At 37.8% G+C, this 72,089-nt stretch overlaps 2 long non-coding RNA genes and 1 other non-coding gene across 3 annotated transcripts; 1 reads left to right on the forward strand and 2 right to left on the reverse strand.

Moving 5' to 3' along the window:
- Positions 1 to 22,847: 22,847 nt before the first annotated feature.
- Positions 22,848 to 22,919, reverse strand: TRNAA-UGC (transfer RNA alanine (anticodon UGC)). The gene has a single exon. It is a non-coding gene; the product is annotated as a tRNA-Ala (tRNA).
- A 13,564-nt stretch (positions 22,920 to 36,483) lies between these two features.
- Positions 36,484 to 42,160, reverse strand: LOC106035367 (uncharacterized). The gene is made up of 4 exons (XR_010830455.1): positions 42,128 to 42,160; positions 38,650 to 38,699; positions 36,942 to 37,003; positions 36,484 to 36,852 (listed from the first exon to the last, which is right to left on the reverse strand). It is a non-coding gene; the product is annotated as an uncharacterized lncRNA (long non-coding RNA).
- Positions 42,161 to 42,177: 17 nt separating this feature from the next.
- On the forward strand, positions 42,178 to 54,345 carry LOC125183105 (uncharacterized). Its single transcript, XR_007164293.2, has 3 exons — positions 42,178 to 42,496; positions 48,134 to 48,262; positions 50,995 to 54,345. It is a non-coding gene; the product is annotated as an uncharacterized lncRNA (long non-coding RNA).
- Positions 54,346 to 72,089: the final 17,744 nt, after the last annotated feature.

The following is a 72,089-nucleotide window of genomic DNA, read 5'->3' on the forward strand; positions in this document are numbered from 1 at the left end:
CCATATAATAAAGTTTGCTGTTGCTCATATAGTTCATATGTTTTTCACATAGCTCACCATTCTTTTTTCTTTTCTTCTTCTCAAATCTAATAAAGTTGGAGCTAAATTTAAGATTATATATTTATACATTGCTGTTTCTGGAATGGAAAGTGGTGTAACTTTGGATTTCGGATATGCTGGTATCTCAGAAATGAGATGAGTGAAGGTTGTTTTATTTATTTTTTAATACAGTTTCTAATCTTCAGCTATTTACAAATCTGATTGCTACAGGCATTGATTTTTTTTTCCAGGTCATTAAAGTCAATACAGTCCTCATTTTTCAGCTGTCGTCATAATAGGAGACATTCTGTTATTTATGCTGCAGCCTCTTCCCATTCTGTTTTGCTCCCTAATGTTTTCTAGACTGAAGAATTTTGTGGTGTCAGATAAGAAAAATAGTGGAAACACCAAAAATGTCTTTGCCTTTTCAAAAAGGATTTCATCATCAGTGACATTGTTATTTGAAAGATTGTAGTCTCCAGCTGCTAATAATGTACAGTTTAAAACCATACTCTCAGCTGAGGGCTGACTTCTGAGTAAGAAGTAGACTTTTTGATCTTTAGGTATTGGATGACGCATGGGAATAATTTTGTGGATTCAGTCTACTTCTTCATTTGACAATATCTTTATAACTTAAAAAAAAAAAAAAAAGTAAAGGGGGGGGAGTGGTTAAAGTTAGTCACCAGGAATTGGCCCTCAAAATATGCTCAGTCAATTATGATTGTTTATTGTTTATGTTAGAATGTACCTAAAATGTGATAGAAAGGCAATTTGCTCACTTTTAAAGGAAAAATCAATGTTTAGAAAAAGGAAATAAAAAAGAAAAACTTATGAACAAGAAATAAATTATACTCCCAAATCTGTTTGAGTGAAAGTGTTTCAATAAGATATGTTCTGTGATGATTGGTAGAGATAGAGACAATAACTAGTTTATTCTGAAAAAAACATTTTATCATTTCTGTCATTATTGTAATCAGATATAATTACATTTAAATTATGTAATTATTGGAATTTAAAGAATTTCAACATTTATTTTCAGAGCTGGTATTATATATTCATAAATTGAAAGTAGCTAAAATAACAAAAATAGAAGATTTTATGTATAAGGAAGGAACTGAAAATTTTTTTATGTGCAACACTGTAGATAGGAGGGAAATAAATTTATGAATATTAAAACAGGCAAAAATCAAGCCTGGAGAATAAGTTTTTACAGTGGTTATTATCAAAAATGCTGGATGTAAGAGATGAAAAAATAGATTAAATGTTAGTGAATGTCCTGACGATAACTCTAGAAAGATGAGCAAATGCTTCTCAGCTGAGGTGAAGAAACTGAAGCCTTGATCTTCCAGGCATCTTCCAAGATTTTGATGTATATGGACAGAAATATGTCAAGATTTATTTCAAGAAGCCAGAGATTAGGGGAAAAAAAAATCAGCAGTAAATATGCCAGTATTTTTACATCTCCACAAATCAATGTAGAATCATGTCAGTGTTACTAGATATTGAGCATGAATATGGTGTAGAGTACTGGAGGCTAAAATAAGACCCTGTGACAATTTTAACATGTTGTTGTTCTATATTTCTTACTTCAACAGTTGTGTGAAATGTTTTCTGTCTGAAAATGTATCAAAGGTATCACAGAGAGTTTATCAGTTTTTAGTGTACTTGTTCTCTGTAGAAGAAGAGATTATTATTATTGTTTTCAATTTACAGCTAGAGAATAATCACAGAGAAGCTACGTTCTCTGGGGTAGAGACAAAACTGTAGAAGAGCTGGAAACTGCAAGCTGGTATCTTAAAACCTAGGTTAGTTTCCCGCTAACTACTAGAGCCCATCTACCTTTTCCTGTCTCATTGTTCATAAAAATAAGTTTTGTTTAGTTTCATCAGTGACATTCTTTCTCTTCTGGTGTTTTTCATGTATCTTGTCACATCTTATGAACCTTTGTGAAAGATGAAAGTTTGCAACAAAACCTCTGTAATCCACAGTTGACTAAATTTAATGTTAAACAAATACTATGATTATTTGGCTCTGCCTTTTTAAAAACCAATAACTATCATTATTGTTGGTCAGATACTGAACTAGAGTGTAGGTGCTTCAGTTGTGAAAAAGAGCAGTTCCCAAAAGCTTTGAGTGTAATGAATAGGTAATTCATATGAACAGATTGTCTTTAATACCAAAGTGAATCTAAAAAATCAAATTGCTGACTCTATATAATGTTTATACTTACCTATGTGAGAATCATTGTGAATATTTCTGAAAAGAAGTTTCACATTGCCTATCACATCACATACACTATACATTAATGGGAAAGAGTAATCAGTGGGTTAATTTAAAATACTTTAATTTTGAGAAAACTATCAGACAGACACATTCGGAATGGCACTTTAAAGCTAGAAAAGTAAGACCTAACCAGGGAAAAATAAACTCTAGATAGCGTGGGTATGCAGTGAGGAGCTAGTCCTTAGGCAACAAAACATTGGCTGCTTTCTCCTTCTTGCAGCCTACATCTCTATCCATTAGCGTTAATCTATGCATTAGTGTTAATCTTTGCATCAGCTTTGATGCATAGTACATCTGGTAGAATAATGGCAGAACCAGACATACACCTGCAGGTAATTTACTGAAATACATTAGACCTATGGATGACATTCTTGGAGCCCCCCACCCTTTTTTACCTTTTTTACTTTGGGTGGGGAGGTTCATGTTTCCAAAAAGGCTGGGCACATTTTAAACATTTTACAGCACTTCCATTATGTGTCTTTGTACACTAGATTAGGCTCTGACTCCAAAGCACTTTTGAGCATTTCCTGTTAAAAAAGGCACAATTTTCCTAAAACTAAAAAAAACCCTAGTGATATCAAAAATTTCCATGGTTACAATATCTGCTACATCTACAATATCTAGTTAAAGTATGCACTGCATCTAGTTGCATACGTTGTCATAGCTGAATACTTTCTTGTATACTTAAATGGAAATTTTTGGACCTACTCTTGAGAAGTGTGTAACTTACCACAAACATTGTAAGGCCTTTCCTCAATTTGAAGGCACCCCACAGAGCTTATGTAACTCATGCTTTTGTTTTTCTGTATGACCTGAAGCTTCTGCCTGGTGGATTTCGTCATTTTAGTCTCAGAAGGGAATTAGCAAGTTGTGATGACATTTTGATGAGGTATCCTGAGGTCCCAAGAGTCATCACTAACACATTGGCTGTTTGTGTCAAGAAAAGAACAAAACAGATTTTTTGTTTTATTTCATCTTCTCCAATTTCAAAACCTTTCCAAGTAGCTTAGATGGTTGACCCTCTTTGAAGAAACCGTAATTTCTGCTAACATATATTTTCTTTAATATAGAAATTAAACTAATAAAAGTGTAACCAAAATATTTTTTTTAAATTCATTTCTAGACTTTCATAAAAAAAATAATCTATTATCACAGCTTTGTTATTTAAGAATATACAAAACTGGGAACAGTTCCAACTTTGAATGAAGAAATTATTGTGCTTCACTGAAAAAGATTTGAAGCTCTGAGCACTGTCACACGGAAGAGAAATGGTACCAAATAATTCTGGGTTGTTTCTTGAAAAGTGAAAATACTTTAGAACATGAAAAACATGGATTTAACTAATCGATTTACATTCTGGAGATACAGTATTGGCCACAAACACTTATGAGGCAATGTGTGGAGTATCACACATTGCATCTGCACTCAATAAGCTATTTTTTGTTAAGTATAAACAAAATGCTACCAAAAAAATGTACCACTTTCTTTAATGGATCAGCCCAAAGATTCATTTCTCTGATTATCCCCCTGCCAGCAGTGGCAAAATGCAGATGCCAGGAGCAAATTACAGTGTAATTTGCCAAGAAAGCAAGTAAATTGTGATAGTTCTTCACAATATTCTCCCAACCTCCAACAATTGACATCTCAGTTACATCCTGAAACAATGGTCATATTTTTGAATTGAACAATCCTTTTTGTTTTCCATATAATTTCTCCAGATGTCTCTTGACTTTTAGCACTCCCACATCTTGAATCAAGGAGCTGTACAGCTTAACTACACACTGTGTCGAGGAACATCTGATTTTCTTTATTTTTGTCTTTATTTTTTTCCTTTTTTTTTTTTTCCTGAACTTGCACTCCTTTTATCAGATGTTAGTTCTTGATTTGTAAGCAACAATGAACAACTGATCCCTCTTCACAAATCTGTATCACTGCAGATATTCTTTGGACCACTTTTTTTTTTTTTTTCCTTTTAAGGCTGCTGACTTAGTATTTTCAAGTGTGTCTGTAACGACTTACATTGGCGAGTATATCCATGAATGTTAACAATAAATATGTGGTTACCAGGATGTATTTTCTCTTCTAGACATTTTGCATTCTCCACGAAGTATAAAATGCAAAGGTGAACAGAGAATTAATTTGTGGAAGAAAGCTCTTTACTGGCTTTAACGTGATGTAGATAATTTCTGTGCCAGTCCTTGAGCACAGTGCCATAGAGGGCAGAATGTATTTTGTCTGTCTGAAAGCCATGAAATAAAACAAAACCTGGGTAAGTTATCAGTTCTTTTCTTTTTTCTTTTTTCTTTTTTCTTTTTTCTTTTTTCTTTTTTCTTTTTTCTTTTTTCTTTTTTCTTTTTTCTTTTTTCTTTTTTCTTTTTTCTTTTTTCTTTTTTCTTTTTTCTTTTTTCTTTTTTCTTTTTTCTTTTTTCTTTTTTCTTTTTTCTTTTTTCTTTTTTCTTTTTTCTTTTTTCTTTTTTCTTTTTTCTTTTTTCTTTTTTCTTTTTTCTTTTTTCTTTTTTCTTTTTTCTTTTTTCTTTTTTCTTTTTTCTTTTTTCTTTTTTCTTTTTTCTTTTTTCTTTTTTCTTTTTTCTTTTTTCTTTTTTCTTTTTTCTTTTTTCTTTTTTCTTTTTTCTTTTTTTTTTTTCTTTTTTCTTTTTTCTTTTTTCTTTTTTCTTTTTTCTTTTTTCTTTTTTCTTTTTTCTTTTTTCTTTTTTCTTTTTTCTTTTTTCTTTTTTCTTTTTTCTTTTTTCTTTTTTCTTTTTTCTTTTTTCTTTTTTCTTTTTTCTTTTTTCTTTTTTCTTTTTTCTTTTTTCTTTTTTCTTTTTTCTTTTTTCTTTTTTCTTTTTTCTTTTTTCTTTTTTCTTTTTTCTTTTTTCTTTTTTCTTTTTTCTTTTTTCTTTTTTCTTTTTTCTTTTTTCTTTTTTCTTTTTTCTTTTTTTTTTTCTTTTTTCTTTCTTTTTCTTTTTCTTTTTTCTTTTTTCTTTTTTCTTTTTTCTTTTTTTTTTCTTTTTTCTTTTTTTTCTTTTTTTTCCCAGGAGAAGCAGGGATCCATTACCGTCTTGTGTCATGAGCTATTATGATTAGCTATGTTTGTTGGAGGCCTTCTTTGTTTCAGTATGGCCTAATCTTGCTCAGTTAATACTGTTGCAGCTAAATTGGCAGTTTTAGGATTTTTCCCCAGTTTTCTGTACATGAACAATAATATTTATGTTTCATACTGTTAAGAATTCAATATAAGGAATGAGAATATTAAATACATATTTTTTCTTCTATAAAAGATGGAAGAGAGATTAAAGAAGATTTTACCAGAACACCAGGCAAAAGAAAATATAACAACAAATTGAAGCATTTTAATTTGAAATATCTATGTATTTCTGGACTCCTGTAGAACCACATACTTTGAAAGAAAGCAGATAAAGAATTTAAGCTCAAAGAGTTAAAACAGACTTCTTTAAGTGACTGTGGTGATGTCATAAGACTCAAATTTCTCCTGAACTGAGATAGTTAATCTCACTTAAGATCATTCTTCATTTCCCTTCCTAGAATGGACCAGAGTCTCACTCCCACTGAGACTGAGTGGTTGAGATATCAGTAATCTTGCTATAAAGAATCCAGGTCTGAGCTCTGAAACAGAACTTGTACACAACATAAAATCTTGCTGGCTAACATCCAACATTTAAAGAGTCTCAGAGCTTTTCATAGGAACAGTGAAGAACTGACTTGCAGACAGCTAATGATTTGGTTTCCAGACAAACAAATCCATTTGGGAAATGGCAAACCAACTGTCTTTAAAAGGCTTCCAACAGCGTAGGTCACTATACCATATCTAATGGAAAGGTCATCTCTTAGGAAAGGTTAGAAAACAATGAGAGCTTTCTACTTTTGACTTCAGAACATTCCATTCAAATGGACTGCAAAATGAATGAAAGGAGATGGTTCAGCTACATGGCCACGTATCCTGACTGCCTGAGAGTGCAGAGGCTTAGCACACAAAGACACATGGACTGGGAAAAAAAGAGAGATAAACATTAGTATGAAATGTATATTTGTCTGTTGCTGAAAAACAAGCACTTGAAGCTGACTGATAATGCTGCCACATGGTCAGCAAAATGTTTTCTTTAAGTAGATATGTGGGAATTATATATATATATATATGCATATATATATACAGGCATGATTCCTACCAAGGACATTTTAAGTATTTCTGTTTTAACTAGCACCCAGCCCCAAGTTCATCCCACACATCTCCCTACTTCTTGTCCTCTCCCAAAATTCAGAAAATCTGTCTTTTTCCAAGGATATAGATGAAGAAACAAACATGAATACTAAATTCTTTTCTTGTTCTGGAGAAATTTTCCTCTTTCAGCATCTGTGCAATTAAATTCTGAATCTCCCTGTATATTTCAGGTACAGAAAACTTTAAAATATACGGCCTCTTATCAAATGGTAACATAAAAGTGGACAAAATCCATGGAAATCTGATGTTCCTTCATGTAAAATCTGATGCTGAACCTGGATGGATTTTTGTTCTGTTTTGCCAGTGTTCCTATCACATATGACAGATATTTTTTATTATTTAACTCTTGCTTCCAGACAGTAAGGGTCATTTCCAAATCACACAAATCAGTGTCTTGAGATGTAGTTGCACTAATTAACTTTTATTTTATTTATTTTATTTATTTTTATTTTTATTTTATTTTATTTTATTTTATTTTAATTTTGGAAGTCTGCATTCTGGAAGTTTGGGCATGCATGGCTCTCCTTTTTCTCTGATTCATAAGTCATGAACTGCTTTGTCTCTTCCTTCCTTCCTTCCTTCCTTCCTTCCTTCCTTCCTTCCTTCCTTCCTTCCTTCCTTCCTTGGAACATGGAAAGTTCTTTTTGGAAAAGTTCTTATTTTTCATCTGTGATAGTACTAACCCTGTACTATTATTCTTCCATTTCAGACTAGAAAAGTAAAAACAAGGGTCGTCTTTTGATGAGCATATTAAATTATTCTGTCTCATTCTTTATGATGAAGATCAGTTTGTCTAATTTTAACTTGTGAAAGGCAAGAGCAGGCCAAAAGGGCTTCAGATGTTGCAATTAACAAGGCTAAGATTATCTTAAATATTTTAAATTCCAATGAGAAATAGGTATTTTCTGTAACTTGTCATGCATTTGCCATTCATGCATATTTTTATGAAGATCCTATTTTAAAGACATTTTTTGAAAAATAAAAGTAAAAAGAAAATATTTTTAGTATGCTGTTATATGACAAGTCTTACTCCTAGAAAGATGATGCAGCTTGCACCTTGAAGACTTTTTAGGGATGAAATGGTCCAACAATTAATGTTAATTTGACTTATGTTAAAACCACAGGCCTTTTTAGATTCATCGGCAAAATATGAGAAGACTAAATTTTAAATTCTTGAGGGCTTATGACTAGGACAGCTACTGAATGAAAAAACTTTTGTTTATTTACTGCATTAGATTTGTTTGGATGGGTGTTTTGGATTGAAAAAAATATATAAAAAATTACTAAACAGCATTGGAAGATTGTCAGGAGAGAGAATATAAGGTGAATTTCCATAATTTTAATTTTATTTTTTTATGGTCATTTGTACTGAGTGAATCATTTCATAGCAATAATCATTAAACTTCCTGCCATTTAGTCCTCACATAATACTCACCAGGTTCTGTTATTCAAAGTTCACTTTTTTTCCAGAGATTATTTTGGGGCTGAAAATTATTTTAATCAAGAAAATTACTTTTCAATTCATAATGGAAAATTCTCAAATAACCATAAAATCATAAAATGCTTTGTGTTGGAAGGCACCTTGAAGATCTACTTTCAACCCCCCTGCCAGGGCACTTGTTCAAAGCCCCATCCAACCTGGCCTGGAATTGCATTAGGTAAATAATTATATATCATTATTGGTATTTTATATGTAATTTCTTTATGAAATTAACTGGTATATCAAATAGCAGTCTGACTGTAACAGTAATTGCTTGCATTATGCTGATTAGTTATGTCATTTATACGCTCATCCAGATTACAGTAAGAAAGATAAGTGGATACAGTTTGCAAAATTTCTTCATAGGAAGTACAGGTTTGTGAATATTAATTTCTATGAACATTCACACTAGTATGTATAAAGCAAATATCCAGAGAAAGTACACATAAAAGAGCTGTAGAACTGAAATGTGAATTGAATTCTTTTAAAGTCATGCCCATTGTTCAATCCATAGTCATTTCTGTACTCCTAAAGACAGAATTTTCCACCATGTGTTGTAGAAATACTTTATATATATTTTAGTCCCTTCAAAGTCAAGAATTTGTCATAGATATGAATAAATAACTGTCTACATTCTTTAAATTCTGATTTTGCTTTTCACCATATTAGATTAGGGGTAATGCTTTATTTCAGCCAAAACATAATATATACATTTCTTTCAGTTTCCTTTTCCTCCGTTTCCTAAAGAGATACCTATGGTGGCTCTTCAGTGTTGTCCTGGAGAAAGCTGATTCCTTTAAATTATTATTCAAGCCTGTTTTTGCACCAAGGTTTCCTGAAATTACAGTATTACTCATGATCTATTATCTCCCCCTGAGTCTATTCAGTCCTGTATTGTATGAGTCTGAACTGTAACTGGGGGAAAAAAAAAAAAAGTAAGAAAGGATGGAATATATATCTTTCATTTCAAATATTTGTACTGTGACTTACATTTTCCATATTCCTTTGGACATTTTTGAACATTATTGGCAGCAATAGCAAAGGGATTGGGGAATAGGTATATCAGCATCAGATTGTATTTATTTTTTATTGCTTGAGCTGTAACTGTGAGCATTAAATGATGGTTAGTTTCACAATATGCTTTCAACAGCTTTTTGCATCTAGTTTCTTGGCCACCATTGATTTTTTTTTTTCCCCTCCTTGTCAGCACTATAGATTAAGTCTTTGCTCTGCATTGTTCTTTAAGGATCTATATGTAACTTACTCTATGAAACAATTTAAATATTTGGTGTAAGTTTTATGATCTAAGCTGTGGACATAGCTTCATATTATGAAACTTGTTTTTCTTTTTCTTTGGTAGTTTTCAGTATGGATTATCTATCCTTGCTGCTCTAACTGCCCCATGATGCTAGAAAACCACATACCAGAAGTTAATCTCATAGTCTTCTCTTATGCCTGGAAGGTTTTACTTCCATACTTGGGATGAGTTAGTGCACACTAAAAAATACGCATTTAGTATTTAATTTTGTTTTATTGTTTCCTAAAAAGGCTTCTGAGTAGAAAAGCATTGATTCATGTTTGCTATTTTTTTATTTTTTTGGAAGATAAGAATAAATATGCTAAGCATCTGGAGACTTGAGTTAAACAAGATATTTTAAATAAGATATTCAGGGCCATCTTTATAAAGAGAACTAGATGCACAGTAATATAGTATACACACAGTATATAAAAATGAGCAACAAACAGGTTATGTAAAAACATAACACATGCACACAGTCACAGTGCCCCAGTCTTTGGCTTCCTTACAACAAATAAATAAAAAGCTGCTTTTTTCCAAAGGTTCTCTTTGTTCTGTTTTGGATGGCGTAGAACTCCCTCTCAAAGCATGCAAGCAAGGCAGCACAGCCTGAGGTGCCCAGCAGCAAGCCACCTCCAGTGAACATACGGTGCAGAGGATGCAAATTTATTCAACATCCAGAACACACAGGGGACTAGAAACACTCATCTTCCTGACTCGAGCAGTCTTCACAGCTTAGACTTTCCCACTCTTCTTCTGTGACTCAGCACTGATCAGGAGATCAGTGCCATGTGGGGCTGGAAGCACAGTTTATCCTCAGTGAACCCTTAACTACCTGTAGGTTAGCACTCCTTTTCCATTTAAAGGTTATATAAAGTAGGCTGTTTTCAATCCATGTTAATGTTCAGTTTTACTTAAATTGATCTGCTTTATTACCATTGCAACGGCCTGAGAGTGTGCACTTGATCATCTGCTATTTTTAAGATGAGGGTGTAGTCACTTCTGAAACCTTCCAAAATAATCACAAACAGGTGCAGGAACACATGTCAAGACAATTACACCTCCAAGCAGCAACAAATATTCTTCTTGTACTAAGTAGTGTCGCAGGCCTTGCTAGTGCTCCAAAGGTGAAAGGCTTAATGTGCCATTGCCTTTCTCTGCACTCCAGATAGATAATACTTGCTATTTCTCTTCATGTAAAAATGACTCTCCATACTGAAATATCATGTACAGGAGTGTCACCACACTTTCAGAGAACAATGACATCTGAACACAAATGAGCTAGCATTTCAAGAGCTGGAAGTGTTATTTGTGGAAGTCTCCCTGTTGGACAGCGTATAAGGAAGTTCAAACTTGTGAAAGTTAGTAAGTCAAAAACTACCCGAACATCTATGGTTTTGAGGCAGTGCTCATACAATGTTCAGTACAGAGAATTACCAGGACAGACTTTGAGAGTTTAAAAGAGTCTCTCTCATAAATATGAGAGCTTAATGTAGTTTGGGCAAGCTGTTATACTGTACCTTAAGTGATACATGCTCAATAACCTCTCCTGACAAAGATACTCCGGAAAGCTTGGGCAAGTATATCATTCAAGAGGGAAGTTAGAAATTTCATTTATATTTAGGCAACCATGTCCAATTATTGATCCTCTGGGGCTCAGTCACTGGGACTCAAATGGCTTAGTTTCACATGGAGAAAAGAAGCCTTACCTGGCTTTTCAAAAGTATTAAGCTGTACTCAAAAACTGATCAACAGCTCAGTAATACTCTAATGAGACATACATTATATGTCCAAGATCTCTAACAGAGCTCTTCAAATATATGTATATATACATATATATACATATATATACATATATATATAAAATATATTTTCCCCCCAGGAAATTTATTGTTTGCAGGTAAAAAAAAAAAAAGGCACAATTATTTTGATTTGGAAATGTAATCATGAAAAATATGGTAGCTATGAAAGCAAATCTGGGAGTCTTGTACTTGTGTTTTGTGCATGCTGTGTGTATTAACAGCACTATATTTTTTATGAGGTGCCAGAATCTCTCCACTGAAAGATGAGAGCCTGTGACAGGAATCTTATATTTATTTCTACATTGTGACCAATAAAAGAGAATGGGGTAAAAGACAGATGAGTGACAGGTATTATGAGGAACTTTAGGGAAATGCCTAAATCAGAATATTTGAATATCCACCTCAGACTTTTCCTTAGTTATATACACAGAACACATATCTGAAATTAATCTTTAATGTTTAGAAAATACATTTGTATATGTTTAGCAGATGTAAAAATTATTAAAGAAAATTAAATTATACTCACTAAAAACAAACAAACAAAAAACACCTTTCCTATTATTCTATCTGTATCAAATATATGCCTATCCTACAGTGCCTATTCTACATAGTTTAAGGCAGTCCTTAACTTATGGGATCAACTTAACCACATAGCGAAGGACTTTAAAAACGGATTCAGCTTTGTAGATGAATGGGATACTGCACTCTCTTCAATTTGTATTATGCCCTTACTAATGCTGAAGAACCCTTTTTTATGATGTGTCAGTGACTGCCATGTTGTATTTCAGGTTAGATAGAGAACATTAATTTCTCTTTCTCTTTAATTATTTTCCTTAATGACAAGAAGGTTTCTAGATGAACTGTGCCAGGACTGGAGAAAACTTTAATCACTACAGGGCACTTCTAATTGGCTTATGCTCTTGGGACATCAAAAGCTTATAATAGAATATAGTAGAACCCTAAACTGCAGTCTGATCTAGTCCATACTGCTGCATTAAACTGTAGTTTAGAACTGCACACTAAACTGGGAGATCTCTATCAATCCCAAGTCTGCTGAATTGATCTAAAGTATGGTTCCCAACTGGAACAAGTCCAAGGGCTTTATAGCACCTGTAATTATACGAACTGGCCCTCAACTACCTAAGAAAAATCTGACTAGAGCTTTTAATACCTACCAGTTTCATCCTATTGTGGAGAAGAAAGAAAGGAAAAAAAAAAGACTAAAAAACTATTATGTCAGGATACAAAAAATTAGCAGAAAAGGCAAGTCAACTCTCCATCTTACCTTTTCATTTCATCTTGCATGTTGTGCACATAATTCTCAAACTATCCTACCTAGCAAGGCTTCACAGTGTAGGTTTCTGGAAACTTATCCTCACTTTAAAAATCACTTTTTTCACAAGATGGATTACAGAATTTTTATAAAGTGGCACATAACACTGATGCCATCGGGTATGGAACAGGCACCAAAGCGGTAATTTCTCCATCCATGTTCTCCCTCACTGGCGAGGGAGAACACCCTCCTCACTCCCTGCTGGTTCTCCTGACCACAAACACAGATGTAATTTTGATGATGTGGTCAGAGCAACAGGTCTTGTTTCTTGTCCTGTTCCTGCTGCAGTGACCAAGCACGTAGCTGCCTGATTGGTAGCATTAAGCAACATCAGAAAGGGTGTGCAGACTTGCACACTGTTGTTCAGCAACAGTTTGTTGTTCAGTTTGTTGTGTTCAACAAAACATCATCAGTAGGGTAAAACTAACCTGTCTCATGATGGTCTAAACACAGCTGATGTTCCTTATTAGTGGGTGAAAAATCCAATGCTTGTTGAATTCTTCACAATGATAGGAAGAGCCAACACTGAAGCATCAAAAAGTGATGTTAGGAATGCAATGCTATTCCCTGTCCTGTTTCATGGAATTTCTTTTCCCATCTTTGTTCTCCCCTTTGTCTACTCTGTCTCTGTCCAAATAAACAACCTGTCTGAGCTGATTTTTCTTCACTGATGCCAGCTGTGATAGACCTGAATCCATATTTATTATTTCTGATACTGTTACCTAGATACTCTCTGATGTGCTATTTTTGCTGTGATTATCCAGATGTTGGCCTTTCAAGACTGTACTCCTCAGAAGGTGCCCAGTGTTTCCTTCCAATTTTCTGTGAAGTTTGACTGCGTCTTATACATAACTTCTGTCTTAATCATCTGTGACATCTGGTAGGGCTTCATGGCAGTATTTGTAACACTTGTCAGCTTCTCACACAATTCTTATGTCATCTTCAGAAGTTCTCCATGTCCTCTTCAGGTCTCTTAACCTCAGGCCAAGTGAAAAACTTCATAATTTGCCTGCAATGCTAAAATGATTATGTCAAACCAAGTTTATGTACTGAAAAAGGATCTGATGTCTTTCTTTATGCCACCTTGGGTAAATCAGTTTAGAAAATTATGTTGTTAAACTGGTAGAACTTCCACATGTACATGTGCTCTGAGAAAAAAATGCACTGGTATTGTCTAAGATTTTTGTGTCACCAATACTTATTTATATATAGGTATTTTTTAGAGTAGTGAATAAATCTATCACCACAAATTATGCAAAAATAATTAATAGTAATTATTAATCTAAAATAATGTATAAGATAAAAACAATATGGCATAAATTCATATTTTTATTTTATATAGTAACTCTAAGAAGAGATTATGGCTGAAACTAAACCATTTCCAGAATGTTATTTTTCTTGATTCTGTTTTCTTGATACCTTGAGAAGCCATATACGATAAACAGCTCATGTCCGTAAATATGAATATCTTGATAGTTCAGCCATTAACTTTACTGCAAGATGAAATTGATTGGAAATATTTTATTCCTACTTTTATTGGGAGCTAAATCTTTTCCCTTGTGGGGAGATGCAGTGTTTAAATAGCTTAGAAACTATGCTTGAACCAGCAGACTGTATCTGCTTGATAGAAGACTGCTGACTGCGCATTAAAATATAAGACTCTTTGGAAATGACATGCATTTGTCCTGTACATGCACCTGCTTGTTTTCTTTCTAGTATAGCTTTCTCCTGAGAATACCTTCCAATAGCATTCACAGAAGTACGAAGATGCTTCATTAACAGCAGATGTGGTAAGGAAGCAGAGAGTCCACCTCCAGCCCTCATTACATAGGTTGTGACTTTTCTTTATTAATATAAATTGCTTCATTATAAGTGATCATCTAATTATTTCTGAATTCACAAAAGGGTATTCAAATAGCCCTGAGGGAGATTTAAATTTCAGACTGCTGGAGCAGGGTGTGTCCAAGACAGTTGTCAGGGAGCCTCTTACAGGCTCAGATAGATAGCCTGAAAATTTTGATAGATCTGAAGTGAAAACTCACTGGATAGACAAAAAGAGAAAAACAACAATATGAAAAAAATAAAAACAACAACAAAACAACAGCAAAGAAGCTTCAACTCTAAACACAATATATGTATAAAACTTTGTGTTAGATAATCATAGGGCTTAGAATTGCATTCGTCTAACCATAAGAGGTTTGTAACAGAGTTATAAATATTTTATTGGATTTTTAATAATAAAAAAGTCCTTAATGGATATGATATAGGGTGAGTGCACCACTGCTTGAAAGCTCTGATATATTGAAACTCCAGCAGCTTTGAGGTAAATCAATAAATCTCATGACTGTGTTATGATGCTTTAGTATCTTCTTGTCATCTACCATCCATTTCCAAAAATAGAAAAAATTCAGTAAAAGCATTGGGCTGTGTTTCTGGTCAGAAACTGAAACATTTGAAGAGTTTATGATTAGGATAGTGTAAATGATAGTAAATAGTGTAATAGTAAATAGTAAATATAGTAAATAGTGTAAATGATGTAAATAGTGTAAATTCCTTCTATGACAAAGTGACGCGCTTGGTGGATGAGGGAAAGGCTGTGGATGTGGTTTACCTTGACCTCAGTAAGGCTTTTGACACCGTTCCCCACAACATTCTCCTCAAGAAACTGGCTGCTCGGGGCTTGGACTGGCGTACGCTTCGCTGGGTTAGAAACTGGCTGGATAGCCGGGCCCAGAGAGTTGTGGTGAATGGAGTCAAATCTGGTTGGAGGCTGGTCACTAGTGGTATCCCCCAGGGCTCAGTACTGGGGCCGGTCCTCTTTAATATCTTTATCGATGATCTGGATGAGGGTGTCCAGTGCACCCTCAGTAAGTTTGCAGATGACACCAAGCTAAGTGCGTGTGTCGATCTGCTCGAGGGTAGGAAGGCTCTGCAGGAGGATCTGGATAGGCTGAGGTCAACTGTATGAAGTTCAACAAGGCCAAGTGCCGGGTCCTGCACCTGGGGTGCAACAACCCCAAGCAGAGCTACAGGCTGGGAGATGAGTGGCTGGAAAGCTGCCTGGCCGAGAAGGACCTGGGAGTATTGGTTGATAGTCAGCTGAATATGAGCCAGCAGTGTGCCCAGGTGGCCAAGAAGGCCAAGAGCATCCTGGCCTGTATAAGAAGCAGTGTGGCCAGCAGGTCTAGGGAAGTGATTGTCCCCCTGTACTCGGCTCTGGTGAGGCCGCACCTTGAGTACTGTGTTCTGTTTTGGGTCCCTCGCTACAGGAAGGACATGGACGTGCTCGAGCGAGTCCAGAGAAGGGCGACCAAGCTGGTGAGGGGTCTGGAGAACAAGTCTTATGAGGAGCGGCTGAGGGAGCTGGGCTTGTTCAGCCTGGAGAAGAGGAGGCTCAGGGGCGACCTTATCGCTCTCTACAGTTACCTTAAAGGAGGCTGTAGAGAGGTGGGGGTTGGTCTGTTCTCCCACGTGCCTGGTGACAGGACGAGGGGGAATGGGCGAAAGTTGCGACAGGGGAGTTTTAGGTTGGATGTTAGGAAGTACTTCTTTACCGAAAGGGTTGTTAGGCATTGGAACGGGCTGCCCAGGGAGGTGGTGGAGTCACCATCCCTGGAGGTCTTTAAAAGACGTTTAGATGTAGAGCTTAGCGATATGATTTAGTGGAGTACCTAGTGTTAGGTTGAAGGTTGGACTCGATGATCTTGAGGTCTCTTCCAACCTAGAAATCTGTGATACTGTGATACTGTGAAATAAAAGTTTTATATAATAATTATTATTATTATCTCTCTCTATATATAATATCTATATATAATATCTATATCTATATAGTTATTATTATATCTGTGAAACAAATTATTTTTTATGTTTGTTTTAAATTAAACACACACCCACAAAACACATACACACAAAGTGAAAAATGTGTCCAAACAAAAAGAGAAAAATAAATATTATACTCTTAAAACTAGTGGAGAGCTTTTCCCCCTCTACCAACAGTTGTCCAGAAAATGGAACACTCATCAGCATGGGCAATATAAAAAAAAAAATTCAATGTACATGCTCAAGGGGTTTAAACTGAATTTTTCCACAGGGACCACTGAGTTATAAAGTACACAAGACATGGGCCTTCTACCACTTTGATTGTCACTGTTCATTTTTTGATCCAAAACAAGGCATATACACAGCAAAACTGAGCACTCAGTCTGTCCCTCTTTTCTCCTTTTTTAAAAGGAACCATCAAGATAGGAACTTACTCGTTTCCTTGTGGGATCTTTCTCTGTGACTGTATAAATATTTAAATGCTAAGCAGAGTAGCCCTAATCAAAGGTTCTACAGAAGCTCTGATTCAGAGCAATGGGTGGCCTGGACTCTCGGGGAGTCAGGGAAATTAAAATCTGTGTCCTCAAATAGCTTCCATGGATTTGAACTTTGATAGTGTGTCCCCACATTAGAACTACTAGGCAGAAGGAGAACATCCTCTTCACTGCATCCAACAGTTTCAGCTCACTGGGCAAATTTCACCTACATTTGCAAGTCATTTGGAAAACAAAACACAACAAAACACAAATCGAACTTTTAGATGTCTTTACTGTTCCATTGCCTTACTTATCACCCTTTCCTCTCTAGCTTTTGTCACCAGTGCTCTGTGGTGATATTTTATTGCAATAAATTAGTATGCTTGCATTTATCCACTTTATAAATTATTAAACAGGCACAGAGTTTCCATATGGAAAGAACAGAAAAGGACGAAAAAAAATAATTTGAATAAAAAGAACAATATTACCAAATGTAAAAATAACTTTTAATGATAACTGACAAAAATCTTAATTCTTATAAATTACTGTCCTAAATCTGTTTCTATTAAACCGGTGTCTACATTTAAGTTTCTCATTGAATTAAGATTGAGGAAATATGTTAGAATCCTTGAAGATCTTGCATTTGCATAGATTAGAAATAGGTGAAAGATGGGTCAGAAAGAGCTCTGGTGTATAAATTAAGAATTACGCAGTTGAGGGTTGGGCTGATTTTCATTTCTAATTACTCAGTCCTTTTCTAGCTTCCTGGAACCGTCTGGGTCTATTTGTCCATCTCCAGGACAGCCTTTATGTACCATATTTTCTTTAAAAGTCTTTCTTTACTGACATATTAAATCTAGTGCAAAATTGCTTTAGTTGGTAGAATCCACATTTGTAATTTGTCAAGGGAAAAAACTCTCTCTTATACTCAGTTTAAAAAAAAAAAAAGTTGTTTTTTTTTTTTTTGCTTTAAATAAATATATGCTGTTTCAGTGTTTCAGGGAAGCTGTGGATTCAGGGGTGGAATCTCAGTGCAGCTGAAGATACAGGAATTTTGCAGCTGACATCAATGAAATTATGGTTGAATTTTTGATTTTCAGTTTGATTCTTTGTAAACATCTGTGTGTGCTTAATTATGTGTGAAAATACTCGGACTGTGTGAGAAAATCATATTTTTGCACAGGCACGTGGCCAGTTAATACAAGATTCTTTATCACTGTCACCTGACATTAATGCCAAGTAACTTCAGTGTAATAGATCTTGCTTTATTTTATTGATTTCAGTGTATGTTTCAAGTGATTAAGGGCTGCAGAATGAGCTCAGAAACCTTATGGTTTCTTTGTTTTCTTTGTGCACAAAGAGGGTGGATTTTAAATATTACACCTCTGGGGCTTCTGGAGTTTCCATCAGTTTCTGCAATTCAAGTCTGAAGACTTTGAGAAAGAGTTTGTTTAACAAAACTTAGAAGAAAGATAATATAATATTAAAATGCTGTTCTCTAATTATTTTTCTATTGCATTCTATGCCATTATATGAAGCAGCTTCAGCTATTTATCTTAATAATAATTTGTTTATTGTGTAATGCTATGAAGAGATGTGTTTTCCTGCATCCTCCTGGGCCTTTACAATTTCAACAGCAATTCCTTACCAATATCATTCTGTGGGAAGCTACCACATGACTGCTGCACCAGCACATATAACCTGAAGTATTCTTAAAAACAATCAGCCTGAGTTAGTTAAAATACTTTAGTAAGTAGTGTAAGCAACCTTGCTTAGTTTTGCCATACATGTACCACCGAGCCCTGACTGAAGTGATGAGAACAGCCTTCATCAGTGGGAATAATATGTAGCTGGTAGGTGTGGTCTTAGACTGCAGCTGCTGTTCCTATGTGAACATCTGTTTACAGACTATGTCTACTTGTGTTCAAGGAGCCCCTGTTCAGTAAATAAGTCTTATTATTGTTTTGGGGTTTTTCATTTGTTCTAGAAAACTGAGTTCAACTCATGGGTCAGTTTGTTGATGTGCCAACTCGCCAGGCTCTGGCACACTTCACTATTACAATTTTTATGGCCATGTAATGTACACTTCTAAATCAAACTAACAGTAGAGTAATTAATCATTTGTATGCCTGTTAGATCAGGACAGGATTAACATGAAAGAGTAGTGGGGGAAAAAAAAGAAAAAAAGCCTTTGTTTTTTAGTTTAGTTTTGCATCCTTTTGTATCGAATATTTCCACATTCATCTATTTTCTTCAGTCTTTTTAGTAAACTGTGCCTGATGAAGACAATGTTTTTCTCCCCTCAAATTATTTTGACTCATATTTTGCTTTTAGAAGCCTGTCCTCTGGGAAGCAAACTTGTCATTAGTAACAGTCCTGCTGCTGTATTCCACCCTGCAGAAAAGCTCAGTCCAGCATTTGTAATCAGAATCTTTGCTCCTCCTGGGTAACAGGAGAACCATCATTCTGCCTCATCAATCACAACTCGTAAAGTACATTAACTCTGATTTTAAAAATTGTTTGGCTTTTCCACGATAATATAAATACATATATATATATATATATCAGTTTCATAGAACTCAAATAAATAAATCAGTAATGTTTGTTGGTTTTGTTTTTTATTCCACTTTATGATTAGCTTTTTGTTTAATTTTATTTTTATAGTAGATAGCATAGGTTGTTGGATATTTATTTTGTGTTTCTGTATGATGTGTTTTTACAATACAGATACTAAGCAACTGTTTCTTCTAGAATTTTATTGATATCTTGTAATAATGAATAAATTTCAAAAAATAACAATGTATATATATGTATATAAATGTGTGCGTGTGTGTATGACATCTACTGTACTAGATTAAAGATTTACCTAATCTAGTATTCTTTTGATGAAAATGACCCATACTAGTTTAGTTAAAAAATCATCATATATCATTATTTTTCATATAATCATTTCCCTACTACATCTCCTGACTTCTAACAACATGTAACTTATGGCCTTTCTTGGATAAAAAGTACATCTGGATTAGGTGCTGCACCTGGTTCAGGGCAATCCCAGACATGAGTACAGACAGGGAGAAGAACATATTGAGAGCAGCCCTGCAGAGGAGTTCTGGTGGATGAAAAGCTTGACATGAGCTGGCAGTGCGTGCTGGAATCCTAGAAGGCCAACTGCATCCTGGGCTGCATCAACAGAGGAGTGGCCAGCAGGGCGAGGGAGGTGATTGTCCCCCTCTGCTCTGCCCTGGTGAGGCCCCCCCTGGAGTCCTGCATCCAGGTCTGGGGTCAAGAAGGGCACAAGAAGGATGTGGACCTGTTAGGGCAGGTCCAGAGAGGAGAGCTACGAAGTTGATCAGAGAGATGGAGCACCTCTCCTGTGAAGAAAGGCTGAGAGAGCTGTTCAGCCTGAAGGAGAGACCTCTCCAGGGAGATCTCATTGCAGCTTTTCAATACTTAAAGGGGACTTATAAAAGAGACGTGGAACAACTTTTTGCTCTGGCAGATAACGATAGAAAAAGGGAGAATGGTTTTAAATTAATGGAGGGGAGATTTAGATTAGATGTTAGAAGGGAATTTTCTCTCAGTTTTTCAGGGTAGATCTAGCTTTTTTTCTGGTGCAATTTGATTTTCCATTACTTATGGTGAGAAGATGTTAGACAGAAGAGATTATCTCCTAAGAATTTATGTGGCATTTTACATCTCTCCATTGTCAGTAGGAAAAACTTAAAGGGTGGAGTTGGGTAGGTTAGATAATTTCTAAAATTTTGCCTAGAATTTTGTTGAGGTACTGTGAATGCTGATAAAGTTTTATTACATTTTAAGCTGTGTCTCATAAAATGGGTTTCAGATACATGCAGCTTGCTGGTGTTATTACGATATAAATAATGTAAATGGTACAACATAATATTAAATAATCTAAATAAGAGTGAAATGAGTGCTACTTCTTAATATTGATTCCTTCTACTTTAAATGCATTGAAGTACAGTGGAAATATTTACTATATTTGAAGTGACCAGCATTGGTATACAGGTTATTCTATACTGCTGATGGTTATGTGGAGTAAAGATGATTTACGATTAAGTACAGTAACTGGGGTTCCAGAAGCAGTTAAGATAAAAATACACAGAACACAGTGCATGTTAATTTACCACAGATGTCAGTGGAATATATTGGCCTAGGCAGATTTCAGTGTTGCTTTGATTAGACAGTTTATGGCATGCAAAGTAGCTCCATTTGAAGCTGAACTGATTATCACTACAGCACACTGCAGTGTTGTCTGAAATCTGGTGTTTTTCTTCTGTGACTATGTTTGTCTCACTTGTTGTTTTACGTTCTTGTAAACTGGGGTGTAACAGTTGCACTTTCAAGCTTTCTCCACAATCGTAAAAGGTAGAAATATATTCACTTAAGAAAAATAAATAAAATACCTGTACTCCTAGACACCTAGACAACATTTTGTATTCTCATATGCAAATCCTCACCACTAGCTTCTTCTAAGCTAGTGATCACACAAATTTACAAAGGTCTAATTGAGATTAATAGTAAAAATATGAAGTTATGTTACTTTTTTTTTTTTTTATTACACTATAATTCCAGTAGGTGTTTGAAACCAGTATGTTCTCCTCATTTACATTGTCTGCTTTGGCTTCCCAGAGTAGAAGGAGTCTTTGATTCCTCTCATAATACTGTATTTTCAAAATGCAGCTGAAAAGTATACGGTCTGGTTTCATTCCTCCTAGTTTGGGAGACAGAATGATTAAATCAAACGGAGCTGGGACTGAACAGAAGTTTACACTGAAACGGAAATAAAACTTTGCTATTTTACCATGACTCTCACTAACCAAACCAACAACTTGGCTGTACACAGAACAGTGGGAAGCTGCTAAATTCTATAGCATCAGGGTAGCTTATAAACTGTGATATGAGTCTGATTAAATAGATGAAAATATCAGAGTCACTGAACTTTACCAGGATGAAAGTCTCAATTAAACCTTTAACATCATCAATATTTCTGGTTTCTCATCTGGGTGATTGCACTCATAATGTAGGGCAAGATTCATATATTATTAACTAATTAATTAGTTTCTACCATATGTGAAAACCTTTGGCATGAAACATCTCTTTAGCTATTAAAAGTGACTGAAAGTACAGCTAAAGGACAAAGGGGAAGTGTGCTCAAAGTGAGTCTCACTCTCCCTTACCTCTGTCATTATTATAGCTCATATCAAGTTCAATTTTCATGAGTATTATACAATGAAAAATCCATATAGTACAATGTGGAAAACTCCCTTTGGGCTTAAATTTACTGCTACCTTTTATATTCACTTTTAAAAGAAGTCAAGCATAAGGTTTATTCACGTAGGTCCCTCAGCATCCATAATAGGTAGATGGCAGAGATCACATTTAACTCTTGGTTACACATGTACAAGATTTCTGACTTCAGTAGAATATTGTATATGAATATGAAATCAAAACATGTCTCAAAATTTACTCTTCACTTTTGTCCTGGTTTCAGCTAGAATAGAGTTAATTTTCCTCCTAGTAGCTGGTAGGGTGCTATGTTTTGGTTTAGCATGAGAAGAATGTTGATAACATGCTGATGTTTTAAGTGTTGCAGAGCAGTGCTTACACTAAGCCAAGGACTTTCCAGCTTCTCGTTCTGTCCTGCCAGTGGGCAGGCTAGGGGTGCAGCGGGAGCTGGGAGGGGACAGACCCAGGACAGCTGACCCAAACTGGCCAAAGGGGTATTCCATACCATCTGATGTCATGCTAAACAATATATAGGGGTGGCTAGCTGGGATGGGGGGGGGGCAGCTGCTCGGGGATAGGCTGGGCATCGGTCAGCGGGTGGTGACCAATTGCATTGTGCATCACTTGTTTTGTACACATTATTATTAGTACTATTATTATTACTATTATTATTATTATTTTCCTGTCTTAACAAACTGTCTTTATCTCAGCCCACAGGCTTCACTTTCCCGTTTCTCTCCCCCATCCCGGAGAGCAAGGTGGGGGGAGTGTGCAAATGGCTGTGTGGTGCTTAGCTGCCAGCTGGCATAAAACCACAACAGTCCTTTTGGCCAGTGGAGATGCCAGGGATTGAACCCAGGGCCTCATACATGCAAAGCATATGCTCTACCACTGAGCTACACCCCCCTGCCCCTTTTATAGAGCCCACCACCACTGTGACTGCTTGCCGTGCCTTGTACTGGAGTTCTAGCCTGTTTGACACTGCAGCAATCAGCGGTGGCGTGACTTCATTCAGGCCACGATAGTCCACTGTTAGTCTCCACTCACCATTAGACTTTCACACTGGCCATACGGGACTATTAAAAGGTGAATGAGTCTTGCTGATTGCTCCTTGGTTCTCCAGTTGGCGATTTAGCTTATGGATGGGAATCAGGGAGTCTCGGTTGGTGCGATATTGCCGCCGGTGCACAGTTGTGGTAGCAATTGGCACCTGCTGTTCTTTGACCCTCAGCAACCCCACAACAGAAGGGTCATCCGAGAGACCGGGCAAGGTAGGCAACTATTTAATGTCCTCTGTCTCTAAGGCAGCTACGCCAAAAGCCCACCGGAACCCTTTTGGGTCCTTGAAATATCCTCTTCTAAGATAGTCTATGCCAATGATGCACAGAGCATCCGGGCCAGTCACAATACGGTGTTTTTGCCACTCATTCCCAGTTAGACTCACTTCAGCCTCCAATACAGTTAACTGCTGGGATCCCCCCATCACCCCATAAATACAGATGGGCTCTGGCCCTTTATAGCTTGATGGCATTACAGTACACTGTGCACCGGTGTCTACTAAAGCCTTATACTTCTGTGCATCTGACGTGCCAGGCCATCAAATCCACGCAGTCCAATAAACTCGATTGTCCCTTTCCTCCCCCTGGCTGGAGGCAGGGCCCCTCTAATCTTGGTCAGAATCTTCATTTCCGTGTCTGAAGGACTGCCTGCTGGAAGTTGGAGCAGCAAGCTTCTCAGAGAACCCCTTTTTCCCCATTGTTTTTCCTTGCCACTCACATACCCGTGCCTCTAGGGTCGAGGTAGATTTTCCATCCCATTTTCTCATGTCCTCTCCATGGTCACGCATACCCCTGATAGCTGAGACACTGGTTTGTACAGGTGGGGAGGAAAATAATCTCTCTTCAAGTTGGTGGGCCTTTTCAGATAGTTTCTCCAAAGTATTCTCTTTTAGTTGGTGGACACTGGTTTGTTCAGGTGGGGAGGAAGATAAATTCTCTTCAAGTTGGTGGAACTTTTGATAAAGTTTCTCCACAGCTGTGACACAGGCCTGTAGGGAAGAGGAGAGACTTTCTTCGTACTGCCGGAGTTTTCTAATCAATTCATCCACTGTGGGTTCCTCATGTTCTTTCCAAGCCATTACTGCCAATGAGCTGGCATATGATGATGGTGCACTCCGTACAAACTTCTGCCACATGGGTCACGTACACTTGACTTTATCTGGATCTGTGGATATTTGTTCGTTGTCTAGGTCCCTATAAATCACCTTCCGTATGGCTAATTCACTCGGGTACTGGATTCCCTTCTCCATAGTGGTCCACTTGCCTGGTAGACATACAAGTTCTTCCTTGAAGGGATACCTTTCCTCCACAGCTGACATGAGATGCCTCCAGAGGCTGTAAGGTGGTGTTCCATCTCCAATTGTTTTGTCAATGCCTGCATCTCTAGGAAGGGATCCCAGCCGCCTGGCTTCCCTGCCCTCTAATTCCAGACAATTGGCTCTGGTGTCCCAGCACCGGAGCAGCCAGGTGACAAGCTGCTCACCTATACATCGACCAAAATCTTTTCGCACATCTTGTAGTTCACGCTGGTATAGGTTTCGGGTAGTTACTGTTGCTTTTCTGACATATTCATCTTCATCCTCCTGTTCCTCTGATGGCCTGGCCTCGTTTTCCCTGTACTTAGTCTTAGCAGAAGTTTCTCTGCGTTCTAGAGGACCTGAATCTCTATACCATATTTTCACACTGTCTACAGGGGCAACTTGCACTGCTACAGCTTGTTTCTCTGACCCAGCCACAGGGCCTGCCACAGGGGTTGGAATACACTCTGCAGGGGCAACTTGCACTTCTACAGCTCGTTTCTACGATCCAGCCACAGGGCCTGTCACAGGAGCTGGAACAACCACTGGGCCCATCACAGGAGCTGGAATGACCGCTGGGCCTGTCACAGGAGCTGGAACAACCACTGGGCCCATCACAGGAACTGGAATGACCGCTGGGCCTGTCACAGGAGCTGGAACAACCACTGGGCCCATCACAGGAGCTGGAATGACCGCTGGGCCTGTCACAGGAGCTGGAACAACCACTGGGCCCATCACAGGGGTTGGAGTGGCCACAGCAGCTGAAGTGGCCACAGGAGCTGGAGGGGCCACAGGAGCTGGAGAGGCCACAGGAGCTGGAGAGGCCACGGGAGCTGGAGTGGCTGCAGGGGCTGGAGCGGCCACAGGGGTTGGAGCGGCTGCAGGGTCCATCGTAGCGGTTGGAGTGGCTGCAGGGGTTGGAGTGGCCGCAGTGTCTGTCACTAAGTTTATAGTAGCATCAATTGCAGCTCGATAGGCATAGGCCAGACCCCAGCATGCTGCAGTGATTTGTATCTCTTTGGAATTGCCAAAGTAATGGCACCCCTTTTTCAAGCATTCTACCATTTTTTTTAGGATTTTGCAGTTGTTCAGGGGTGAATTTGCAAAACACTGGAGGTGCCCACTGCTCTAGGAACCTGCCCATATCCTTCACACCCTCCCTGCCACTCACAATTATTCCGCCTCAGGACAGATCTCTGGGTGAGATTCCTAAGCAGCTGTTTAACCTTAAACAAAATCTGATGTGCATTCAGGAGACATAAATAACAACATGCTGGTCTGAGTATCCAAAGGATATTCAACATCTTGAAGAACTATCGAAATTAGCTCAGAGGATAAGAGGGGGGGTGAAGGAGAAAGAGAGAGTGAACAAGTAGGAAAAAATATCTCCCCCTCTCCCCTCCACAGATTGGCTCCCTGAAGATAAAAGGCAATTGGTGTAATTGTTAATAGTTTCCAAGATATGGTTTCCAAAGTATAGAGTCGACGTCAGTGCTGAGTACACATACCAGGTTAGTCTCATGACCAGCAATTTCATCATATCATAAGCCAGTGTTACACCGCACAGTACCATAACAATCTTAAACTGGGGCCCGGAAAGGATAAACAGCGCGACAGGGAGCACATACAGAAAGTAACGTGCTATAAAACTCTATTTGGAAAACAAGCACAGCAGACTTGAGATCAAAGCAATCAACATTGTGACTAGCAACTATTAAACAGGTCTAATACTTATACCAATTTTAGTTTAACACACTCTGGTCAGATCTGTCATTATCTCAACCCTTCGTGCCCCACGTTGGGCACCAAAGGGACTGTTGTGGTTTTATCCCGGCTGGCAGCTAAGAACCACACAGCCGTTCACTCACTCTCCCCCCTCCCTCCCTGGGATGGGGGAGAGAAACAGGAAAGTGAAGCCTGTGGGTTGAGATTTTATTTTGAGTTTACTAAGACAGGATAATAATAATAATAATAATAATAATAATAATAATAATAATAATAATAATAATAATAATAATAATAATAATAATAATTGGTCTGTCCCCTCCCAGCTCCTGCTGCACCCCTAGCCTGCCCACCAGCAGGACAGAGCGAGAAGCTGGAAAGTCCTTGGCTTAGTGTAAGCACTGCTCTGCAACACTTAAAACATCAGCATGTTATCAGCACTCTTCTCATCCTAATCCAAAACATAGCACCCTACCAGCTACTAGGAGGAAAATTAACTCTATCCTAGCTGACACCAGGACAACTTTCTATGTCTCCTCTCTGGAGGAAGAAGAGAAGCAGGCATACCAAGTCATTTTTGCAAGTTACACAAACAAAGACTCATTTGAACAGCAATGGCCCTCTCTATAGAGAAAAGCTTGCATGCTAAGAGAGCAAGTTTTAATTTTGAAGTGTCCCTCTGTTAAAAACGATATTTCAGTGGAAGTAAAATGATAATTTGTGATGGTATTTTTTAGTAGTGCAATAAAACTTTTCTCTTTGTGAAAGTATTCCAAAAAACTATTTTTTTTTAAAATCTCTGTTTAGGACCCTAGGCCTGTTTTTGTACAGCTTTATCTCTGCAGTACATAGAGTGACAAAGATCTATATATTGCTGTGCAAAAATTGACAGAAATGATATATACAAACTCTGCCTGTACACAGAGTGCTCACATTTCAATGTTGTGTGTGTGTATGCGAAGTATTAGAACAGCCTGGAGCCGTATGCTCTTAGAGATAACAAATTTATACATGTGCTCAAACAATTAAGCAGGACTGGTATCCTTATCATATCCCGTCTGGAGCATGTTGTCTGTGCAAGGCACTGAGTATACTGAACATTGATTACTTCCTAACATAAGCAAAGCAATATGCAAAAGCTAGAACTGAGTCCTACTAATCTGTGGTTGATGCAATTTATTCATGATACTATTTTAGAAGCAGTATCTGAAATCACAATCTAGCACTGAGATTGCTGATGCAGAAGTAATATGTACAAATAGGAACTTTATAGGTAAAACTGAAGATCAAGGTGAAATATTTGGAAAAGCTCCTCTTAGCATTGTTCTACCAATGCATTTTCTCATTGTACTAAAATGAAAATAACTCTTAATCAGCAGTGGGTAGAATATAGACAACTGGAAGTTTTCATTTAAAACTTATGGTTGTCAGTAAATGAAAGATTTTTCCAGCATATGTTTTCCTTGAGGAAAAAAAAAAAAAAAAAAAGGTTTTGAAAAAGAAAGCAAATGGTAAAGGCAGCTTTGAAAGTGGAAAAGTTTGAAAGATCAAACTCAATCATGGTAAACCAAATCCTGAAGATGTAAAAGAAAAAATAATAATAATTCAAGTATAGAATTCACAAAATGGAAAAAAAAAAAAACCACAATGGTGACATTTTAAATTTTTTAATGAAAGAGATTTTCAATTTGTTCAGGCAGCTTTACTATTTTTCTGAAAAGCAGAAAATGCATTGACATTAAAAGCAACTGATTTATATAAACTTTCCTTCATGATTATTAAAAAAACCACAGACCACACTGGAAAACTATAGACAAACAGGAAAACCTATCACTTCCCGTATGTTTCGAAAGCCTCCAGGGGTTTATTGCCCTTTCTGAAAACACCATAATCAAGAATAACTTGATAACTAAACTTCTGTCTTGGTACCATTGCCTTAAAATTTATTAAGTTGCTTTGCAGACCTGATACCCTGTAGGGCTCAATTTTATAGCTTTTTTTTTTTTTTTTTTTTTTTTTCTGAGCGGTTATAAAGATTTACAATATTACATCGCAAAATACATGTCCAAACATTTGTTGTATTAACTGTATGGAAAATAACAAGCAGGATGTCATAAAGCTGGCAGAGAAAACATATACATGTTTTTTCTTGCCTTATACAAGATACAAAAAAATTTACAATGAGAATGTTTCATATCTGTGAAGCATGTGTTACTTTTTTTTTTTTTTTTCATGTACAACCAATATAATAGTATTTAGTGCGTTTGAGAATTCTTCAGCAGAATAAACCAATGGAATATCTCTATGTATAGTTTGGTATTTGTAATATGTTCAGTCTCATGCCCTTAAATTTGATGCTGTCTGAACCCTTTAAATCCACATGAACAGGAAAATGTTGAAGGCATAAGTTGCAGTAGATTTTTAACTCTGCTAAATCTCACTGGGGGTTAGGTATCTTGGTGTCATTTGAAGCTTTAAAAAACATCCCTTTAGGCTCCCAAATTAAAACAATCTCAGTTTTAAACAGGATGAAGAACTTGCAGTTCTTGTTTAATAAATTAGTTTCATTAGACTACCAGTGCAATAGCTTTTTGCGTGTTTTTCCTCTATGACACCATCCTTTACACTTATCCCCATTTATATAATTGTCATCAAGGGATGCTTTGAGTTCACAACATATAAAAAGTAAGGTTAAATAATAGTTAATATAGAAAAGGTAAAAAGGAGAAAAAGAAAAAAAAGGAAAATGTACAAGGAGCAGGTCTTCTCAAACATTCCGGTAGGGCTGGTGTAATTCCTAAATACAAGTAAACAAAAAAATAACATATAAATATGAATAATACTATAGTACTTTTTTAGGTAGCCAGACAAACTGTTTGTCAGAAAAAGGTCTTTGAATTTTGTTCTTCCTTTGGCCCTCTGGAAATAACAGGAAGAACAGACTCCATTGGATTGCTTCTCCTTCAGCTCCTGTAGCAGACCTGAAAAAAATTGCTTTAGGAACGAAATGTTCAGAGGGACTGTAGGACACCACTAGCTCCTGAAACAAAGAAAAGGTAGCTTCTGTCCATGTAAGATGATAATATTTTATATACATATATATATATAAAAGGTTATTACAATGTATACAAGATGTACATACTCATATTTTAAAACAGATTGTCAGTACTGAAATTCCCTTGATTCAAAGAAGGCATTACACATTGTGACCCCTCTTTATCTGTCTACAGGATCCAGGCTACTCCTAGAGCATGTTTGAATTAGCTTGCATGTCAAATGAACAGGACCAATGAAAAGCAGTGAGAGTTTTATCCTCTTTTCAGTGATTACAGAGAAAGCAAGATTTTTAACTCAGTCTTAAAGTCTAGAAGAAAAAACTTGCCACACTGCTCTACATCAATACATTTAGTCAATATGTGGACATGTACTATGTAGATGCAAGAATGAAATGTAATTGTGTTTTATCTCTATACTAAATAGTATGTGATACTGGCTTTTAAATTAAAATAAATATACAAACACTATGTAAGTTTATAGCCTAAACTAGAGATAGCAGAAAACAAATGAGATAATAGATCTTATCTACCAAAAAAGGAAATATTTAGTTCCACCCACAGTTGAAACAATATTCTCTTCCACTCACTTCATGGGGAACAAAGAACAAGTAAAAATCCCTTTTGTGTTTGGAATTATTCATTTTTTTGCCCTGAGTTGAAATATTACTTAATCTTTGTTCTTCCACAAAGAAATCCATACCATAAAATATAATTAGAACTACCTCTTGTCCGTGAGAAATAAGATATGCAGAATAACTTCATCTGAGTTTATTGGAAAGCTGGATGCAGAACTGCTTCTAATTTCCGTGAAAAAAAAAAAAAAAAAAAAAAAAAGCCACCCTGCATTGGGGTAAAAAAAATCCTTTAAAAAATCCTTTTTTTTTTTTTCCACAATAACAAAACTCTACAATTTCATTTTTGGAAAAACAAAAAAATAAGCAAACTTCCTTCCTTCCTTCCTTCCTTCCTTCCTTCCTTCCTTCCTTCCTTCCTTCCTTCCTTCCTTCCTTCCTTCCTTCCTTCCTTCCTTCCTTCCTTCCTTCCTTCCTTCCTTCCTTCCTTCCTTCCTTCCTTCCTTCCTTCCTTCCTTCCTTCCTTCCTTCCTTTCCTTTCCTTTCCTTTCCTTTCCTTTCCTTTCCTTTCCTTTCCTTTCCTTTCCCTTCCCTTCCCTTCCCTTCCCTTCCCTTCCCTTCCCTTCCCTTCCCTTCCCTTCCCTTCCCTTCCCTTCCCTTCCCTTCCCTTCCCTTCCCTTCCCTTCCCTTCCCTTCCCTTCCCTTCCCTTCCCTTCCCTTCCTTCCCTTCCCTTCCCTTCCCTTCCCTTCCCTTCCCTTCCCTTCCCTTCCCTTCCCTTCCCTTCCCTTCCCTTCCCTTCCCTTCCCTTCCCTTCCCTTCCCTTCCCTTCCCTTCCCTTCCCTTCCCTTCCCTTCCCTTCCTTCCCTTCCCTTCCCTTCCCTTCCCTTCCCTTCCCTTCCCTTCCCTTCCCTTCCTTCCCTTCCTTCCCTTCCCTTCCCTTCCCTTCCCTTCCCTTCCTTCCCTTCCCTTCCCTTCCCTTCCCTTCCCTTCCCTTCCCTTCCCTTCCCTTCCCTTCCCTTCCCTTCCCTTCCCTTCCTTCCCTTCCCTTCCCTTCCCTTCCCTTCCCTTCCCTTCCCTTCCCTTCCCTTCCCTTCCCTTCCCTTCCCTTCCCTTCCCTTCCCTTCCCTTCCCTTCCCTTCCCTTCCCTTCCCTTCCCTTCCCTTCCCTTCCCTTCCCTTCCCTTCCCTTCCCTTCCCTTCCCTTCCCTTCCCTTCCCTTCCCTTCCCTTCCCTTCCCTTCCCTTCCCTTCCCTTCCTTCCCTTCCCTTCCCTTCCCTTCCCTTCCCTTCCCTTCCCTTCCCTTCCCTTCCCTTCCCTTCCCTTCCCTTCCCTTCCCTTCCCTTCCCTTCCCTTCCCTTTCCTTTTTCCTCTGAAAGCCTTCATATTAAAGACACTTGCCTTTCCTGAATGAAAAACATTCCCACTTAAATATTCTGAACAATTTTTATTGAACTCTGATAGGCTTTCTTCTGATTAATGCAAATTATAAAGCCAGTGCAACACTTGTAAGAAATTCCAACAGAGGCAATTGATTCCATTGTAACTTAGAACAGAAAGAATCACCTGCAATGTTGAGCAGTTTATTTTCTATGTGCTCTTGGCACTGTGGCTAATACTACCCATTCTGGTTAACAACAATGGCAGAATGTGGACAAACGAGAATTTGTGCACAAATTCTCTATTATTCAATATTATTCTAAAGAAAGGTGGTTTAATATAGTCAACTCAGTAGTCATAGTAAAGCAACAAAATTGTCTTTATACTCTAGTCTTTAATTCTAATAGCTAGTAAGTGCTTGACATTGGTTGAGATTCTATGGTTTGTGTCATGCAGGATGAGTATATGTAGTGGTTCTTCTGGTCTGGAAATCCATGAATCTGTAAAAAACTGGATTAGATGAAAACTGATGACCTAGATCTAAAAGATTCTGTCTCTCATTAATAATCTACTAAAGAACTGGCTCACTAAATATTTTTTTTCTCTATTTCTCTCTGGTAATAATAATACGGAGAAAAAAACAAACAAACAAAAAAAAACCTTCTGAAAGTTCAGAGATTCAGTTCAGTCAATATAAACCGCTAAGTGCTCAGTTGGTTATTTAGGCTTTTATGAATAGTCAAAGCCTTGGAGATATATTTTCTTCTTATCACCTCAATTTTTTACTATATTTCATGAAATAAGTTTACCACTCTGAGTTTGTTTCTGTCGCATGTTTTTCAGTCATGAATTATCGCAGTTTGTCAGATAACTAAGTAGTTTGGTAGAGTAATGAGGTCTGTCAGAAGAGCTATATGTTTCCTACTAAAGCCTCTGTTCTGCAAACCTTTTAAGTACTTAGCATACAAGTATGTTTGAGTCCCAGTGATGACAAGGCTTCAACACGTATTTATGTGGTAGGTTGAACAGCAATATATTTTCTGACCTCCCTGATAGTCTTGTGCTTATATATCTATAAAAAGCTGACAACTATCTAATAGGATTCAATATGAGAAAACATCAGAAATAAAATGAAAATGAAAATAAGGAAGGAAAATACAAACAATTATTTTCTGAATCTTTCTGGCACAAGAGAGCACACAGATAACTCTCTGATGTCTGAGTAGTGTTATAATCAGATGAGTAATTATTTAAGGTAGAGAGATTTTTGCTTAAATCAAATAAGCATCCCAGCACTTCTGTATTATGCATATTCATAGCAAACAAGTTAAGGTAGCCTTCCTGGTTGTCCTGGGCTAAGCCTTGGAAAGATCTAGAATAAAGGCAAAAAATGTTTCTTCCACCCTAATGCTACGGCTGCCTGATCATCAAGCTTGAAGGGAGAAGAAAGAAAAGTAGACACCTTTTTAAGATTGGTGACAATTAAATAAAATATCTCATTAAAATATTGTTTTAATAATGCACTGCACACATCCTCTTTCTTCCATATCTCTAAACCAAAAGACACAAAATAATATCATAAGCAACTGATGTGCTTATAAGCACCACACCTTCAGGAGAGTTATGGTTCTGTTAATATAGGTGTATTTCAAGAATGGAGGGGGGAAAAAAGAAAAAAGGAAAGGAAAGGAAAGGAAAGGAAAGGAAAGGAAAGGAAAGGAAAGGAAAGGAAAGGAAAGGAAAGGAAAGGAAAGGAAAGGAAAGGAAAGGAAAGGAAAGGAAAGGAAAGGAAAGGAAAGGAAAGAAGGAAAGGAAAGGAAAGGAAAAGGAAAGGAAAGGAAAGGAAAGGAAAGGAAAGGAAAGGAAAGGAAAGGAAAGGAAAGGAAAGGAAAGGAAGAAAGGAAAGGAAAGGAAAGGAAAAAGGAAAGGAAAAAGGAAAGGAAAGGAAAGGAAAGGAAAGGAAAAAGGAAAGGAAAAAGGAAAGGAAAGGAAAGGAAAGGAAAGGAAAGGAAAGGAAAGGAAAGGAAAGGAAAGGAAAGGAAAGGAAAGGAAAGGAAAGGAAAGGAAAGGAAAGGAAAGGAAAGGAAAGGAAAGGAAAGGAAAGGAAAGGAAAGGAAAGGAAAGGAAAGGAAAGGAAAGGAAAGGAAAGGAAAGGAAAGGAAAGGAAAGGAAAGGAAAGGAAAGGAAAGGAAAGGAAAGGAAAGGAAAGGAAAGGAAAGGAAAGGAAAGGAAAGGAAAGGAGGAAAGGAAAGGAAAGGAAAGGAAAGGAAAGGAAAGGAAAGGAAAGGAAAGGAAAGGAAAGGAAAGGAAAGGAAAGGAAAGGAAAGGAAAGGAGGAAAGGAAAGGAAAGGAAAGGAAAGGAAAGGAAAGGAAAGGAAAGGAAAGGAAAGGAAAGGAAAGGAAAGGAAAGGAAAGGAAAGGAAAGGAAAGGAAAGGAAAGGAAAGGAAAGGAAAGGAAAGGAAAGGAAAGGAAAGGAAAGGAAGGAAAGGAAAGAAAGGAAAGGAAAGGAAAGGAAAGGAAAGGAAAGGAAAGGAAAGGAAAGGAAAAAAGGAAAGGAAAGGAAAGGAAAGGAAAGGAAAGGAAAGGAAAGGAAAGGAAAGGAAAGGAAAGGAAAGGAAAGGAAAGGAAAGGAAAGGAAAGGAAAGGAAAGGAAAGGAAAGGAAAGGAAAGGAAAGGAAAGGAAAGGAAAGGAAAGGAAAGGAAAGGAAAGGAAAGGAAAGGAAAGGAAAGGAAAGGAAAGGAAAGGAAAGAAGGAAGGAAGGAAGGAAGGAAGGAAGGAAGGAAGGAAGGAAGGAAGGAGGAAGGAAGGAAGGAAGGAAAGTATATGTCAAGAGTTCCAAAAAGATGCTATGAAAACCCAGAAAATGTAGAACTCAAATTTAATTTAAGCTCTAGGGAATGGTGATAAAAATTACAAAATTTCCACATGAATAAGTAACATGAGAAGACCCATACAAGAGTGACACAAAGTTCATGTAATACAGGAATATGTAAAAATGACAGGCTTTCAAATCCAATTGCAAAAATGAAACCATCATGAAGAACCATGTTCCAGTGGAATCCTTCAGGAACTGATTTCAGACCTGACACAGCTTGACAGTTTTACCAATTATCAAGAAGGAGAAATGTGGGAAAGTTTATGAAAGAATGATAAGCAGTGGAAAGGCTCTCCCAACAAAACGCAGTCTGGACCACTTGGTAAAGTGGGGCTTAAATATACAGTTTACAAGTACAGCCAGATGCAATCCTGGTTGCATGAAAAAGAATGCAGGAAATGCGACCTGTGTGGGGAAGTCTACTCAGGTACAGGAAGGGAGTTTGCAGAGGGTTTGATATTTATAGTGAATTATCCATTAGACACAGGTACACTGTACAGTAGAGCAGCTATAGATCTAAACAGATTTATAGATCTGTGAGCAGAGAAGTATCACAAAGTGGCAAGAAAGATATTGCCTCCTTCATCAGCACACTAGTAACAGCCATTTGCTGTCTTAAATTTTGTCCACGATTGTAGGACTACAACAGACAGGAAAACAATCAGAAAAGAACAAGCATGATTAGCACATTGAACTAATGCAAACATGCATTTTATTGAGAGAATCAAGAATTCATCCTTATGTACCAGAAAGAAGGTGACTATATCCCAGTTTGAATGCTTGTATGAGAAACAAATTATAGAAGGTTGGAATTTCAAGCTGGGTACATTCTGATTACAAAACTGAAGTTAGATTAATATGCATATTTTGCATACACATGCATACGCATGCATACGCATGCAATACGCATGCAGTGCGACATCAAATAATCTTGAAAAGATGTTATGCAGACTTGTGGTGAATTTTCTGTTACTACCAAAGTTTACATCAAAAAAGGATTTTTTTTCTAAGCAGTATACTTATTACTGGACCTACTGTTGATGAGAATTACAACATGGCTTTTTTTCTTTTTTTTTTTTTAATCCTCTCCCCCTAACATTATTTGTTTCAATTTAACATAGTACTCTGCTTGGAAGTGTCATAATATTCTTAATTTGTTAAAGGCATAGAAGGACACAAATTAAGGACATATTAAGACTGTGCTCTACATTTTTAATAACACTAATTAATATGATATTGTAGTGAGTTTATGTGGCAAGCTTTTGGTAGCAGAGGCCATAGGGGTGGCTTCTGTGGGAAGGATCTAGAAGCTGGCCCATGTTTTGTAAGGGCCCCACTGCTGACCAGAGCTGAGCCAATAAGTGATGTTTTTCCACCTTTGTGAGAGCATATTTAAAACAGGGAAAAAAAACGCTGCGCCACACAGCAGCTGGGAGAGTGAGAGGAGTGAGGAACAGCCTTGCAGGCACCAAGGCCAGTGAAGAAGGAGGGGGAGAGGTGCTCCAGGCGCCAGAGCAGAAGTCCCCTGCGGCCTGTGGTGAGGACCATGGTGAAGCAGGCTGTCCCCCTGCAGCCCATGGAGTACCACGGTGGAGCAGGGTTCCACGCTGCAGCCCGTGGAAGAGATAACGGTGGAGCAGGTGGACCTGCACTGATGGAGACTGCGGCCTGTGGAAGACCCCTGCCGGAGCAGATTCCGTGCCGGACCTCTAGCCTGTGGAAAGGAGACCATGCAGGAGCAGGTGGCCTGGCAGGAGCTGCTGCCCGTGGGGGATCCAGGTTGGAGCAGTTTGCTCCTGAGGGATGGACCCCGTGGTATGGACCCATATCTGGAGCAGTTCTTGAAGAGCTGCTGCCTGTGGGCAGCCCATGCCCGATCAGTTCAGCAAGGACTGCATCCCGTGGGAGGGACCCCACAGCACAGGGGACAAGAGTGACCGAGAAGGAGCGGCGGCGAAGAAGCGCTATAGACTGACCATAACCCCCATTCCCCCATTCCCCTGCGCCACTTGAGGGGAGGAGGTGGAAGAGGGTGGATGGGGGGGGAAGGTGCTTTTGGTTTCTTTCCTTTGTTTCTCACTTCTCTAGCTTCTTAGTAATAGGTAATAAATCTTACTATCTCCCTATGCTGAGTCTGTTTTGCCCGTCACGATAATTACTGTGCAATCTCCTTGTCCTTATCTCAACCCTTGAGCCCCTTTCATCGTATTTTCTCCCCGTTCCTCTTTGAGGAGGGGGAGTGAGAGAGCGGTTGTGGTGGAGCTCAGTCACCCACCCAAGTAAAACCACCACAGATATTAAGCTGGAATGATTATTTTAATTTATTTTTTAATTTTAAAACTGATTGGAGTTGCAAAATACAGGCTTTTGGTAAAACAGGTAAACCAAATCTATGCACACAAATTCTACAAAGAAAAAAAAAATGACATTTTCATGTTTTCTTTTTTATTTTATTTTATTTTATTCCTTGCCCCCCCCCCCGCCCCCCCCCCCCCCCCCCCCCGGAATTCTCAAAACTGTTCTCTACACAATAAATTCATTTCTCTCAATGTCTTTTGCCAGCAAATATGATATCATACATAGACCACAAGTTAGATAATTTCTCTTTATCTGAGATTCATAATTCTGCTAACTCAGAGTTCTACGTAACAATAAAGGAAAGAGAAAAAGATAATGAAATGCAGTTTACAGGCAATTAGTCAGACAGTGAAACTTTGCTTCATTCATACAGTATTACCAGACTGGTTCAATTAAACTCAGCAGCCCACAGGTATTCACAGATTTTTTTCTCCCCTCTTGAAGAGGCAGACATTCTTAATTTCATCAGTTCAGTAGAAAAGGACTTCTTTTGATGGTCTCAGGTGACAACTCTAATGCTATAAAAAGACAATTACATTTTCAGTATATTAATTTCAGGGTAGTGAAAAGGGGGAGGGGATTTAGGACTAAATGATTTCAAAAATACCTTTCAATCCTACTATATATTATTTCTATTTTTTTCAATACAGTATGTAACAGTTGCATAATCTACAAAAAGAAACAGGAGAATTTATGGTTAACTATATTTATATTGCAGTGTATAGTGATATGAACTAAGTAAAAGCTTTTAATATAAACACAGTGTTTATAGAGTAGGAAATTTAACTGTCCTGTTGAGCACATACAACAACAAGAAAATAAATGTAGAGGTGCATTTCATTAATCTTTGAATTTTGCATATTAAACCGTCTTGAGGAATTTTTCAAAAATTAATGTTAAAGTTTGTATTTGTGCATAAGCAAAGGGGAAAAAAATCACTCTGATTTTTTGTAATTCTGTTTCCTGATCCGATTATTTAAACACATTATTTGCATTAACATTTTGTAGTATGGATGAAAAGGCCCCATTTTGGCATGTGGAAGCACATGTGGGATCTGTTTCTTTCAATCTTTATAATTTAGATGATTTTTCTGAGAGAAGACTTTCATAGTCAATCAGTCCTCCCAGTCCCCTGTGGCTGCAGATAGAGAGTTCAGGGGATATTGCTCTGTGTGTGGATATGTATATCTCTGCTCACAAAAGAGCTGCCATTCCTGAGTGATTTGCAGCACAAGCATCTAAAGAGAAGTCATGATTGCCCAGAGGGTGACTGTGCTATAGTCACACACTACAATGGATAGCCCCCTCTGATTGATGAGTATGATAAGGTGTGTTGGCTGCTGATGATAACGTGCTTCTTAGGACTTCAACAGTTTTATCAGTGACTTAGAAAAATCATTGCTAAAACGGAAATACTATTTACAGTATTGGTCTTAAGAAAGCACTGGGGAATCAGGGGGCTTTTACATTTTTCCAAAATATTAATGCAGGATATTGGATATTTTTGTATTCATTTCTGTTAAAAGATTTATTTGGATTAAGTCCAGAATGAATTGTTTGAGTGCAGAGAAAGGGCTGATATATTGTATCATCACTGTGTTAACTAGGCAGTGACTATATATGCAGTTCCCTTTTTTTCCTTTTTTTTTTTTTCTTTTTCTTTTTGATTAAGAAAAGAATTGCCCCACAGGTGTTTCAGTGTGAAGCAATCACACACAATCTGAATACTACATGTATAAATTGAGCAATGTTTTCTTTTATTTTAAAAGTGTTGACATTGATTTCTTAAATATATGTAATGGAAACTACTCATTATTACCCACCATTTATCAGCTATTGCTCATAAACTGCAGAGGCAGCATTCCATAAAACCCATTATGCAGCTACTACAATGCCCCACTGATCTAAAAGTTGAGTGCATCAGCAAAACAGATAGAATATATCTCACTTTCCCACTTTTCAGAAGTTTAAGGGCAAATCCTTCTCTTTACAAATAGGCACAGGTATTAATTTTTAAAATTTGAGAACCTTTCAGATATTCAACAGTTGGACTCAATGATCTTTGCAGGTCCATTCCAACTGAACAAGTCTAATTTCTAATTACTGATTTATCACCTAAAAGTCAAATTTCTTATCATTCTGTAAGTAGTTGTAACACATTAAAAGCCACCAAGTATGAAGCTTTTCATTCTTTAGTGCATCCATGTTTTGTTTATATATAACACAAAGGATAAGCAGAAACTTTACATGATCCACATTGTCCAGCATAGCAAAAGCTGGAGAAATGTTGTTAACAAGAGATAAGTCCAACATACCCTCACAACGAGCTACTGCTGGATTACTTCAAGAACATTCTTTCCACTTCCTATACCAGAAAAAGGAAGATTTTAATTGTTGTATGAGATGATTCTGCTCGTTTATACCAATAAAAAGGGTTATCATCTTCTGTTCAGATACAGTAGGAACCAGTTCATTTGGTATTTCACACCATACCACAAAACAAACAAGGAAAAACCACACCCAAATACAACAACAACAACAACCAAAAGAAAAAGAAAGCCAAAACCAACCAAAGCCAAAACCAACCAAACAAAAAACACTTAGCCTGTTATATACAAAACTAGTGCTAATAGGTATACCATTTACATGAAGCAGTGAATTTATTACAGACAAAAGATTAATGTTACTAATCTTCTGCTAGGCATACTCTCAAAGTTAGTCTTCTACCTTCTTTGGTAAATAGAGACACTTTGGACTCCACAGAGAATGATTCATTCTACTTGTCTTTGGTGGAAACTGAGATGATGTCTTAAACCTGATGTCTCACAAAAGTTGGGTCAGACAAATCCCAGCAAGATGTTATAGTGATTAAATTGATGTTGTATTTGTGTTTCAGTACAACTGTAAAGTCTCAGACATCCTGGCACACACACACAGATAAGGTGAGAATCAACTGTGTCTTCAAGTGAATCATTGTTATACACCTTACCTATTTTTATGCAGCACAAGGTTTTATTAGTCAATCTGTTGCTGAAGAATATACAGGAATATATTTATGTAGAAGAAGAGAATTATTGCTATTGCACTTCACTTTGAAGATGACTTTCAAGGAAGTCTTAAGGAAGGCAAATCTGTTGAGAGGAAAGATACATTGGAAGGAATAGCCACTTAACGTTTTCCAGAGAATGTTATATATGCAGTGTATGCCACTGGAGTTAAGATGTTTCAGCTTAGAGAAGACTGATGGGAAACCACATGGCATCTTCCTCACAAGGTGAGTTGAGGGACAGGTGCTGATCTCTGCTCTCTGAGGACAGCGACAGGACCTGAGGAAACGGCATGGAGCTGTGACAGGGGAGGGTCAGGCTGGGTGTTAGGGAAAGGTTCTTCACCTAGAGGGTGGTTGGGCACTGGGACAGGCTCCCCAGGGCAGTGGTCATAGCACTGAACCTTCCAAAGTTCAAGAAACATTTGGACAATGCTCTCAGACATAGGTTTAATTTTTAGGTAGTCCCATATGGAGCCATGAGTTGGACTAGATGATCCTTGTGGGTCCCTTCCAACTCAGGATATTCTATGATTTTATTTTCTTCAAATTCATTATTTGATCACATACACTTGAAACAGCAAAGCTGCTTAGTGTACTAATATTATGGCATCGCTAAACATTTACAGTACTATGGTGACCTTTTATGCTGCCATCACACTGACAACTGTCCTGGAAACACTGTTCAGGTCTTAAAAGTGTGCTTCCAGTAGTTCTGCCACTGTTTTAGACGCTTTGTGAATTCAGTAGTCCAAAATAACAAATACAAACCATAGATTTACCTTACTCGTGTTTGATTCCCTATGCAGAAGAAACTATACAGATCTTAATATAGAAACCTAGTCATTTACTATTTGCTGGCATAATTTTACATTGCATTATCAGTGTTGACAGAGGGTGGTAGTATGAACATATGGCAGAATGTTCTTCGATTGTATTAAACTGATCACAAAATCACAACTTGCAGCTGTATTTCCCATCAATTTGAGATAATCTAAGTGTTTATCTCCACTGAAAGAGGGAAGCCTTTGTCCTTGTGATTCCCAGGTGCACGTTCTCACTGCTAACCTTGTTCCAACTCAAGCTATATTTTTTTACCAACTGTGAGCTATTGTTGGTGCCTGGCAGAAAATGAACCATAATCAAAGAAAAACATAGATAGTTTCCTATTCTGAGCTGGTGATCTGAAAGATCCTATGAAGGCCAGGTCTCACATGAGAATGACCATACTTCTAGAAGAAGCAGCAGGTGTAAGCAGAGGAAAAAGAAGGAAAGGGAATACATTTTCTCCTTCCCCCCTCCCTTTTTTTTTTTTTTCAGAAGCAAGTGATCAGATAAATTATCCTACTCATACTCAAGAAACCACAGTTTGAATATAAGAATAGCTAAATTCATGTGAATGAGTTATGTTTATCCATGCTTAACTGTGAAATTATTTGTAGAATATCACCTCTGTCTATTTTTCCTGAATCACCCATTCTGTCCTCAAGATATTAGCTGGAAGATTTCTAGTTTGAGGAATGCAAACAGGAAATATCCACCTGTATTTAGTGCTGCCAATATATACACAGTGGGTGAAGGGAGACCTTTAAGGTAGCTTGAACAAAGCACAAATACAAACAAGGAAGTAATGCAAATGGAGCCACAGAACAACTCAATCCATCTCATGTTCAAGGTCTCATTCAAGGCTGTCTTCAGAATCTAGGGTTACATAAGTTTCTATTTTTCATATGTTTGTTAGTTGCTGGGTATTTTTTGTTTGCTTGGTTTGTTTTTTTTTTTGTTTTCTCTTCTCCCAGATTTTCTACCTTCTTTATCTTTCTATATCATAAGGGTAAATTCAGAACATTCAAAGTTGCAGGAAAGATGTTAGAGTGTAGAATGTAACTCGCTTAACACTTTCTGTTTGAGCTTGCATTATGATTTAATACAGATGCTTGCTGATGCCGACAACTTCTATGTCTGTAGAACAGAATAATTTCTAATTAGCTGAAGGACTGCTTGCACATCTCATAATGCTGTATATTATTATTGCTCTAGGGAAGGATAGGAGATTGGACTCACCTGCACTTAAAAGTTTAGTATAAAATACTAATCTACAATACTTTTGTATTTTATGGTGGATGTCTTCAGAGACTGAAGTATCTCATTTCTCTTGGACAGGTGTTTTGAAATGGAATAATTTGCTCTTAGGAGTTACCTATCCCTTCTTATTGCTATAGCCAAAGCCTCGATTATTGGGTTATATCAGGCACAGCTGATATTATATTATTGGGTTATATTAGAGAATAAGCAAGATGATTCCAGAAAAGTAGGGATCTGTTTGCAGGCACTAATCTTTTGATAGCAGACACAGTAAATGTGATAAAAATTAAAGCTTCTATACCAACAAGCACAATATAGGTAACATGAGTTTTGAGAAATATTAAATAAGTCAGAGCATTCTGCTTTATTTCTATATTCCTTAACTTCCTAGTAAAGCTAGCAAAACAAACAAACAAATAAACAACTGTTGTGGTTTAACCCGGCTGGCAGCTAAACACCGCACAGCCGTTCGCTCACCCTCCCCCCTCCCTCTCTGGGATGGGGGAGAGAAACGGGAAAGTGAAGCCGGTGAGTTGAGATAAAGACAGTTTATTAAGACAGGAATATAATAATAACAATAATAATAATAATAGTGATAATGATAATAGTATTAATAATAATAATGTGTAAGAAAACAAGTGATGCACAATGCAATTGCTCACCACCCGCTGACCGATGCCCAGCCTATCCCCGAGCAGCCGGCCCCCCACCCCGGCCAGCCACCCCTATATATTGTTTAGCATGACGTCAGATGGTATGGAATACCCCTTTGGCCAGTTTGGGTCAGCTGTCCTGGGTCTGTCCCCTCCCAGCTCCTGCTGCACCCCCAGCCTGCTCGCTGGCAGGACAGAGCGAGAAGCCGAAAAGTCCTTGGCCTGGTGTAAACACTGCTCTGCAACAATTAAAACATCAGCATGTTATCAGCGCTCTTCTCATCCTAATCCAAAACATAGCACCCTACCAGCTACTATGAGGGAAAATTAACTCTGTCCTAACTGGAACCAGGACAACAACACACAAAAAGAAGCAAGGTAAGGCATGACTTAATAATTTTATATCATATTAATTCCAAATACTATGTTACTTTGAATGAAATGTAGTCACAGCAAGAAATCCCATTACAACTTCAAGAGCCTTGTATTATAAACTGTTTCTGCTGATTATTGGGAAATATTAGGAATAAATACTTTGTGTGTGTGTATGTGTTTTTAATCGCTCCAAAGTTTGGGTTTGATAGCACTCCCAATGACTCCTCTTGAAGTCTGTGTAATGTAATTCCATAGCTGATAGTCTGTTGATTTACAAATTTCCTACAGAAATCAAAATTGACTGACAATATAGATATAAAAAAATGCTATGTATAAAACTGCTACCAAACATCTCTTTTCAGGAGCTTCCTAACAGAGACTTGGTTTATGTTTTTGTTGTTATTTTTTCTAACTTACCACTTTCTGTCTTTCTTCTATACTCAACAGTTTCCAGTGAACTGCTCTCTTCATACATTTCTTTTGCTCTGCAGAACACTGATTTGGCAATTTCATGTGTATGGATAGATATTCAAAAGCCAACTGAAATCAATGGCACACAGAAAATCACCTACTCTTTAACTCTAGAGCCTTAGTCTGTGCTTTATTTCCAGTTAGGCACTAATGAGTGCAAATTCACTCTGTGGAGGCAACCACATGCATCCTGAAAGTCAAGTTTAAATCAATATGGCTCTGGACAGTTGTAGCAGAAGTTGCAGCTTGAAGGTGCAAGCAATTAGTTTGTAAGCACTTGAAGTGACTATCATATTGTGTACTTTGAAGATACCCACAATGGTCTTAGCATATTTGAGAAAATAAGATAAGATGCAAGATAAATGAAAGAGAGACAGACTCAACACTTTTCTGAAATCTTTCCTCAGATTTTACATTTTCAACACACACATACACATGTCACGGGCAGGGATGCCACCCACTAGATCAGATTGCCTAGGGCCCCATCCAACCTGCTCTTTAACACTGGCCCCCTTGGCCTGGTGCATCCACACAATACCACATTCCTGTTAAGTTACTGAATGTCATGAAATTAATGAGTTGCACTAAAGACATATGACAAACAAACTCTTAATATATCATGAAATTAACTTGAAAAATGAAACAGATGAAACTTCTTCAATGAGGTTGTCAAATTTTATTATCGTTTTTTGTTTTTAATAATGGGAGTTAGAATTTGGCAATTCAATAGCACATTGAATTTTATTTTTTTTTCTCTTTCAGAAGCATATTATGATGTGAACAGGAGAGCTGTCATTAACATAAAATTATCAGATTAATGATACAATAATATATTAAAAGGGATCATTAATTTCTCCCCTCAAAGTCTGAAAGATAAAATAAGATTTACTATAACATTGTTCACTGAGAAGTGCTTTTGTTTTGTGTTGTTTTGTTTTCCCACCGAATATTGTTTTTCTGTGATTTTTATTTCAGAAAAGCATTTACTTTTTAAGTGAAAAACTGTCACATCCTTTGATCATTATCGTAGAAATACAGTTATTCCTGTTTTCTGATTTCCTAAGATAGTATAATTTTCTGTGAGGCCCCTCAGGTAGAAATATTCAAAGAAATTCCAACAAGCTGTCAGTGAAATATTATCAATGTGATTCCTTCCAGTTCATTTCTATTAAGGTTAAAACATTTTTCCTCTTTGATGGATCATGAACTCCCTCCAGTTATTCACAATTCCATCACCTCTGGCCTGAGCAACACAATACTATGAAGAGCTCAGCTGTTACAGTATATTACATTTTGCCACCTTGAAAGCATTGTCTACCCATTCAATCTTTACCTGTTTTATTGCTCTACTCATAGACTATCATATTAAATTCAAGGGCTCTGACATCTTTTTCAAACAAGCCCAAACTTATTGAAAACTACGAAAAATATTTGTAGGTGTTCTTGGCATCTTCAGTCTTCTGCAATAAAGGCTTTTCTTTGCTTGCTTTTTAAAAAGCACTGTTATGCTGGTATAAGTAAGAGAAATAAATCTCATTAAAAAAATAAATCTAAAAAATCTTGTTACTGGGATATAGAAGAAACCCATAATCATTTGATATTCTTCTATATGTGTTGAATTTCTGTTGCTCATAATGATAAAAGCAATTAAATTGTAGATAGAATACTGTAGAGTTTATTCTTATTTCAGTTTAGGACAAACTATATTCCATACAAAATGAATTAATAACAGCACAAGAGCTTAGGATGTATTTTCGTCAGGTATGGAAACCAAAGTTGGTGACTGATAGAAGCTAACACTTTCTGAAGGTGTGAGTGATACGAATGATATTATCATAGCTGACTGGATGGAATGCAAAGAGTAAGCATATTACTAATCATCATCTCTAGTATCTGACGAGAAGCTTGACATGAACTGGCAATGTAGAGTTTCAGCCCAGAAAGCCAACCGTATCCTGGACTGCATCAAAAGAGAAGTGGCCAGCAGGCTGAGGGAGGTGATTCTCCCTCTCTGCTCTTGTGAGACCCCACCTGGAGTACTGTCTTCAGCTCTGGGGCTCCCAGAAGGACATGGAAGTCCTCCACAAGAAGGGCATGGAATTATTAGAACGAGTCCAGCAGAGGGCCAAAAAGATGATCAAGGGGCTGGAGCACCCCTCTTACAGAGACAGGCTGGGAGAGTTGGGTTTGTTCAGCCTGGAGAAGAGAAGGCTCCAGGGAGACCTTGTAGCAGCTTCCAATACCTAAAGGAGTCCTACAGGAAAGCTGGGGAGGGACTCTTTCAGGGAGTGTAGTGATAGGACAAGGGGGAATGGCTTTAAACTAAAAGAGAGTAGGTTTAGATTAGATATAAGGAGGAAATTCTTTACTGTGAGGGGGTGAGACACTGGTACAGGTTGCCCAGAGAAGCTGTGGATGCTCCATCCCTAAATGTGTTCAAAGCCAGGTTGGATGGGGTTTTGAGCAACCTGATCTAGTGGAAGATGTTCCTGTCCATGACAGGGTGATTGGAACTAGATGATTTTTAAGGTCCCTCCCAACCCAAACCATTCCATGATTCTGTGATCTGTACAGAATGCAAACACAGAAGACAATCTGGATGGAAATGTCATGTTATGACAGAATTTGGGATGGCTAACTAAAGCTCTCATATAACACTCAGCATGTTTTTTATCTTTTTCTTTCCAGCCAGAATATTGTGCACAATACGAATGAACTTCTGGGAGACAGTTAGCTGGTCTATTTGCATTTTGCAGTTACTTTTTAATGGATTCCTATATTTTCCTCATTTTTAGACTGTCATATGGCATGGATTAAAATACTAACAGGCACATTCATATCAGGTTGAAATCATCAAGCTTAAATAGCAGTTATCAATGAATTACTGTCAAGAAACTAGGAAGATGCTTGATGTTGGTGAGAGATCTATCTTACGTCCAGTGTAATTTAATGGTTTCATTAACAAATTAGATGACTTATCAACCTTGACACCCAACAGTAAGTGCTGCAAACACTTTGGAGGATAAGTTGTGAATTTAAATTGGTACTGATGAATTGAAGAAATAGTCAGAAGTCTTTAAGGTGAAATTCAACACAGCAAAGCAAAAAAAACACTACATACATAAAAAAAAGTATTAAAAAAATACATTGACAAAAGCAACCAGGATGGAAAAAAATATATATATATCTGTGATATAGTGGGCTGGAAGTTAGGTCAAATAAGCAATTACTGCTGCTGAAAAGACAAATAATATTTTCTGACATGCTAGGAAGTGTTTTGCAAACAAAAAAATGAGGTGAGGGATAATTATTCCTCTCCAAATAGTGCAGCTAAAGAACTGTTTCCAGTTTCAGATGTTGTTAGAAATCAGAGGAAAAAATGCGATACAGCAGAGAATAAAACTACAATACAGCAAACAGAACCAATGAATAAGGAATGAAAAACTTGGAGGACTGTGTTTGGTTAAAAAATAGAAGGCTGTGTGCCTGGAAGGGATGGAGAAATGAGTCTCAGAGACTTTATAACAATTTTCTAATATTAAAATGTTTCTTGTAAGGATAGTGACTTTTATGTGTATCCAATCTTTTGATTACCAGAATGAGAAGTTATTATTTTATTTTCAGAAGTGATGGTTTAGTTTAAGTGCTAGAAAAACTTTAAACTTGCTTTAGATGTGTTACTTGAACTTCTCTGGGAGTAAAGATTGGGCCCCTCTTTATTTCTGCATTTTTAAAGGTGATTTAGATTTGTACATTTTGCAGGTTGTCTATTTATCATTAAAAGAAATTATACCATAGTGAAAATATACACAGCTTTCTTTATTTACATATAACATCAAATGGGTTAACTATGTATATGCATATTCTCAGTAATGCTAAAGCAAGCTGATAAAGCGAAAAGAATTTTTTTTCCCCAATGATTCTTATAAAAACATAACATTATGAAGTTTTTCTATGCTTTTCATGAGATTTTACTCCAAAATTTATTTTCAGGATAAAATAGAGAAGGAATAAATTTAAAATGTCAAACTAAGTTGTAAAAATCTTTTTTTTTTTTTTAATGCTTATTATTGCATATTTTAGAACCATCTAATAGCTGCTTTAATTTTGGAAATCCATGAAACTGCAGTAAAAAATCTTAACGTAAGGACTGTAAAATAATAACAATAATAAATAATAATATTTCTCTGGAGAACATTTGTGCCAAAAGGAAATGTTTAAAGTTCATAAAGTAAGGCTGACACTGAAAATTTTTCTTCTGTTACAAACTAAGCAACTCAAACACTAATCATTTTAAAATTAATATCAATACTAAAACAAACAAACAAAAACAGGACAGCTTTTTTTTTTTAACAAAAGAAAGATTACAAGCAGAAATAAGATATTTGATTGTTTAAATTAAAAACAAAATAAACAAACAAACAAAAAACCAGCAAAATGAAAAAGCAGTTGAAGTGGGAGGCAGGAATACTGAAAAGAACCTCTTGCAGGACTTCAAGACTTGCTTAGGCCATGCTCTATTTTGTATCACTCTTTGGACATGGGATTTAGTATCAGGGACATAGCTTAAAAGAAACAATTCCTGTGCCCAAACCTCTTTTCAGGGATTTTGGAATGGCAAGGAGCATATAATTATGCTAAAATTAGACAAGAATAGGTAAAATAATGATATTTCAAAGGACCATTGGATGATCTCTAATTTCTGCTGGAGGTAAGACATCGGCACCTGTGTATATCTGCTGTATACATCTGCCTATCAGCTCCTGGCTCCTTTTCTCAAAGGGTGCTGTGATCTCACTGGTCATGTGAGCATGCATGCACTTATCAAGCAAGACTAATTCTGAAGTAAAAGCAGGTTGCTGAGGTCTGTGTGCTGACAAATTTTTAATATTTCCAAGGGTGGAGATTTCCCAGCCTCTTTGGGAAACCTGCTACAGTGCTTAACAACTACCACTGTGATTTTTTTTTCTTTATATCTAATAGAATTTCAGTTACTTCAATGCATTGACCTTGTTATTTTGTTGTGTGACCATGCTACACAAGGAACTTGCCTCCAATATCTCTCAGTCATCCTTGATCCACTCAAGAGTTCTTTCGGGTTAACTGTGTGCCCTAGAGATGAAGGGAAAAGCTTACTTACCAAATTTCCACACCTTTTTCTGTTTTAAGAGAAAAGCAGAGATGTTCCCAGGAACTTGTTACGCCTACGGTGAGTCAGAGACCTGAGGAGTGATGGACGGATACTGCATTTTTGGATTTGTGTAGGATCTGATGCCATTTTTCCCCAGTTAAATCACAGTAAGTAGTGCTTTCCCTGAGGGAAGAATGGGTGAATGAATGATGGGTGAATGGAAAAACTTAGTCCTCCCTCAGGCTTATATGCTAGGTAAATTTCCTTGAATGGACTTGCAAAAAGCCAGTTTACTTCACATACCCTACTTCTGGCGTCTTTACAAGCTAATTTTCACTATGCATTTCTCTTTTTCTCTGTCAAATATATTTACAAAACAGCATGTTGTTCTCAGTCTAAGCAGTATTCAAATACTACTTCACAAGTTGTCAAAAGCCTAGTCAGGCACTAAGAAAACCCAAACTCACATAATTAAGTTAAACTCAGAGCAAATGTTGTCAGTCTGTGTTTAGACTGAAGTTTGCTGCCTTTTTCAGATAGGAATGGACTGAAAGTTTGCTCTATTTTCAATTATACCAGTTGGTCCAAAAACAAAGACCAACTTTGTATTTCCTCATAAACATATATGTTTATATGTAAACATATATACACACATATATATATTTCCTTATAAATCTTGCTTCAACAAAGAAAACAAAATCATTGTAGAGTCAGATATTAGCCAGACTGACAAAAACCTGAAAATTATCAGTAATGCCTTTCTGCTATCCAAAAGTTGCAAAAATGAACTCTGGCTAAAAGATTAAAAGTCTGTTCTCCTGTTTGTTTCCCCATCGTCTGTTCTTCCCATTTCCCCATCACCTTCTAGCCAAGGTTTGAGTAGCACTTGTTGATAAAGCTAACTTAGTGGATTTGTGTAGTGGGTCTACATGGCAAGGTTTTGGTAGGAGGGGGCTGCATGGCATCTGTAAGAAGAACCCAGCAGCTGCCCGGTGTCAGATAAGAGACAGTTTCAGCTGGCTCCAAAAGGCACCAGCCACTGGCCCGAGCTAAGCCAATGAGCAATGCTGGTTGGGCCTGTGGAAGAGCAGATTAAAGGAAGAAGAAAAAACAAACAAACAAACAAAAAAACCCACAAACAAACAAACAAAAAAATGCTGTGCAACAGCAGCTGGGAGAGTGAGGACTGAGAAGTGGCCCTGCAGATCCTAAGATCAGTGCAGCAGGAGGGCAGGAGGTGCTCCAGGCACCAGAGCTGAAGTTCCCCTGTGGCCTGTGGAGAGGCCCCTGGTGGAGCAGGCTGTCCCCCTGCAGCCCATGGGTCCCACATGGAGCAGATCTCCACGCTGCAGCCCGTGGAGGAGCCCCCGGTGGAGCAGGTGGATGTGGCCTGGAGGAGGCTGCGGCCCATGGAGAGCCCCCGCAGGAGCAGGCCCCGGGCCGGAGCTGCAGCCCGTGGAGAGGAGCCCACGCAGGAGCAGGGGGTCTGGGGGGAGCTGCCGCCCGTGGGGGACGTGTGCTGGAGCAGTTTGCTCCTGGGGGATGGACCCCGTGGTACGGAGCCATGTTGGAGCAATTGTTGAAGAGCTGCTGCAGCCTGTGGGCAGCCCCCGCAGGCTCAGTTTGGGAAGGACGGCATCCCGTGGGAGGGACCCCACGTGGAGCAGGGGCGGAGAGTGACCGTGAAGGAGCGGTGGAGGTGAAGCGTTAGGGACTAACCACAGCCCTCATTCCCCTGTGCTGCTCAGGGGGAAGAGATGGAAGAGGGTGGATTGGAGTATAGTCCAAAGCTGGGAAAACTTGTGGATTTCAACTCTGTGTGCTTAATGGTGGGGCACACAGGGCCCGAAGCTACAGACAACAGGGGGAAGGTGTTTTTAGTTTGTTTTCTTTGTCTCTAACTTCTCTAGCTTGTTAGTGATAGATTTCTGTAATCTCCCTACTCTGAGTCTGTTTTGCCCATGATGATAATTTTTGAGTGATGTCCCTGTCTTATCTCAGCCCTTGAGCCCTTTTCTTCATATTTTCTCCCTCTTTCCCATTGAGGAGGTAAAGTGAGAGAGAGAAGTTCTGGTGGAGCTCAGCTGCCCAGCTGCGTAAAACCAACAGTTTCAGTGTCTGGATTTCTCTGAGTGCAGAAGACTCAATTAAAATGTGTCAGACACTAGGCTAGTGCAGATTTTAAGCTAGCGCATACAGATTTTTTTTCTAATCTTTCTAAAAAAAACTTTCATATTAATAGAACTGGGTTTCTAGCACATATTCATCTACTGCTTGCTGTGTTGCAAAGGTAAATTCTAGTCAAATTTCTAGTTTATGAAATAAAGGAGGGTCTGTTTCATGTCAGCACAGGATATATTCTCTACCACTTAGGTTCCATTAGTGGTCAGAACCTAAAAGCACAAGAAAATGAAGAACACGTTAAGCTTTTTCTTCCCCAGCCTATCAGCAGAAGAATCCTGGACAAATTCCTGTGCAAAGGAGTTGCCACAATACCTGGAATAAGTTGCAGTTAGCTATTTTTTTTTTCAGCCGTGTAGAAGTGCCTGCTCTATGGCTTTTTATTCATTTCTTCCTTCTCCTTCTTCCTTCTTCCTTCTTCCTTCTTCCTTCTTCCTTCTCCTTCTCCTTCTCCTTCTCCTTCTCCTTCTCCTTCTCCTTCTCCTTTTCTTCTTTTCTTCTTCTTCTTTTCTTCTTCTTCTTTTCTTCTTCTGCTTCTTCTTCTTCTTCTGCTTCTTCTTCTTCTCTCTTCTTCTTCTTCTTCTGCTTCTTCTGCTTCTTCTTTTCTTCTTCTTCTTCTTCCTATTTATTACTATTACTACTTTCTTCTATCACATTTTCCCATAATGGAAATAGTAGGGGAAATTATTCCCCTGAAAAATAACCTCTTTGGTTTCAGATTGTTTACAGACTGGTCTAATTCACCCTACGAATGCAGAGACATGCATACTATACACTGGAAGAGGAGGAAAGACATAGAGAGGTCCTGGGGAGCGTCAACTTCTGCTGTGGAAACTAAAGTACAGAGGGTGTATTTAATAAATAAATAAATAAAAATCACAAACCACACAAATGAATATAAATACTGAGGTACTTTTACTGTTTACTCATGATCTGTGGAATTATTTGTAACCGGTACTATAAGAAATAGACATAAACTTTCTCAAAAACAAACAAACAAAGCCATGCCTCCCATAATGCTTCTTTACTGTTTTCCTGACTTGGTATAACATTTACAATGTAAAGCTCCTGGGAATGTTAAGAAATTTCACTTTATTAATATGAGGCATATAGGACTCTCACTATATGAAATCTTTTGGACTCCCCAGGGGTGAGAAAGGATCAAAACAGTCCCTCTGTAAACCAGCGGTATTAATAATTTATTAATTTTTGTATTATGTTATATTAAGACCAGCATTATTTATGTATTGTAATGATACATCGTGAAATCTGTACTGATGGTATTCTGTCACACATTGTAAATACACCAGAACACTATAGAGAAAACATGCAATGCATGGGTATGAAAGTTATGAAAGGTATGCAGTCTGAGTGCAGGGCACAGGCAGCCATTCCATTAACTACATCTTTGGATGATGGAGTTCCTTCCACATCCAGTCAGGTTGCATCTGTTCTGGAGTGAGCTAACCAATCTGGACACAATTAATATATTTTTTTTTGTTAGTCTCTTGAGGGGAGTTGTGCAGAAGTTACTGACCATTCCGTATCCACTCAGGAGAAATAATTCTATTAATGGATACTGTACCTGTCTCACAAGAACTAGCAGTTCTTCAGGCATCTGTCCCATGGCACCATCAGGATAGTGTGTTTCAGTAAGAGAGAAAGACATCGAACCGAGATACTGAGTAGGTAACATCAATAGAACCACTTGACTTGAAAGTGACCATAGAATTACACTTTCCTCAAGCCTATTTGCTAGTGGAAGTAATGTGGATACACATTTTTTTTATGTACAATATGTAAAATAGACTTTTTTTTTTTCCCTACATTACAAAGTTTTCAGCAATATCTTTGAAAGGAATTAGTGTATCTCATCTTCTCTGAGAAACTTCTTTTATCCTGAAAGAAACCTTACCTATGAGAAATTGCAGCTAGTATTAGGTTGCATTGTCAATCTCATTAGACATAGTTCTCATTTCAGTTTGACTTACAGTATGATAAATCAGAAGCAGCTTCTTTAAAACAAAGAAAGACCTTGAGTCATGTCAAACCTAGTGAGCAAGTCCTATGCAAATGCCATCAAGCTTTTGCAATGCTCAACTGATAAACAGTGTGTGGATCACAGTCTACCATTTTTATTCTGGGCTTTAAAAGAGGTACAGGCAGTGAAATTACTGTTCCATTTGCGCCAGGCCTCCTGCATAAAACTATAATTCAGAAGACTTGATTTTTATATCTCCTTTTCTGTGTATGTTTATTGCTTCTATTTTACTTGGTTAAAATCTCTACCACCTTCCATATATTGTGTGCCAGCACACATATGAAGTTATTTCTAATATTGAATTAATCCTATATCCTTTAATAATAGGATGCTAATAACGTTTTGGTTTACTGTTATCCTTAAGATTTACTTTTTTTATTTTTATTTTATTTATATGTACATCTTAAACTGCATTACTTATCAAATTGTTTCAATGGTAGAATAGCACAAATACTGATTTGAATATACTCCAAGGAACACTGCTTAGGAGAAAACCTCCTTGAAATGTAAGAAACAGTATGAAAAAATGCATATACAATATTTGATAACAAATGAGAGCATCCAGATCTAAGTGGAAGGATGTCATCATTTTCGGATTGATTTTTAAATGACTTTGGTTGTTGCCAGTTATCCTGGTTTAATTCTTTGTTTGATAAGAAGTTCTGAGAGTGAAAACATGCTTTGAATATTTATTGCAATTTAAGTTGCTAAAGAAACATATTTAATCTCAAAAATGCAAATTCTATATAAAATATTTACATTTCTTTCATTAAATAAGGTGAATTCTCATACTTCTTTAATTTTCTTGTCTTTTTTTTTTTTTTTCTTGAAGAATGAGATAAAGAAAACCCCAATAAATATTATATTTTCTTTTTTAAATCCTTCTGGCCTTCTCTGATTTAAAGTATTCCATGACATCATCGGCTACAACTGTTTTATGCAGTATGTGACTGCCTGAATACCATAATTAAGAGGGGTAGGCTACTTTCAAATGAAAAGAAACAAGAACCTTTTTGCAACACATTCCCCAAAGCTTTTATTAAAGAAAAACCTGTTTCATTTACACTGGTACAAATGTGTGGACATCTAGAGTGGCTATATCTATTGGATTTTGTAGGTCATAAAATTATTTTCTCCTCCTGATTTTTCTGAGCTCTATTCTCAGTTCCATAAATGCCTTCAAGTTGCTCCATACATTTTGTAAATACCTGTTATTTTTAATTATAATTTTCATGTCTGCAGTCCTTTAGAGACCTACTCTGGAACCAGGGCCTAATGGAGTACCTATAAACAAGACACTATTGGAAACAGAGACATGGTCTTAAAGGTCTTAAAACTGAAGGTGTCAATCTTGCAATGAATTACGCATGCCTTTAACTTTATGTGTCAAGAATAAAACCACTATAATGTCCTGTCAGCTAGGAATGGGGAAAAAAATCTCACTCCCAGCTAACACTTGTGGTTGAATAACTTACTGTAGACTCAGCTCTCCGGGCAGAGCTCAATATATGTCATGGGAAAACATGTCACACTTATGCAGACAGAAAAACACTTCTGTTTGTTGCTGCTGAATTTCCATTTAAAAGTGTTGGCAACTTGCTCATAACAATTTAATTTCACGTTTGCTTTCAATTACGAAAAATGTGAACAATATAACAATGTTAACATTTAATTGCAATTTTTTTATTATTTTTTTTTAAGCTTGATGTGACTTCTGACTTTTATCTTTCCTATAGGAATGCCATTCTATGAAAATATGCACTTAAAAATAACATGACATTTATGAAATATGTATCATTTTAACAATGAATAGTAATTTTCACAATTTTCAATGTAATTTTCACTTGCTGATCAACATTAATATGACAGTAATCGCTAACTACACATTGCAGTTTCATTATATTTCTATGCAATTTATTTATTTATTTATTTATTTATTTATTATGGGAACCATCATGGCCAGGGTTTTTGTTTGCAAGTAGACCATTTAAAATATGAATACCTATCTCTGCCTAAAAATACGCAGTGATTTAACAATAAAAACTCAGTCCTTGGAAGTGGTTTAGAAATAATCTGCAGATAAAACTGATATTTAAAGAATAGAAATTTACTGAAATTATTCCTAATGTTACAAGTCAAAATTCCCTCTTTTCCAAAGAGCTCTTCAAAATCCTCATGAGCCCTAACTCCTCCATTAAGTAACGTTGTTGTAAGTCAGCTTCTTTAGTTTCCTGGTTAGGTCCTTAGTGGCTGGTCTGTCTATGAGTATTTGGTTTGATCCCATTTTGTTCCATGTAACTTCCTATTCTCATATAGTCATAGGCTCTGAGTCTAACTCTCAGTGGAACAGTAAGATACAAACAGGATGACTTTAATGTGTTTTTTAATATACATTCATATGTATATAAGCATGTATGTCTCTATATTTACTGTGATATGAAAGATACAAGATTGTATGTGTACCATAGTCTTCAAATATGACAATTTGGTAGGGAAGATTGTTAAAGCCCAAAACCCCAGCAGAATTTTGTCCCAGTTTTGGAATAACTCTGAAGTAAACTAAGTCTTCCACATACATATTTCTGATATTTTAGTACTTGTGGCCTAGTACAGCACTTGCAATTTTTTGTGTGTGGTCAGCTGTCAGATAAATTGTAGACAGTAGATCTTTGCCTCAATTAGATCAACACATAAGTATTGAACTAGTAAAAAAATCAAGTACCTTTTTTTTTTTTTTTTTTGGATTCCCTCACAGTTTAAATTCTGTTTAAATTTGGCCTTGGGAATCATTGGTTGAGGAAAATGGTCTTTGGTCAAATTTTTGTAGAGCAAGTATTCAGTTTTTACAGAAAGGTCCTAAATACAGACATATATAGAAGATTGTGGAATAGCAAATGCAGATGCAGAAACAAGGACTGCCCACACAAATTGACTCATTATGAAATATATATTTGTCTGAATATCATTGAGCAAGTTGTGGGATTTTTCTTCAAAAAAATTATTTTCCTTTCTATACACACCTATTGTAAATATCTATGTTGCTATGTATCAATCTAACATTTTGGCCTTTCCCTATGTATTTTCAAATATTTGCACTACAAAATAAAAAACAAACAAACAAAAAAAACCCTCTCATTCTTTCCCTAGTATGCTTAAGCATTCAAGCTTCTCACAAATCCTCAGAAAACATAAATCAAGTATTTTTTGTGAGCTGGTATCTGAACCTCCATCTTGATCTTTCTGGTGCCACTATAAAGCCTGAATAACTCTGTAACACTGACCTGCATAAAGTGTTCCCATAAAGTGTTACCTGCTGTGTTTTTCTTCTTCCATTTTATTTATTTTATTTTATTTTTCATTTTTGAATAATGATTTCGTGACAGCTTCTGTTTTAAGCAGCTTTACTACAGCAATAGGGTGCCCTGGTGGTACCCAGGAGAGACATTTTCATTGTCAATAACTGAAAGATATAATAATAACCTGGTAAGCATCTGCCTGCTCAGTGATATGAGTTGTGTAGTAGCTTTCCTGAAATTGTCCTGACTGGTTACAATCCAATAGCATTTCCTGCAATTGCTGTTGTTACTACTGTCATTATTACTACAGGGTGAAGTTCACCCTGATACAGAGGACAGCACAAGGTCAATTTGTTTTTGAAATCCTGAATCAGGCTTTTCTGACACTGTTAAAGGAGACTTAAATTTTGCACTTTTATGCTTTCTCATTGCATAGAATTGAATGTAGCCCATGCTAGGAATTTTTTAGCATTTTTGATCTGTAAAATGTCCGCTGTGATTTTTTTTTTTTTTTTTTGGCCCAGGAAGAAGAAAGCAATTAATAAAATTCAGCACTCCATAAAAGCCTATGCAAAACAGCAAGTGGTGTAAATCAGAGGTGTAAATCCTATGCAAAATAGTAAGAGGTGTATATCACAGTTAAATCTGGCCCTGGCTGCACTTGAGAGAACAAGTAGTGGAAGTACAGACACAGGGAACTATGAAAGCAAGAAAAAATCCAGCAATTCGGAAACCAGTTCAGCCTCAAACCCATCAAAACAATAGCTTGGAAATTATACTGATATCTCTAAACAGGACATAATAAACACAGCAAGCTCCAGATACAAACTTTTAACTATCTTACTGTCAACTGAGAAACTTTTGCATGCTGCAAGAGTAAAGAGAACTCAATATATTTTTTCTAAAGGGAAAAAAAACCAACCAACCAACCAAAAAAAAACCTACCAATATCAACAATTAATACACACACAAAACAAAATGAATAAGGAAGTGTATATAAATCATTATTAGTAGTACTGGGCTGAAATGCTCAGTTACATAAAACAAGTAGAAAGGTAATGCTTTCCCAAATTACACCACTGGCAAAGGCTGACCCCTCTCTCCCACTTTCTCTACACTTCCCATTCTATGAGGCATACTGTTGAAAGCATTGTTTCTGTATTTAAAGAGCGCATAATTTACTCTGTGTATCTATCATCTATTCCAAACAAGCAATATCCTATGAACACACAGTTTTTATAGGTCAATGGCACTGAGTTTGTCCACCCAGATTGCAAAATATGTTTTATGTATGGTATTGCAGTTGTGATTTCTTTTCTTTCCTGAAACAATCTCAGAAATGGTATTACACTGAATTGATATAAAAACAAATATTTGGATACAGTTTGTATTTTACATCATCTTAGTTACTTTAATGTTTTTACTATGAAAGAGTCTAAATTGTATTACTGAAATTGTGTCTAATTCCATTAAGTTTCACCACCAGCTCACCTTCAGTTATTATACCTCATTTAAATTTCATGAATTGACCAATATGCTCAATAATGGAATTTGCATTGTTTGAGTTGCAATTTGGCTTTATGCATTGCTCATGAAAACAACCAAAACCAAAACCAAACCAAACATGAAATCACATAGGTTCTTCAGAAAATGTTAGTTGCTTTTTTTTTTTTTTTTTTTGTGGGTTCTTTCTGCTTACTCTGAGATCAAAAATTGTCCATTCTGCTGTATTAAATGTCAACTACAGTGAACTTTTGAGAGAACAGAAATTAACGAAGTCTCAAATACTTCTGTAACTTCTCTAATTAGGTAAGTGTTTAGCCAAATCTAGACAACATGACCAGGAGGTCTTAAGCATATTCCCAGCATATGTATATATTACAGCCTGGACTGCTTGAACTTCTTCAGCTAAACTTAAGTACATTTTGCTCTGTGCTTTTTGACTCGTGATAATTTCTATGGATTAATTTCCATTTTATTTTATTTTATTTTTCATGTATATGATTTTTACAAATTTTGACTGAGTAAAATCAGAGTACCATCAGATTCTAGAGATATTTATCTGAGGTTTGGAATCTTTCTTTTTCACAGTTTTATGTTCATCATTCTACTTTCTATTACCACTGGAAAATAGTAAATCATATATTCATGAGAATGAAATATGTTATGTACTCACGATAGAGAAGAATAGAAACGCTTCTGTTTTCTTAAATGTCAGAGCATACTCTCCATGTTCATATGCAGTTTTTATAGCAAAAGGAATGCATTTCTAACTGTCTCACCTGTAACACATGCTTTTGTTATCTCATTATGACCTTTATGAACTTACTGCCCTCAAACTTATAAGTAAGCAGTATTTACACAGTTACATTAGCTATGATGTCTTGTAAACTTTGTTTTAGTAAGTAATGAAAAAAAAATCGCAAAATTTTATGTTGGGGTAGAGTGGTTACACAGAAAGTGGCATATATAGCAATTTACTGTGTCATGTTGCTAGTTGTTTGCAACATAACTTTACATGTGTTTCTTCTGTTGATCTCTCAGGTCTACTTAAGGTAAGAGGGCTGTGGGTTCTCACTGATTAATAACTGCTTTCTTTCTCTTCAGATGTAAAAAAGTAGACTGTCTTATATGCACAGATATGTTTTTATTTGAAGGTATTATGTGGAGATGAATGAAAGGTGACTAAAATGTTCAATGGGAACATTTGAGGGAAGTTTTCCAAGAGAAAATTTCTCTTTCAGAAAAGTGCATTAATTTATATTTTGAATGATATATTGAAATCATATATTCACATAACAATCACAGATATTTTGAAAGTACAACAAATGAAATAAAACAGTTTTATGTGGTTTCTCATATATATGCTTCACACATGTAGTATGTTAGATCTGGTTTCTGATCTCACCTATAGGTTATAAGATCTGAGTTAGCTATGAAGTCTTCACTGTGATGTCCCTGCCACTGAAGAGTTTTAAGAACAGATTAGGCCACCATTTGCCGGATTGCCATTGCACTTGTGCATCAATATTTCCTGTTTCAGCTACATCTCTGAGGAGCTAAAAGTTCTCCAGAGATTCTGTAAGATCCCCAAATGGCTTTGGGATTATTTTGTGGTAGTGTTTGCAAATAGCCTAATTTAACAGGTTTCAGAGGTGACTGATTTTCCATGTGGTATTTCCATGTGGAAACAGTTCCAAGTTTCCGTCATTTGAAACAGGAACTAAAAATCAAGTTTTGATGACATCTCAGTCAATCAGAGCAAACTGATTATCATTCTTCAAAAGGAGAATTGAGACAAAGGAGGAGGATCTGTATAGGACACATTTCAGCACTGGCAGGGCATCTCTCTGTAACAAACAAGCTTACTACTGTGAGAAACAATCTGCAGCCAATAACACCACAGGCTCAGGCGAGGATCTCAGTGAAGTAGCATTTTTATTTGTGATTGCAATGGCAGGCATCCTGCAAGCAGGAGCGCACAGCAAAAGCATATCATAACCTTATATTCCCTATTAGCCAACACATAATTTCTACCCTGTTTTCTCATTGGCTGAGTAGTACAGGTTCACAAACTACTCAACGCTTATTACTATACTATTTATGTACAATTTTATTTGACCAACCATTATTTTCTCCTTTTTTTTCTCTTTCTTTTTTTTTTTTTTTCTCTTTTTCCATCTTCTCTTGTGCTTCCTAATTTCACACTGCTGCCTTGTTTTTCTTAGCTGTCCTCCTTATTTTGGGACAGTGGGACATTCCACTGTCCCCTTATCTGCTTAACATGCTCCCCACTGTTATGCCTGCACAACCACTTTCAAATATGCAAGTGAAGTTTTCCACTGCAAAAGCACAACCTTAATTCTCACAATACCATATTCATTACATAAATATTAAGCTGTGGCAAATTAACCAACTAGCCTGGGATACCAAGATCATTATACTTGTACTGAGCTATCATAGAAATTATGAAGTGGAAAGGGTAATATTTTGAAGCTTATCACTCACTTTTTTACAGGTAACTGTTCTGTGTGACTGTGTGGCTCCTTTAACACCCATATTTAAGACAGAAAAGAAAATATTGATAGAGATGTCATCTTCCAAATTTTCTTCCCACACATTTTGCTAAGAAAAATTGACATAAGATATCAGTCTCCGGAAGGAAGAACAATCAAGCATTTTTCTGATGGCTAATTCTCTAGAGCATGAAATAAAAAAGAGTGTATTAAATTTTATAAAACTGCCTCTAGTTCTAGACTAGGTAACTGTGAGTTGGAGATAGTGGAGATAGCCCAAGGCAAATCCCCTCTGATCATCAGCAGAGCCCTGATTTAGGCTTCAAGTGCTGCATCTGCAAGGTATCAATAACACCATTGGCCTTGATGTATATCTATAAAATTTTAATTGTGTATTTAAACTGCTAAATAATGATCTGCACAACCTTAAGAAGTACTATCATCTTAGCTCCCAATGCCATCTTCTATGGGACTGTAAGAGACAGTATGTTTTCCAAGCAACTAAGTTTATTTATTAATTGGAAAACAATTCTGAATTATTTCTTCAATGCAATGATGTGAAATATTTCAGATTATAAATGAGCAATTATAATATCACATCAAATGAATTATAGATTTTAACTGGCAGAGAAATAGATTTTTAATTGGCTATTAAGTATTTCAACAAATAATTTCAAGGAGAGACAAATACTGACAGAAAAAAGTAGGTTTTATTCATTCAACAGCATTCCATATTCAGGTAGTATTTTATTTTTTAAGTAACTATTTAGATAAGAATTAGAGACATAAACTGTATGTTCTGGTTAATTTCTATACTGGCTACAATAAATCAGTTTGTTAAAAATCTTAGTAAAATTTGGCAATTCTGGAATGTAGATAAAAGCATAGGAAGAGAAAGCAGCCCTGAGTCCTTTAGTAATCCTGATGTGCACATTCATGATTCAGATTAACACATTTACCTTTTAAATATATTTATACAGTATTTTGTCCAGAAGTTAATTTCTTGGAATAAAGTGAAGAGTAATGTATATTTTTTACATTTTACTAGCACTATATTTGTGATAATAGTAGATACAATAATAGCTAAATCATAGAATTATAGAACGGTTTGAGTTGGAAGGGAGCTTAAAATCATCTAATTCCAAACCCTCTGCAAAGAGCAGGGACACCTTCCACCAGACCAGTTTGCTCAAAGACCCATCCAACATGACCTTTAACACTTCCAAAGATGAGGCATCCACAACTTCTCTAGGCAACCTGTTCTAGTGCATCACTGCCTTCATAGTAAAGAAATTCTTCTTTATATCTAATCTCAATCTAGCTTCTTTTAGTTTAAACCTCCCTTGTCCTATCACTCCGCTCCCTGACAAAGAGTCCCTCCCCAGCTTTCCTGTAGGCCCCCTCTAGGTACTGAAAGGCCTTTATAAGGTCTTCCCATAACCTTCTCTTCTCCAGGCTGAACGCCAACTCTCTCAGCCTCTGTTGATAGGAGAGATGCTTCAGCTTTCTGATCATCTTCATGGCCCTCCTCTGGACCCATTCTAATAGGTCAATGGCTTTCTTATGCTGAGAGCACCAGAGGTAAACACAATATTCCAGGTGGAGTCTCATAAGAGTGGAGCAGAGGAGAAGAATCACTTCCCTTGACTTGGGGCCACACTTCTTTTGATGCATCCCAGGATATGATCAACTTTCTGGGCTGCAAGTGCATATTGCCAGCTCACATTCAGTTTTTCATCCACCATCACCCCCCAACTCCTGCACAGGGATGCTCTCAATACAGTCATCTCCCAGGCTCTATTTGTGCCTAAGATTGCCCCCAGAACAGGTGCAGGACCTTGCACTTGGCCTTGTTGAACTTCATGACATTGGCATGAACTCACCTCTCAAGCGTGTCAAGCTCCTTCTTGATGGCATCCATTCCCTCTAGTGTGTCAACCACACCACTTAGCTTGGTGTCATCTGCAAACTTGCTGAGGATGCACTCAATCCCATTGTTCATGTCACTAACAAAGATGTTAAATAATACTGGTCCCAGTACTGACCCCTGAGGGACACCGCTCGCTCACTGCTGATCTTCACCTAGACATTGAGCTGTTGACTGGAACTCCCTGAGTGTGACCATCTACTGTGATACTGTAAAAAGGTCCTATAGATTTCATTGCAAAGCTCCTACCACCTTCACAGATGTATTCCAAATGTCCTGTAAGAGGTAAAATAATATAGCTAGATCCTTAGGTATACTTAGGTATACATGCAGGACCTCCTGTGCAATTTTCCTTGTCTGTGCAGCTAATGAGTCTGAATTTAGTACTCGAAGTAGATGTATGTTAGGTGGACTTGCTGAACTTTTGCACAAATGCAAGTCTTCCTACTCACGTCCTGGACAGTTCCTGTATTGCAACATTAATGCAGCATCTATCTAATAGATGACAATGAAAAACTCTGATTGGGTTGTATAGGCTACTTCTTTGATTTAATCTATATATGTATGCCAAGAAACAATGCCAATAATGTTTTTTAAAATGATATTATCACATACTAAAGATATTTTTTTGAAAAAAAAAAAAAGCTTAATATTTATTAAAGTGTAATTAGTTCTTCCAAGACATTAGGAAATCTCACTTGGATGTAGAAGTTTACTTCGGGGGATTTTCATGACCTATCTCACAATTCTCCATAGACAGAGAAATCAGGAGAAAGCTTTGAAAAAGATTGTTATTTGACTCATCAGAGTGAATACACCTGTTATTTGTTACATAGATTCAATCTGTTAAATCCCAGCTGATTCTTTAATGTATGAAGTAACTACAATTAAAAACAATCAAACAATCAAACATTTTTTTCCTCATATATATATATATGTATATATATGTAAGAGAGCTTTTATTTGTATTTGACCACTCTTCAGTGAATAATTATTCCCTTTAGGACTAGATTATAATGGTCTCCATATTGGGTTGCAGCTTTAGGTAACATGAGAAATAGGATAGTGCTGTATACAAACAATTGTTCGCAATATTTCACAGTGTAAGCATACTGCATTTGTGCTATGTAATCTACCTACTTAATCTTTACAAGGTGTTATCATCTTTACAGTTCCTGAAAGTCAGTTATCTAAGAGCTAGCCTCTTCCCTTTGAAACACCATCACAGTAGCTGCAAATGGAGGAGGCTGAGGAATTTCAAGCTGAGTTTATATGGGAAAGATTAACAGAAAGTAGTTTCTACGTGGCAACCTTTATCTATGGAAGTATTGTGAATAATCTACAGATCCTTTCTGACATACTAAATCCCTCAGACATACTAAATTTATCTTGGTTGTTTGAGTAAACCCTTGGTTGAAACAAAGTTTGAAATACATTATTGTAAGTATTTGCCACAGTTGCTTCATTGGTTAATTTAAATTTTATACCCTATGAGCCTGACCCTGTAAGTATTTTGCCTTATTTTTAATTTAATTTATGTAAGTAGTCATGAAGAGTTGATTCCAATTTCTTCTTTTCCAAGTGAAATGACAGTCAAGTACAAGTTCTGGCAAGAAATTATACTTTTAAACACGCTAAAACATATTTTCTAGAAATAGCATGTCTATACAAGAAATATTTTGAATATTTTGGCAAGTGTTGTTGTTTATTATTATTTTATTTTTGTTGTTGGTGGTGGTGGCGGTTTTATTTCTATTTTATTATTTATTTATTTATTTATTTGGCACTAGCAAGTACATTTTTATCTTTTAAGAGAAGGTAAGAGTCATTTTTTACAGGACAATAAGATTTCAAATACTGCTGAATAGATGCCTAGATAGCAAAAAAAAAAAAAAAAAGAAAAAAAAGAAAAAAAATTGTCACCCCTTTGTGAGCTTCTACTACTTCAAAGCAAAAATTTTTCTTCTCACAATCCCTTCCCCCATCTGGTAGGAAAGACCTATTTGGAGGTCGATAAATATCTTCATAGAGAAACCAATGTCCTTTTTAATGGAAAGAAGAAGATTGATTCAAACACTGAAGTTCCTTAAGCTTGTTCATTGATTGAAGGTTATATTGTATAGATTGAGTATCTCACATGACCTTAGTTAAGTAAGAGAGTACAGAGAGATGGTTTTCAGCACCAAGCCTATGCCAGAAAAACCTACAAGCAATTTTGCATTCTCAGTCTCTGCATCATCCCAGTTACAGGCTGGGATGACATATAAAGTGACCTCCACTGCTCTTCCCTTTCTCCCTATCTCCTAATTTCCATGAAAAAGAAATCAAGAAGTATATTCTTATGCATGTTCTAGAGCTACCTACCCTGGGCAACCTGGGAACCAGGTCACTATGAGTGCCTCAATATATCATAGATAAATGTGTGAGTGTATTTCTACATTGAAGATAGTCTCTTACGATATTCGGAAAGCACCATTTTAAATTCAGATGTACTACTGTAAAGTAATGAAGTCACCTGTTGTAAATGTCAATCAATATCTATTCCAAGGTTAAACTACAACGAGCAGTTCTGTGATAGGAATTCAAAGCACATAATCAATTCACTTCCATTTTGTTTAGTGCACTTCCCCTTCCCAGTGTCTTCTAAAGGCTGTTTATGAGCCACAGTGGAACTTGATATGGACTTACTGTATAACATAAACTCTATCTAGTTGTCGCCATATGTGTATATTTGTGTGTACTCATGTATACATGTAGAAATACCAAGTGTGGTGTGTGAGGTAAGTAGATCTGTAAGTTTTTATTCCATCACTGGTTGATTTATTGCAAACAATTACTGAAATATTAGTACTAATTAGGAAGCATGCAACACTTCATCCTTTATGTATGCTTCTTTTGCTTTGTTTCTCCTAATTCACCTGTAGGTTAATTCTATGTGGAGATGGCTGATGAGAAAATCAGATGAGGTCAGTCGAGCCAGTTGCTACTTTGATGGATAAGCAGCATGGATTTATCACTCTAGCAACATTAATATCATATATGTATATACGTATACATACATATATAGAAATACAGCTTTGTCTTATTCATTACACCATAAGACAGGTCCTCACATAGATGCATATGTATAAACACACAAAGAGAACTCATGGATCCTTCCTAGGACTTTGAAATGAGTAAGTGCCAGGACCTCAAATGAATTGTGTACATGTTCATGTCATGTAATAATTTGTGAAATGACTGTACAAATTTGCATGGAGCAAATTTGAATTCTGATGACAGAAAAATGCAGCTTTGCTTCAGCAGTGAGTGAACACATCTCTAACTGCCTTTGCTCAGCAGAATTCCTCTCTTTCAGAGGGGGTAAGTGGGATCAGATTCTAACCCATCCTCACTACTACAGTTTAACCAGCTCAGAAGTCTATGCTAAGTAGGCAGTTTCCCTTGATATTATGTGAGTTTTTGTTGCAAGGCCAGGTATACCATCACAATATCCTGGAGCACTTTGTTGGGTGCATGGTACAGTGAGGTGCTGTTAGAATCACACTGATTTCCATAAAAAAAAAAAAATCTCAAGAAACTACTTCTCTGGAAGTCATAATATGACCTAATAATCATCATAATCATAATAATCAATGGCAGAATTAAATTATCACGATACACATATCCCTACATGTAATTGCTTTTCCAAGTGCATCCACATGTAAGAAATGAGTCCTTTATGAATTTTCAGGGTGACACCATGCACTTGTTTCCCTTGAAAGGACTATAAATTTGCTAAATACACCCATATGAATGAACAACAGATAAAAATGGATTCTTTGAGGTAATCTAGGATTGTGCACCCATTTTCAAATTCTATATCTTGACTTTTTAAATCACTTTTTTTTTTTTAATGTTTACAATAATATTATGAGAGAACATCCACACAGGCCACAAATTACAACAGATGCACACCCAATACTCCCTCTACGCAGTGTGGATACAAGTATAACTCATTGAGGCCACTCGAGGCAGCTGAGGGAGCCGCTAGGACCCGGCAGCCCTCGCGAAGGCAGCTCAGAAGATGCGGGCCGAGCCAGCAGCCCACCTGCCGCACAAAGGCAGCCCCTAGGGAGCACGGCGAACAGGGCGGGCAAACAGGGTGTGGCGTGTCAGTCAGGGCATGGCATGGCATGGCATGGCAATTGGCATGGCAGTTGGCGCAGGGAGGGTGGAGGTCCGTCGCCTCTCCAGAAACCGGCTCACCTACTGGCTATCTCACAGACAGCAAGCCCAACCATGTTCACCACCAGGTGGCAAGCACTCGCTAAAGCGCTTGCCAAAAAGACTGTGGCAACCCAGACCGAGTGCCTGCCCAAAAATGCGGCTGTTAGGTCTCTGGCTGAAGGGAGTGCCTGAGCTTGTCGCTGCCAATGGTGTGTGACAGAGATACTGTCTGCGTGAGGTGTGAACAGGTGGAGGATCTGATCAGCCTGGTGGCAGAGATCAAGGAGGAGTTGGAGAGATTAAGAACTATCAGGGAGTGTGAGCAGGAATTAGACCCGTGGAGTCACTCCCTGCCACACCTGAGAGAAAGGTACTGGGGCAACACACCCCAAATAATGGTGGACCCCCTGCGCTGTCACTGTTGGGCGGAGGAAGGGGACCTGAGAGATGGAGAGGAATGGAAACAGGTTCCTGCTTGGTGTCGCAGGTGAGCCACCTCCCTACCTGCCTCGCCTCCCCAGGTGCCCTTAATGCAATAGGTTTGAGGCCCTGGAGCTCAAGGGACAGGTTGGTGATGTTGTGGGGGAAGGTCCACACAGGAGGTTATCTAAGGCAAGGAAGTTGACTCCACGCCTCAAGACTTCCTCCAGAAGGAAAGAAGGGTAATGGTTTTAGGCGACTCCCTTCTGAGAGGAACAGAGGGCCCCATATGCTGGCCAGACCCTACCCACAGGGAAGTCTGCTGCCTACCTGGGACCTGTATCAGGGGCATTACAAGGAAACTTCACCCCTCCAATTGTTACCCATTAGTGATAATTCAGGCTGGCAGTGATGAAATTGCTGAGAGAAGCCTGAAAGCTATCAAAAGGGATTTCAGGGGATTAGGGTGGTTAGTGAATGGATTGGAAGCACAGGTGGTGTTTGCTTCTATCCCTTCAGTGACAGGGAGGGATACCGAGCGAACCTGAAAAGCCCAGATAATAAATAAATGGCTGAGAGGCTGGTGCCATGGCAGGAATTTTGTTTTTTTGACCATGGGGAGGTTTACATGGCACCTGGCCTGATGGCTGCAGATTGGTCCCACCAAAGGGAGAAATGGATCAAAGGGAGAAATGGATCCTAGCCCAGGAGCTGGCAGGGCTCATTGAGAGGGCTTTAAATGAGATACGAAGGGGAAAGGGGATGAAATGAGGCTCAGCAGAGATAAGCCTAGGGGAACAATGCCAGGGTTAGGGGTAAGGGCAATGGTTCAACTGAAGTGCATCTACACCAGTCCACGCAGCATGGGTAACAAACGGGAGGCAATGGAAGCCGTTGTGCGGCAGGCAAACTATGACCTAGTTGCCATCAATGAAACATGGTGGGACTGCTCCCACAATTGGAGTGCTGCAATGGATGGCTACAGGCTCTTCAGAATGGATAGGCAACAAAGGAGGGGCAGTGGCATGGCTCTCTATGTTAGAGAGTGTTTTGATGTTGTTGAGCTCAGGGTTGGGAATGATAAGGTAGAGTCCATATGGATAAGGATCAGGGGGATGGCCAACAAGGTGGACATCCTGGTGGGGGTCTTTTATAGACAGCCAAATCAGGATGAAGAGACAGATGAGGCATTCTATAAGCATCTGGTGGAAGTCGTGCAATCGCCAGCTCTTGTTCTCATGGGGGACCTTAACATCCCAGACATATGCTTGAAATACAATACCGTCCTGAGGAAGCAGTCTAGGAAGTTCCTGGAGTGTGTGGAAGACAGCTTCCTGACTCAGCTGGTTAGTGAGCCTACCTGGGGGGTGCCCCGCTAGACCTGCTGTTCACAAACAGAGAACTGGTGGGAGATGTGGTGGTAGGGAGCTGCCTTGGGCAGAGTGGCATGGTAGTTCTCTATTCTTCGTGAAGTCAAGAGGGGGGTCAGTAAAATTGCTACCTTGGACTTCTGGGGTGCAGACTTTGAATTGTTCAGGACACTGGTAGGGAGGGTCCCTTGGGAGTCAGTCCTGAAGGGCAGAGGGATCCAGGAAGGCTGGACACTCCTTAAGAAGGAAGTCTTACAGGTGCAGGAGCAGGATGTCCCTGTGTGATGTAAGATGGGCCAGCAGGAAAGAAGACTGGTGTGGCTGTATAGGGAACTTTTGCTGTGTGGGAGAAAAAGTGAGTTTATGTCCAGTGGAAGAAGGGGCAGGCAACTTGGGGAGAGTAGAAGGAAGTTGTCAGCATACGCAGAGAAAAAATCAGGAAGGCCAAAGCCCAGCATGAGCTCAACCTGGCCACTATGGTCAAGGATAAAAAAACATGTTTTTATAAATATATTAATAGCAAGAGGAGGGCCAAAGAAAATCTCCATTCCTTACTGGATGCAGTGGGGAACATGACTACTGAGGATAAGGAAAAGGATGAGGTTCTTAAAGCCTTCTTTGTATATGTCTTTACTAGCTAGACCACTTATCCTTGGGGTACTCATCCTCCCGAACTGGAAGTCTGGGACGAGGAGCAGAAGAACCCCCCCCTCCCCCCCTCCCCCAACCAGTTCATGCGGAAACAGTTAGAGACCTGCTGCTCCACCTTGACTGTCACAAGTCTATGGGGCCAGGTGGGACACACCCGAGAGTGCTGAGGGAGTCGGTGGATGTGATTGCTGGGCTGCTTTCCATCATCTATCACCAGTCATGGTCATTCAGAGGTCCTGGATGACTGGGGACTTGCTAATGTGATGCCCATCTCTAAGAAGGGTCATAAGGAGGACCTGGCCAACTGCAAGCCTGTCAGCCTGACCTTGGTGCCAGGAAAGGTGAGGGAACAGGTCATCTTGAATGCAATAATGCAATGTATGCGGGACCAATGCAGGATCAGGCACAGTCACCATGGGTTCATGAAAGGCAAGTCCTGCCTGCCTAACTGCATCTCCTTCTATGACCAGATAACCTGCCTGGTGGATGAGGGAAAAGCTGTTGACACAGTCTACGTAGACTTAAGCAAGGCCTTTGACACGGTCTCCCACAGTATTCTCCTGGAGAAGCTGGTAGCCCACGGCTTGGACAAGTACACTCTTTGCTGGGTTAAAAACTGGCTGGACAGCTGGGATTTACCATTAAAAAAAAAAAAATTAAAAAAAAAAAAGAGAGAGAGAAAGAAAGTGCAGTCAGTGGTGTAAGAGTAAACAACCTCCAAGAGCTCTGGTTTCTGGTTATCTCTTCTGTTCTCTGGATCTAAAGCATAAAAATCTTTGTGTATTAACATGTCAATATTCTTGAGGTTTTTAAGCATGGGGTATGGTTTTCTACTGTAGTTGGCTTTTGAGTTTGGAACTTTTTCCTTTTGTTAAGTGTCATTTTATTTGAATAACTGTACAGGGAATGCTACAACAATCTCTGCTACTTCAGTCTTCATTTCTGCAAAGATAAGGTCTGAACCTCTCAGTGATTATGCAAATGAATTAACAAGTGGTACAATTTGTATTTCTTACACATGGAAAAGTTTTCCAAATACTTACCTGTTTCCAAGATCAAAGCCTTAAGGCTGAACATGAAAGGGAATTCATTTGAACTTGCAATGAATTGTCAGGCTTTCCGAGTCTTTTTCAGAGGGGGGTCTCCAGGAAGACACAGGTCTATGCTGTATCAGGAACCATGTTTTCTGTATTTAGAAGGTCTTAACTACTGCCACTGTTACTGAATAAGCTATATGAGAAAATTAATATGTGCAGTATATTAAATAACGACCCTATTTTAATTTGTACATTGTTTGTTGGCAGCAATCCGTGACAGCATTAACTTCAAACATCATTACTGACTATCTCAAACTGACAATGACTGATACTTTGCAGCAGACTGATAGACAGTTATTATAGTGTCTACAGCAATGAGCTCTATTCTCAGTAAAGTTAACAGTGCAATGTTTCTGAAGCTTCTGGAGGTGGAGGGGATATACGCATATATCTGTTTTTTAATCAGATCAGTATTAGGACCCACATTTCATCTCATATCTCATCCCACAAAACATAGAAGACTGTAAGCTTCTTATTATTTCTCAGTCTATTAGGCTAAATGTTTCTTAGTCACATATCTGTAGAAGTGCTACAGATAAAGTTTACCTGAAAGCAAGGCTCAGACAGATGAGACCTCAACTACCTCTGTCTAGTTCTGACTTAATTAGTCTGCTAAAATAAAGAAGTGATAGAGGAACTTTCTTGTGTGACTGTCACTGAGTTTGTTGGTAATAGAAGATGAAATAATACAATATTGCTTAATATGTGTTACATTTGCTATGTACTGTTCCGGGGCTGCGCTTGGAAGATACAAAATATATGTGCAAGGATAGCAGGGGAGAATGCACCGATTCATGATGAGGAGTAAGGAGGACTAAAAGAATGCTCAGTTTGCAAGACATCTAGATAACTGGGGCCTCTTGGACCCTGGGAACTGGATCAAACCAACCTTGCAGTTTGGACTGAGACCGAGGGCTCAGAGAGCATGCGTAAGAAGAAAAGGTTAAAAAGTTCAACTCTAATGAAGACATCTTACTTCATCCTGACGACCACCTGGATGACCACCAGAGAGTAATACGCAAGCGCAGAAGGACTGATAAGATAATTAGCATATGAAGCGGGGCTAGGCGGAGCTAGGAAATGAGTATGCATAGATGTGTTGTGAAACTTAATGCATATGTAATATTTTAGGAGATAAAAGAGAACTGAGTGAACAAATCGGACTAAGTTAGATTTGGGCAGGCATGCCCCTAACTTCCGGCGCCTAATAAAGCACCTTCATATAATCACTTTGTGGATTATGTGTCTTCATGAACGCTAACATTTTGGCGACCCAGATGGGACCTCGTGGGCACTGCTGAGGCGGCTCGCGAACTGATCACGCTCCAGCTGGCACCAAGGAGTTTCTCGGGGAGCCATCGGCTGTGACAGACCCCTGCTGCTCACAATATACCTCTGAAAGGGTAAGAAAAAGGTGCTTTCTGGTAATCGGTACCGATCTGGTCTGGGAGCCTGCCAGGCAGACGCAGCGAAAGCCACGCACGGTTGGGCTAGGGAATTCCCGTGGTAAGCCTAGGCGCCGTCCGTCAGACAGTCGCGAAAGCGCTGCAGGTTCAGCCTCAGTGGTCTGGTTTTGCTACAGGCTCAGCATCTGTTTCGGTTCGGTAAAAGCTATAGCTGATAATGGAAAACTTAAAGGCAATATAATATTATCTTACAATTAATGTTATTTTGTGAGCGAGAAGTGCAAGGGGCCTCTCTGTGTGATTGCGTGATTGTGTTGTGAGTGAGACGCTGCATCGCTGTGAAGCAAGTGCAGAGTTCTGATCCGCAGTTCCGTATTCTCCATGAGGGGAGCGGCCGGAGACAAACGAAGTGCATGACAGACCGAAAAGAAATGCTGTTTTATCCAAATGTTGATTGGTGGTGCCCAATATACGGGCCCGGCGGTGCATCTTGTAATCCTATTTCGTTCTTAAATGTTTTGAGTGTGACAAGGAGGAAGGTGGGAACATTATCTAAGTAACAGTTTAAAAGTTTTGGTATATTCGCGGTGGTGTTTGGTCAGTTTCTCAAGTATTGGGGGAGGGGGGCTGACTGATTGTCAAAGTGGTAGAATGGAGAATCACTTCTTTGGTGGTTCAGGCTTGAGCCTTGGGAATTTGGTAAGAACGGGGAGAACGAATTTATTTAGGCCTCAATACCTTTTACACCCCCACCTTGATGGATACACAGGAGTGATTCCTTGTTTTGTGTAGGCTTACTAACAAAGTGCATGAGAAAGATTAGCATTCGGCTTGAAATTCGGCCTTGTTGAAACGTAAATTTTGTGGAAAAGGTGGTATTGTTTGTCTAGAAGACGGAAGGCTGAGTGCTTCAGGTGTTTTTCCGAAGTCCTGTGGATTTATGATTGGAACGGGGCTCATTAATAACCTGGAATAGTAAAGTTTGTATGTGGAGTTTAATCCCAGAGAATTGGTACATTTGGGAAGAAGATTAGGAAAAGATAGTAAAAATCTGCAATAAAAAGGTTTGTGTGGAAATTGAAACAAGGGACAGTAATTAATATAAATAAATAAAAGGGAATGGGAAATCAAGGAAATGGGTAATATCCAAAACAAAGACGTTTTAAAGAAAGCCTCCTTGGGTGTATATTGGCACATTGGAAGGATATTGTCGGAACGGGGAGGGGGGGGGGGGGGGTGCGGAAAGCAAGAGGACTTCCACTAAGTATTGCAATCAATTGTGGCCACTATATAAACTAAATAGCCACTTTATGGATCAATCGACTATAACAGTGTCTTGCAATTAATGTTGTTTTTGAGGAGAGAAGGAAAATAGGATGA

Source organism: Anser cygnoides, chromosome 3, assembly GCF_040182565.1.
Source record: "Anser cygnoides isolate HZ-2024a breed goose chromosome 3, Taihu_goose_T2T_genome, whole genome shotgun sequence".
In the NCBI taxonomy this organism is placed as follows: domain Eukaryota; kingdom Metazoa; phylum Chordata; class Aves; order Anseriformes; family Anatidae; genus Anser; species Anser cygnoides.